Source organism: Pyricularia grisea (genome assembly GCF_004355905.1).
Source record: "Pyricularia grisea strain NI907 chromosome Unknown Pyricularia_grisea_NI907_Scaffold_11, whole genome shotgun sequence".
Lineage (NCBI taxonomy): Eukaryota > Fungi > Ascomycota > Sordariomycetes > Magnaporthales > Pyriculariaceae > Pyricularia > Pyricularia grisea.
In genome coordinates, this window is record NW_022156723.1 from 471,419 (window position 1) to 540,451 (window position 69,033).

Here is a 69,033-nt window from a genome sequence, read left to right on the forward strand (position 1 = left end):
CATATATGTCTGCCAGCAAGGCGATTTGAGATGACGATTGTGTAATGGCATAATGCCTTGGATTTCCAGAGTGTGCGGTATGGCGCGTGTCCGGGCCAGATCAGTCTGGCAGCCAAAATAAGCTGCATGCTTCAAGTCGACAGCCACACCTAACCCCAAGCATCCTCCACCATTCATGGGTCAGACCCACCTTTGTTAGCGATTTACACCCAAACACACCAATAAGCTTAACAGCTGAAGAATTTTCGCCCTCCGGGCGCCGGTCGTCATGGCCTCACCAGAGGTCTCAAACCGCCGCGCGCGCCCGCAGAGCACGCCGCAGGCTTTGCCGCCGGGCCAGGCCGAGTCGGAACACGTATCTCTCGACACGCGCACCGCTAATGCGCCTGAGCCGGCCGGCCGCGGAAGGTACTCCAGCCTCCCGGCCCTGGCCATCAAAACACTGCAGCAGGAGCTGGAAACCGTGGAAACAGTCGGCAGCTGGCTCGAAGAGGTTTTTGCAGCCAAGCTCGAAAGCTTACAGGCCCCGGAGGACGCCGCGCTTAGGAGAATTGTTCTCGAACTTGATGATGTGATCAGCGGCTGGTTCCTCAGTCGCACCCTCCCTGAAAAAGAGCGTTCGCGCTCCCCGTCGCGTTCGCCGACCAGTTCCAGCGAAAGGCGCAGCATCTTAATTACAAGGACGGGCACGGCGTCGTCGGCCTCCAAAGGCAAAGGCACGCCCACTAACAAATCGGTCACATGGGCCGAGCGAGCCGCCACGCCACCAGCGGCGGCCCCAACGCAAATTTTAACCCCGGCCACGCGCTCGTACCCGATACGTACGACGCCCGGCAATGCACCTGACAGCTCCGCAACTCCCTCCCAATCGGGCCGGGACCGCTCCCAAGCCCCGAAACGTTTGACAGAACAGCCGTCCAACCGCATCCTGATCCGCGTAAATGACAAATTGCGGATGGTGACGAGGGAGCCATACGCGGTAACGACCAAACTGGCCGAATTGGTCTCGGTGCCACACAGTGAAATCCCAAACGCCAAGCGTACCCCCACGGGCTGGGGTGTTACGGTGGCCTCTGAGGAAACACGGCAAAAACTCCTCAACCCCAGCGCGGTCAAGGCCATTATGGACGCATTGGACGCGCGGGAAGTCACTGTCCCGACAACCTGGCACACATACGCCGTCTCTGGAGTGCCCCGAACGCTCAATTGCCTGGACGGAAGAAAGGACGTACATGATGTAATCCAGGAGGAGATTACCGTGGCAACAGGCCAGCAGCCAGTCAACTGGCATATTTCCAAGCATGGATACGACCCGCATACGGCTGAGGGCACGTGGATAGTGTCTTTCCTTCAACCCGTAAAGCCTTTTCAGCTTTTTGGAGTGTCGAAACGTGCGCGGAAGGTTGAAAAGTCACGCAAAATTACACACCACTACGATGGCTGCCAGGGATATTGCGAAATACGTCGCTGCGTACGGCAGGCGCGTTGCGGCATATGTGGTGAAGCAAAACATGCGACAGAGGAAGAGCCGTGCAAGGCAGCCCCCAAATGCGTTAACTGCCACGGCCATTTCCCATCCGGACATGAGAACTGCCCTGCCCGACCTTTGGTGGTAAATGGGAAGCTTGAACGACCTTCACAGCGTAAACTAAAGGGGATCCGCAGAATCGGACGTGCCAACCGTGCCGCGATTATCAACGACCGGGCTGAGGCGGCCCGCCGAGAGCCGGCACCTGCAATCCCGGTCCTAAGCACCTCATCGCAGCATTCGCAAACCTCGAGCTCCCGATCGAGCATCTCAAACAAAAGAGCGCGGCCATGCGAGGCGGCAGGGGCGGACATCCGCAACTTCCTGCAGGCTGAACAGGAACGCGTGCACGACGAAATCGTTTGGGCAGCCGAAATGGAGGAGGACGCAGCGGCTGCCGAACCTTGCCCCGCTGATGTGATAGACTTGGAAGCAACCCATCGATTGATATGACGAAATATTCGCTCGGCAACATGCAGCGGGAACGCCTCGACGTAGTTTGGGCCAACGTAGGCAAAAGGATGGGTGTGCATCTGAGCCTGTTGGAGTTATGCCACCAGAGAGAAGTGGACCTGGTTAACGTCCAAGAGCCATGGTGCGGGCTAAAGACGACTACACAAACGCACCCGGGCTATGATGTTTTTGCGCCAGTGGACGAATGGCACGCGAGCACTTACGAAGCCATGACTGGGTTCCGGCCCCGGGTGCTCACCTACGTCAAGAAGGGGGCAGCCCTAGGGGCCGCACAACGACGGTTACCGCAGGGCCAAAATACGCGGGACGTACTTTGGCTCGAAATTAACGGAATATTGTTTATTAACGTATATAGGGCTCCGGGTATTGAGGCCGCGCTGGAAATGGTATGCAATACCGTGCCAAATGGACCCACGGTGATAGGCGGCGATTTTAACGTAGCGGCTGCTGCATACCAGCCAGGCCGCACAGACGCACGCGGAGGGGATCAACTGACGGCATGGGCGCAAGCCCAGGGCATGCATTTTACAGGAAATATCGGCGTGCCCACCCACCGCGACGGGGGTTTACTGGATATGGTTTTTTCCAACCTCCCCAGCACGGTAACTGTGGTTGACAGCAGTCTTTACACAGGCTCCGACCACGAATCTCTTTATACCACGCTGCGGACGCGCGGCGCCCCCCGCCCGGAGGCGGTCAACGTCTCAGTTAGGGACGACCGGCTACCAAAGTTCGCGGAGCTACTTGCTTTTGGCATGCAAGATATGCCGGACCCGGGATCCGCGGCCGATGGCTACGCATTGGACGCGTGGGTAGCTGAATTTACAACTTTATGGGAGCAAGTGACGTGGGTCGTGGGTACGCCGGCGGGAAAAAGGGGCAGCTCGGCTCCTTGGTGGACCGAAAACTGCCAGCGGCTCTGGGTCGAATTCCAGCGGGTTAAACGGAGCGCTGTAAATAGGGCAGACGCCTCTGCCGAGGAGAAAGCTTACACGAAAGGGGTGCGGGCCGCGAAGCGGGATTACTGGAGGCACCGGATTGACCAACTGCGCGACGATAAGGATTTGTGGAACATGGTGGGCTGGCTGGGAGCCGGACCACGCCTCCGGTCCCCGCCGCTGGTTATTAACGGCGAGCAAGTGAGCGAGCCCTTAGCAAAAGCGGAAGCACTGCAGCGGGAGGTGCTTGGCCGATTTTCGGCGGAGGATGACCTGCAGGGAGACCCCTTGGAGGCCTGGTCGGCGGACGAGGCTAAAATCCCTTGGGACACCCAGGTGAGTGCGGAAGAGGCGGAGCGCTCCTGCATTGGGGTTACGAGCACGTCCCCGGGCATCGACGGAACGACCGTCCGGCTACTAAAAGCCGGATGGGCTTCGTTGGCCGAGCCGGTGCGCAGGCTCTACCAACGTTGCCTGGAACTCGGACATTTCCCAGCGCCTTGGAAGAAGGCCGAGGTCGCGATGCTCCCGAAAACGGGGAAGAAAGACCGGAGCAGCGTTCGATCCTGGCGGCCTATAGCCCTCCTCTCCTGCATCGGAAAAGGCCTCGAAAGGCTCGTTGCACGCCGGATAGCTTGGGCCATACACGACAACGGGCTCCTTAGCTGCACCCACGGCGGTGCCCTACCCAAGCGATCGGCGACGGATCTGGTTTGTGCCCTCGCCCACGATATCGAGCAGGCTTTAGCTCGCGGGGAGGAAGTTACCCTTGTCGCATGCGACGTCCAAGGCGCCTTCGACGCCCTCCTCCATGGGCGATTAATACGGAAAATGCGGAGCCTCGGGTTTAGTAAAATGCTCCTCAGGTTCGTGATTAACTTTTTAAGCGGCCGCCAGGCCCGAGTCCGGCTGGAGGGTACGACCACGGGCTTTAGGCGGCTTGGGTGCGGCACCCCGCAAGGGTCTCCCCTTTCCCCGATCCTATATATGCTATATTTGGCGTACCTCGTCAAAAACGGTGCGAAGTGGCGGCTGGCATACGCAGACGACGTGCTTACATGGAAATCGTCACCCTCGTTGGAGGAGAACGTACGTTGGCTGGAAGATAAACTCCGGGATATGCACGAAATTGCGGCGGAAGAGAAAATCCATTTTGCAGCGGAAAAGACAGAGGTGATCCATATCACTAAGAAAAGGCACAGTCGCAACCCGGAAATCCGGATTAATGGTAGAACGGTTACCCCGGTCCAACTACCGGGCGGTCGACGCGGACAAAGCGCCTCCGGGGCCGAGCGTTACCCGGGCATGCGTTGGCTTGGCTTTTGGTTCAGCCGACGGCTAGACGGGCGCCGCCACGTGGCCGAAAGGGCTGCCAAAGCAATGGCGGTCGCTGCTCACCTCAAAAGCTTTGGGGCAGTAAAATACGGACCGCCTGCGGCTGCACTTCGCAAGGCAGCGGTGGCATGCGTGGGTTCATCGGCCACCTACGCAGCCGAGGCATGGTACAACCCAGCGCATAAGCAAAGAGGACTCCTCAAAGCACTGAACAAACCGCTGGTTTTAGCGGCACGGGCAATCCTCCCGGCGTATAAAACCACCCCCTCGTCCACTGTTCTCAGGGACGCAGGATTACCCTCGGCCCGCGTCGCGCTGGCCTACACCCGCCTGAAATACGGCGCCCGACTAAGGCTCGCGGACAAGGGGCACCCCCTTGTCAGCCGCCTGCGTGAAACACCTCGTGCCCGCAACTCGGGCCATTCGGCCACGACCCTGCAAACGGCTGCACAACTTCTCCCGCGGATCCGGAGACTAGAGTTGCGCGCACCTCGCAATGCCCCGGATTCTCGCACTGACCCCACCGGAGGAGTCCCAAAAGAGGAAGCGGCCCGCCGCTTTATGGAATGGCTGGACATGGTATCACCTGACGATATCGTGGTATATACGGACGGTTCGGAAAAACACGAAAATAACTGCGTCCAAATAGGGTACGGATGGGCCGCTTTTAGGGCGGGCCTGGAATTTGCCGCAGGCTCCGCATCTATTACGCCGGAAAGCCACGTTTTCGACGCCGAGGCGATTGGCGCCCTAAGAGGGCTACAGGCGGCAGCCAGGGCCCAGCCAGGCGCCCGGATCTGGATTGGTGTGGACAGCACCTCGGTTATTTGGGGTCTTAGAGGCGACGCGCCGCGCTCGTCCCAATGGGCCTTTTTGGAATTCCATAACCTTGTCGATCTACTCCGAAAACAAGGTACCGAGGTTCGGGTCCGTTGGTGCCCTGGGCACCAGGGAATCCCGGGAAACGACCGGGCTGACGAGCTGGCCAAGGCCGGCTCTGCCGGACCGCCGGACCCAGACCCGAGGGCTCAGCAAACCACGTATAGCGGTGCCGGCACGGTCCTCAGAGCCATTCTTTCGAATATAAAGAAGGACTGGTGGCGTAAAGAACTTTGTAAACGGTCCCCCGCATATAGGGAATGGAAATTCCAATACACACCGAGAAAGGAGCCCGAGGAACTGCGTTTACCAAGACCCATACTGGGCCATTATTTGGCCATAAGGACCGGCCACGGCGATTTCAAAGCCTACCATAACCGTTTCAACCACCAGGATGCAAACACCTCGTGTGCCTGGTGCTGGAAGCGGACCTCCCCTGAACACCCGGTGCACTGCCGCTTTTCGCGGGCGGTGTGGAGAAACTGGCCGTGGCCTGATAACGACCGGCCGGTCGGGCCGCCAGACCGCGGCCAACGCCGCAAATTCTTCCAAACAAGCCTCGGGCAACCGAAAAGCTTTGAGGCGTTTTCGATAACCACCAACTATTTCAGCGCCCGCCCCAGAGCGGCCCGCCAGCGCCCCGCGCGCCACGAACGCACTTTACGCCTAGGGACACCGATCGTAAGCGACTCGAACTCAGACGAGGAATAGACTTATTGCCTTTTCACCCATACTTCACGGCACAAGCCGACAGACGAACCCTCCGTGCACCTCAGGCACGGGGTCGCGTCAGTGAACTAACCCCCCTAAGCAGGACCGGGCCCGAACCCGGTCAGGCACGATCCGCCTCTGCCCTCCTTGTCTTCCCCCTGTGTAGATAAAGAAGATAGAACGCGCGCCGAGATACCCCTCGGGAGGTTGCTAACGGCCGGCTAACAAGCCGGGCCGAGCCCGGCGTTAAATAATACTACTACTACTACTACTACTGACAGGGAAAACACGAGCAAATACCCTTTGCCTCGCATCTGGAATTATCGGTTTCACCGGGAATATTGATAGCATCGCACAATCCAAAGTCTTCCACCGAGCAGTGAAGCACGACTCGGTCCGCGCAATACCACTCCTGTGCCAGGCCGGCGCCAGTATCAACGTCCTCTCGTGGTACAAAAGAACGCCGCTCATGTATGCCATCGTCCGTAACTCCCACTCATCCCAAGAGCTGCTCGCTCGGGCCGGGGCGGATCATACCCTCAGGCTCACTGGCGAAGGGGAGTCTGTCCTCTGGTGCGCTGCATTCTATGGGGACGCAGATACTCTGCGCTTTGTTGCCTCGCTCGAATTTTCCCGGGTCGATCCCGCGGTCATACAGCAGGAGCTTGAACGCATGTTCTAGAGTTCAGCCAGAGACGACTGATTTCGCAGGAAGAACGCAAGGCTTTCCGGCAGCTGGTAGTGTCTCTCGAGACGCAGCACCAGATGTACTGGAAAAAATATGGCGACACTAAGATTTTAGCGATTAGCGCACTGTAGAGGAAGGCAAATTGATAACATGGGCTAGAGTACGTGGACAAGTGCACGTCAGTTTTGAAAACAGGCCCTCGTGGATATGAGCTTCTGGGAATTATGGTTCAGAGGCAATCAGCGTACCTGCCAAGCTCGGTATCCTTCATATGTACGCCCAACATTTCACCATGCTAACTGCAAAAATCATTTCCCTACAAATGACGGGATGCTACCTTGGCTATCCGGTTGACTTTAGGGACGCAGCCTCACTTGATCCTCCTGTGACCGCAGCTTATCACGGGGAGGCCAGGTGGGGTAAACCCTCCTTGCCAGACATCACCCAAAGACTGTCAAGACGACCAAACCAAAAGATTACGTATACAAAAAGTCACGGATCATCTATTCGAGTGAGCAGGACTATATGATCACAGGAGAGCGCGGTCTGCGGGCGAAGCCCGCTTTCCGTATATCAAAGCCTGGAGGAACGGGGGACTGTAAAAACAACAATTATATGTAAACAGTGGTGGCAGTGGTAATTATCACCACTAACTTACTGTTATGCCACAAAATGCGCGCAGAAAAAAAGACACCTCACTCGTACCACTGTACTTTTTCACCAATCAAGTCCCCTGACTGTCTTGCTGAACTTGTAAGTGAAAATTGTTAATACACGTGAGATATCCAGCTAAAATGGGTATTTGGGAGAATTGTAGGCAGGTGTTCTCGCTGGCGTCATCGGCCTCGAAAGAGAAGCTGCGAGGTCGTCGGACGCCTTGCGAATACGTCGAGAAACGATGGTGGGTGGGGTGATTTAGTCGGGGCAAAGGAAGGCTGGTTTTGCAGTCCATGTATCAACATGTGTACTACCTTATGGTCTCGTTAATTGAGAAAGACAAGTTCTTGAAAAAGCCGTCAGCATGGACAGGGTCGCCACCCATGTAACGGCAAAGTTGTCTGCAAATTGTGACTCAAAATACAATATCGCTGTTAATTTCTTGGCTGTTCAGAGTTTAAGCTCCGAAACTTCCAAGGTGGGAACAAGGTAGCATTTGATCGTTGCCACTGGTGGTGATGAATTGGAACAAAAAGATTCGAGACTGATAAAAAATCGGTACTGATTATCATCCTAAGCAAAAGGGTTTGCTCCATTTAGGGGGCGAGTGTTCTACTACCCTTGATCGTCCCCCAAAAGCGGCTCAAACGAAAGAGCTGGGCTGCTGCTGCTTTAACCCTCCCTCAAATTTTGTTCATTGGTCTTGACAAGTTCAGAGGTGTTCTTGTCTTTGCACTCCTAATTTCGGGGACGGACTGTAGTAGTAGTAGTACAGTAGAAGGCGAAATGGGCTTCGCCAAATTTCGTAGTTAACATTTTGAGTAGTGGTGGTTTGGATTTGTGACTCGTATGGCTTGGCAGATTCCGCTTGTACCTAGCAGGTATTCAGAGGCAAGACCAAAAATTGGGAAGTGCCAAAACAGGCCTTGTTGGGATAGGACTCTTTTAGGACCCAAATTCGTCCAAAAGCTCCCACCATCCCATTGACTGAATATAACGTTGGGCTCCACATCTCCGACCCCCCTAAAGTCCGGCCCCCTTGAAAAATGTAACGACGAAATACCCCTTTTATAAACCGATTTAAATGTAAACCTATCAACGCACAATAATACAATCATTGTCAGGCTCTCCCGGTTCGCTAACCTCTTCTCCATCGTTCAAATCCTCTAAACAGTCCCTAATATTTTCCTGTGCTTCATAAACGTTTTTTTTTGCTGACCAAAAGCTCGTTGGGATCCGGAATTACCCTTTTCCTTTTGACCGGCCGTACCGCCTCCAATTTTGCTTTTAACAAACTGATTTTTTGCTGAGCTTCAGCCAATAAGATATCCTTGGTTTCGAAGCTTTTTTGGACTTTTGCAAACAAAAGCCGTGAAGTGGCGTTACTTTTTTCGGACCGGGAAATTTCCTGTAGTTGAAGTCGAATATCTCGGGTCGTTTTAGGGGTTTTCCAAATAAGTAAAGACTGGTCGTTAATTTTTTGGGTTGGATTTTCCGGTGTTTTATCCCTTTGGAAGCCGTTATTTTTACCTTTTTCGACGTTGGCGTTGCTATTTTCTAATAAAAAAGGGTTTAAAAGTGGTTTTGCCAAGTTCACCGGCCATAACCCCGTCGTACGCCAACCAGATTGAATGGTTTTTGCTATAAATGCTTTTGATCTGGCTTTTCGATAGCAAAGTAGAAAGTTTCGTTTCCCAACAACCGTTGAACAGCAAAACTGGTTTACAAATCCCAGTTGACGTCGATAAGCTTCCTTTAACGGCCCAAAAACCGATAAATCCAACGGTTGAAGAACGTGCGACGAATGAGGAGGTAAATATAAAAGCTGAATATTATTTTGGAGGCAAATAAGCATAAACTCGTCGGTGACGTGTGATCCGTGGCCGTCGAGAACTAATAAACGCTTTTCAGGAGTTAAAGGTTGGGTATTTGGAATAAACACCTTTTTTAACCATTCGATACCTGTTTCATTATTTGTCCACCCGTTTTCGGTTGCATGAAATTGCCAGGTATCGAAAGGACTTAAATCAGCTGGAAACCATTGTTGCTGTACGTTTTTCCCCTTCAATATAACGAGGGGAGGTATAACAGCCCCCGTAGCTGATACACATTCGATTATGCTCGTCCAACCCCGCGTTCCAGGCTCTTTTCGCTGTAATGGCCGGATTTTATTACGCCCTAACACCAGGCCATTAGATCCTTTGCCTTCCATTATACCTGTTTCGTCCATATTCCAACGGTTGGCCGGTTTTATAGTATCGATAACGGGATTTTTCAAATAGGACCACCAAGATTTAATTACCTCGGTTGTAGCCCCATTAACCCGGGCATTTTCTATTCGCCGGGGCCTTTGGGTTTTCAAAATTGGATATCGGGCTATAAAACGGCTAACCCAATGTTTCCCAAGGCTTTTTCTTTCTCCGGCGGCCTGAAGAATTCGTTCCGCAAAATAGCGTAGTTCTTGATGCGTTGGCGGAAGGCCTAACGCGGCCTGCGCAAGTACCCAATCTGCCAAATAGGTCTCCTGCTCCTGTGAAAGCCTTTGACAAAATCTTTTCGCTTGTTGAATTGACTGGGCCCCCTTTAAACGATCGTGAAGGGTACTCCGAGGAATACCCCATTTTTGCGAGGTTTTGTGAACTGATTTGCCATTTCTTATGTCAGAAATGGCAGCAAGAAGCTGATTTTCAGTGTACTGTTTCATTGGAAAGTTCGGAGCAAGAATCTTCAAAAATCAAGTTCTAAAGTGAAAAATTCGTCTAGATATTTATAAAATAAAACAAAGGGTTGACGTGGCTGAGTAGATATTTTTAGGGGCCGGACTTTAGGGGGGTCGGAGATGTGGAGCCCAACGTTAGCTGGTTGGTCATTCGGCTCAAATACCTTGGTGTTCCCGGTCACCTGTAGCGGTAAGGCAGTTCAATCGCGCTTTTCTGCACCTTCCGGTTTTACCGAAATAGGTTACAAATAAGGTAAATGAGCTCCGTAACCACTCATTGGAGTTGCCAAGGGCTTCCTTCGGGCTGCAAGGTTGCTCTAATTAAAGCGAAAAATCATAACTATGATGGAGCCTATATCCCGGTTCGAATGCAAAAACTCGCATAAAACAATTTCTATCATTCTCTGACTTATACATTTCTGTGCTTTAATTAGGCTTCCTTACCACTGCCAGCCCAGACCTTTGATTTGTCGCAGGCCGGGGACAACTCTTAGCCAGCCATCTTACTTATTGCTACTGCATACAGGTTGTATAGCTTTGAAAAGCTACGACACATTGTCGCTTTTACAGCCGGATCCGAAGTTATTATAGCGACGACACTGTGTTTTCAGCTTCCCCCTTTCTGCTTAAATGCCAAAGTGGGTCTTCACCGTTTTGAAGTTGTGCTAATAGTCTTACACACGTCCGAAGTAGGCCTAAAGCTGAGACAGGTCGTGCTCGAGCAGTTTGGTGGATCGGTCGATGAGGACCCTGGCCGAGCTATTACGTTTAAAGGCCTTAAAGGTTGTCGTTACTTGCAACAGGTTATCAACGAAACGGCGCGACTCAGTGGGAGGGAAAAGGCGTGGGTGGGAGTTTATACCGGTCGGTTTGCTTTTTATTCTTGTGTTTTTCTTTCGTACTTGTTTCGCGTTTATAAATGATGACTTAACCCGTTTCTGCCCCGCTTGTTTAGTTTGGTGGAGGACCTCAAATCTGCCCCGGCCAACAGTCGGCACTGACCAAAACTGCGTACGTGGTCATGAGGCTGTTGCAACGATTCGACCGGATAGGAAGCTGGGAACCAGAGCAGAATGCGAAGCACAATGTGACGGCCACAATGTGCTCTGGAACGGGAGTTAAGGTCAAATTGCACACGGAGAGTGCCTAGGAATAGGTTTCTGAGGTTCAGCACCACTACTCCGTTTGTCAGTCTTGAAGCTTCATCTACAAGCCAAAGACAAAGGGAAACATTGGAATGCATTCAACACTGTAATGGCTTATAACGGGTAGGTTTTAATACCACAAAGTCGGGTTTTGAGACTTTTGTAGTTAGTTATCCAAAAGAAACTCTATTGCAGCGATACATAGCTCCTGTCATTTGGGTGTACCAGACCATGGTGCTTAAATGTTTGAAGTTCAAAGGCTCCTGGCAGGTTGTAAACAATTAGGATTTTTGATTCCTCGACAAAGCTGACGGTCTTTTGAGGCAAACATGTATGTCTGAGATCTAAGGCGTGGTACCAGCGGCTGATACGAAAAATCATTTAACCAAAGCATCGTGCCGAGCTTGCTGGATCGCCTCAAGCTGCGAATCTCCTTCTAACTGCTCTCTCTCTCTCTCCCTCTCAACGTCCACCTTTGGATTCAGCAGATGAGTGGCCACCGCGGTTGCTACCACTGCGGTTTGTCCGGGAGGACGAAAAGTACGAGGAGCCTTCCTTAGGCTGTCCAGAACGGTGTGTCAGGCGGATATCCGGACTGTGGTCATCTTTTGAGTTCAAAATTTTATATATTGGGTAGCATAAAGCTCTTACCGGAGAGTCTCGATAAATTATGCCAATGGCGGAGGCCTGAGACAGGATTTGGTCCCATCCCGATAAGCTCCCGCCAAATCCGCTGTTGTCTCGGCAATTTAATCCGCTCGAAGACATCTTTTGTCGTGTATGGCTTGTAGCAGCTATTTGGTGTAATTTGAATGGTGAGTGACTTGGATTTGATGGTGATTAAAAGACTGGGTGGGACGCGGAAAAGTATGGGAAGCCTCGCGTAATGTAGCAGAGAATGTAGTTTTGGGGACCAAATATGCGAGCGGGCTTTTTAACTGCAATTACCGCCTCGCTCATATTTATAGAAAACGGGTAGACTTGAGGGCTACGCCACAATATCCGTCACACGCCAAATTCTGCAAAACTAGTAATAAGGGTAAACCTTAAAACGTTATCCACCGCAGCTTGTTAAGGCACTAAAATGGTGGTACTGCCCTCTGTTCACATCCGCACGTCAGCTGGCGCTGGATGCTTCTTCATCTTCATCAACACCGCGGCGTCTTCCCCGCTTCTCTCTTACTTTCCATGGCACTGAGGTGGAAAGTTGTTCGGCCCGATATAAAATTATAAACCGCCCTTAAACGATAAACCACCCATTTCGGATCCATTATACCGCCTTTTCAATCCATCCGTAAGGTATTTGAAAACGTGAAAAAGCTTTTGTTGCACTAATAATATATGCGCCAAAACAAGTTACGGGGCCTTGGTTACACGAAGATCGCATCTTGAGGGCGTAATATCTGGTTTTTCGAAAAGCGGCAAGAAAAGAACATATTCCATATCAACAATGCCTATACAAAAATTGAAACCAACAGCTAGATTTGACCAAAAGCGTATCAGCGGTATGAAAACAAAGGTTAAAATACCAACAGAGCTTATCTGCCCTCCGTCCATGGTTCGGGTACATCCTCCCAACTTATTTAAATGACATTTGATTGGGCTTGGTAGCTCATTTCCCATTTTCGTTCCTTTATGTACAGAATATGAAAGACCTTATCACGAAAGAGAACAGTGTCTTAACGGGGCTTCGGTGGCGGCGGTTTGGGCACACCGGTCGTGTCGTATGCGTCGTGCATCAAACTCGGTTGGATGGTTTGCATGATCATGTTGGCAAAATAGCACGTTTATGCTGGGGTGTAACTAATAAAAGAGTTAGGCTCTGTCCTTGAATCTTAAGGGGAGGTCCAGGTTGAACCTTACCGTTTCTTTTGGCAGGTGTTGAGCGAAGGTAGAGGATAGAATGGGAGGGCAGAGGTTGAGGACGAGAATTTGGGACAGAGAGTCCCGACATGCGGGAGACATATGAAATTTATACAATTGAGAAGTGCGATGTGTAGAAAAAAGGGGTACGATTCCGGATCTTAGCGTAATGAGATCTCGCTGTGTATCTTGGCTTAACGTACTGCAAGACTTGTTTTGAGGGTTTTGAGGGTCTAGTACAGAACTGCTGTACTCACTTCGTGGCAGAGGGGAGTCTCAATTGGGAGTCTAAGGTCAAGTAAAAATGGTAGCAAGGTCGTTTTTGGTTACATATCGTACCTATTAGCGAAGAACATCTTTATTGTAGACGCCTTCCGGGCCCAGGCTACGACTTTAAAAACCAAGCGAGAGAAATCACTCGGAAGCAGATGCTGAGCGACCCTGCCAGGTTAAAATATGCAGGGAATAGGGAGGGGTTTGGCAATTTCGAACGATGTGGCAAAGCCACTCCAACGAACAAACAGAGATGATCCCCACTGCCCCCAGGCATTTAAACTTTTTAAGAATTTCTGTCATTCTCGAACCCTTTCTATACATCCGTGATATAGGTTTGAAACTAGGTTTGGTAAACCGTAAGCTTTTTAGGGAAAATTTCTTCAGCAGGTATTGTAGGTAGTCGTTTTTTTATAATCGTTGTTGGTGTGCAAAAAGGTGGGAAAATGGGCATATAGCTGGCTTTGCTATTTCTGTATATTTTGCTCGAGCCTATTGTCGAGTCCTTTGCACTCGACGAGTGTTTGTCTCACGAGATGGCACATTTGAAGAGGATGTGGGATGGACCGACGAAGGGTGACTATGGGTTTAAGATGAGTAGTTCGATTTGTCGAAAGGGCCGTTATCATACATCACACCGGGCTGGACCATATTCTACCTCAATGTTACAGTATCGGAAATGATTGCACACCACCCTTGTTAACGAAGAGATGGTGAAAAGGATGAAAAAGAACTTGCGCCGGATGATGTGAATTTCCCAGGATCTCTGTCAACAACAATGTCATTATATTGTTAGTGCGGGTATGTTTGATCTTAGGGGAGCTGACATCCGGATCATATTTTCTATTTTCATCTCATTAGTCAGGGCGTGCATTGATACTAGGCTTCAAAGCACATTTTTCATTGTCCAGAGGTGGCAACATTGCAGTCTCAGCGAACGGGTACTCGCAGTTTTATTGCCTTGGCTGAATTTGATAAGTAACGCATTGCCATGCAAGTTGCCGTCGGCTCTGTCTAACCTGTGACGCCCAACAGACAAAGGTGGTCTGTGTATAAGTGGCCGCTGGTGCAGCTGTTTAGTTTCATCAGTGCCATGCTGCTCGGCCACGACGTCGGCAACGTTGCCAGCATCCAGGTGCCCATCGTGGCCGACTTTGGTAAAGTCGAACTGCTCACCTGGGTCGCCATCGGTTATGCAGCCGTAAACTCCTGCGTCGTGCCGCTTTGCCGCAGGCTGTACATGTTTGGTGATGTGAGGTGGCATGTTCACATCTACGCTTGCATCTGGATGGCGGGTGCTGCCGTCGCGGGAGCTGCGACAAGTATGGATCTCGTCGTGCTCGGGAGGGCTATTATTGGAATTGGGGGTGCCGGGTCAAACCAAGGGTATTTCTGTTCTCTACAGGCTATTTCATCTACAGCAAAAAACAGTGTTGTTAACCTTAATCCTGAACTTTGGCATGATGTTCTACAATTACACTTTCTCCACACCCATCGAAGCCCCCCGTGGCCAGGCCCTAATCGGCGTCGGCTTTGCTATCGGTCTACTGCTTGGCCCCGTTATCGGTGGCGCCTTTGCTGAAAATTACTCGACAACCTGGCGCTGGGTTATGTAAATCAATATTTTCGTCCTGGTGCTCCTCGTCGTCGGTTGGATTTTCTTTTTACCCGCTTTGCATCTCGGTCAACAGTTACATTTTCGGCATTTCCTCGTTACTACCCTTTATACGTTAGGTATTTGTTGAAATAAGTGTTGAGTTTACTCAATCGTGTCTCCAGCTCCCCATCGAGCATTAAAGCTTGCCTGAACCTTAGAAGATTGGGCTCAGATTGTGCCGGTAAGGCGACAGTCACAGTTTAAGGCACGATGCCCATAAGAGCATGCCGTATTGTAATATCCCAAATTTAAACGTAAAAACATAACTCGAAAGGAAACATCAAAGACCTAGTAAAATAATACAGTTTTTCTCTCCCATTGCACACTTTAAGCATTGAAAAATGGAAAATATATTTACGTATAAAGGTGGATGATTAAAGGAGTGCAAAGCTTTGGGTATAAAGTTTACTCGCTGAATTGTCGAACAACAGAGCTTTTCAAACCACGGAGATTATGTGCTGGGCTGCGGTTTACATTTGCCGTTTTCTTGATGAAGGTTCCTTGCCGCCGCTCGTGTGAACTCAGTTCCGCAGTTTGGGCAGGTTACCTTCGTGGCTTGACCTGACTTCTTTCGTTGGTGCCTTAAAAGGTTGCTGAACGATGAAAAGCTGCGACCGTTGCATCCATGCTCCCAACATTGCAGTTTGGGCCGGTTCACCATTTGGACGTTGGGTGTTGTGTTTTGCTGTTGTATATGCTGAGTTACCGACAATTCGGGATTTGCAATTGATATCGTGTTGGTATTGATAATTTCGGGTACCTGTTTCTGATATAACTGGCCCTGTGGTTGGAGGTTGTTATAACTGCGGTAGTGTTATCCTTTAGCCTTGTAAGAGATCATTACACAAAAAGGAACTAGCTCACTTATAATTTGAATGTAATCCTAACGTCGTTGTCCCGTATGCGGACCGGTATTCTTGCAAATACAGCCCTTGGAAAGCCCAGAAAGTCGTTTGACTTTGGGGATTAGATAAAATATATGGGTAGGTTGTAAGGTTGCAAGGTGTTGTAGTAAGAGGCTTTTGTGGTTCGATAAGTAAGGATGGTTGGTTTTGGTCTATGGTTTGAACCGGGAAAGAAGCAGGTGATGTGGCATCTGCAATAGGCACGGAAGGTTGTCCGCATATCGTGTCGCCGGGCAGCCAGGTGGTAGCGTCGGCGTATGCATTAGGAGCGTACAGATTGCATAGTTCAGTGGTCGTTTGGCTGACGTTTGCTCCTATCCAACTTGCAATGTTTTGAGTATTCGGAAAAGTTGGCTTCCCCTTATGTTCGGGCACAGGTCGGGCTTTTGCTGTGAAGGTGCAGACATTATTTAACCGGATACAGTTGCTGCAATCTTTAGAGTCCTCGAGAGAAACAATGCACCTGATTTTTCGCTTCCTGCACTGCTTTTCGGGCGGGGAAATAAGGACTTTTAGTCAGTTTTGAAACACAGTCTAAAAAATCCGTTGCTGGCCGACCGACACAACGACTTACCACAAGCAACAGAGATTCGGCGGTAACATAGCTTGTGTTTTTTATCTATTTTTTGCAAAGCCGCTGTCTTATCCAACCTAAAGGTGGAAATAAGGTTTGGATCACGGTCACTTCCTGGCGAGTAACTATGGTCAGGATCGATGTCGCATACTTTTCCAGCCCCGTTTTGTGCTTGATATCCGAGCTGCATGCAAGCCGGTTGCGTAAAGTCCACCCGGGGTACCTGTTGCGCCACTAGGGATGTTGACTGCGGGCACGGCAATGTCTCTGCTTCGATTTGCGAGCCTGTTATGGCAACTTGAAATGCGTGCGTCGCGGCCTCCAGGTGGGTGATGTGACTATCCTGTGTTGTGAAGATCCTGCGGGGTCCAGCCGGGAAACTACCGGTGCTGCTTTGGATCACCGAGTGCGGAGCTCGCGATGAATCTACCTCACACGCCTCAGGGCTTTGCTGATCGTTCCTAGCGTACTTAAGATTATGCAAACCCAGGTCGTTCCTCTCTGTGATCTTGCGCCCTATTATAATGGTCAGCCAAATACTCAAAACGTCATTCTTCGGTTGAAACGGATGTATGCGTACGATAATTCCGCTGCACAACGCTATTTTCAATGCGCCTCCTCTCTCCTAGATCTCCGGCCTGAGTCCAGTCGTCTAAAGCGATTTTCGACTTGCTCGAGAAGCCGTGTTGTTTTATGTCCTGTGAAGATGGTGATTGCCTTTCTGAATGATTTTGCATATTTGTATCAAACGTTTGCGGGCTGAACGTAACCTGATGACCAGCCTGTGCTTTTGGATTGCCTGCGAATTTCATTTCTATGAGTAGTTTATGAGATGACATGTAGGTGGATCTGGATAATTTTGAACTTTTGTGCCGGGTATATGGTCGTTAGATATATGTGGAAAGTTGTGGTTGTAGCTCTTCTGATGACCCGGTGCAGCTGTCCCTTACTTATATACAGGAAAGGGTGTATTCTAGAACATGCTGTAAGCCTTTGCCGTCCTACGTTGGTGGTCGGCACACAAAAATGTGTACGGCTATTCCGGTTGGCGTACTTGATTAAGAACTTAGCTCCTCATTGGTGTAAAGAATTTCGGGATTTCCGCGTTTTTCTTGGGCGAAAGCAACAAAGAATATTCGTTGCTGCACTAGATTTGAAATAATTAGCACAGTTGACAAAGGTGGTGGACTCGGCCGCAGATCGACGGATGAATAAAATAGGAAGGCGACTAACACTTTTTCAGGTGGCAGGGGTTTTGCTGTTGACGATCAACAATACTTGACCATAAAGTATACATCAGTTTGGAAGTGGGGCGGAGCCTAGCAATTGAACGCTTGCATGTAGTGTTGCAAAGTGACGTATACTTTCATGCGCGGTATCTTTCAACAATCTCGGCACCGTCTCATGCACAACCAAAACAGGTTAATATTCCTGCGTGCCAAGTAATTAATTTCTGCTCTACCAGGGGGGACTTCAGACGTAGGACTGAAGCCTCAGTCAAGCTAATTGCACATCCCTTCGACTTACGTGACACAGAATTAACCCAATCAAGCTCGCAAAAGGCTGATATTGCTACTAAGGAATACCAGGTGGAAATAGGTTTACAGGGTGCTTTCCTCGCTTCATAACATAAACCTAGGCGATATGGGTCAGTGAAATATACCGATGTTTGTCTGGATTGCCAGAACTCCCACATTCCCTGAATATCACCATTTTGGACGCATAACTTATCGAAATTGGCGTGTTGTACGGGACAATGACAGGACGTAAATAAAGGTCCCGGAAGAAATGGACGTTGACAATGATGAAAAAGCAACTGGCGCCGGATGACATGGAGATGGCCCAGGATGTAAATCCTCAACACGGCCAGAGCTTTCTCAAAAGGCTGGTTTGGCTGTGCCGACCTGATCATATTGGCCGCTCTACCAGCTCAAAGGCTATACTGGGACTCACTCATATTTCCCTATCTGGGCCCCCTTTAAGACCTGGTTTATGAATAGCTCCTAAATACAGGCATAACCCAACATTGTTTGTGCTCATGCTTCTATGGTTTTTACCCACCATCCCCTCCCCTTTTACGCAAGTTAGCATTAGACTGGTTAAGATGTCATCGCACTCGAACAGCGCAAAAAGTATTTGCGTACTTGGGTCGCACTTTCTGCGTGACCAAAAACCGGAAACGGCAATGTAATTTTGGGGAGGCCGAGGACGAACACTTTGGGAAGACGTCCAGCCTCTCTTCGGAAATGTTTGAGCCCAATCAGCAGCGACAGACCGGGTCTCGAAACCACTCAGGCTGGTTTAGGGCGTTGGTGGCTGCCCTGATTTTCTATGGTTCGCCAACGCGATTGTAAGGGTTGTGACATTGCAGCGTGCTACCAAAGAATGGTTCTTTTGCCGATTGATATCGTGCCCAAAGATGACAAGCGTTAGTACGCCTGAGAGGCTCCATGACCTCATTTTCTCTACCTAGGCGCGGATCGAGATGAACGTATCCTAGTTAAGTACCGGAATGCCATCCCAAGTTATCCTGAGCTTTTGGGCGCAGTCTTTCCGGACATTGACTCATAGCAGTGCAGTCTTGGGTTCAAGGATTCCTGAAATGTCTTGTACAAATGAGGAAATTTATGGGTGCGTTGCTGGTTGGACATCATAGATAACAGCCCAAGCTCGGACGACAGTTTCCTCCCACCTCCCAAGGTCTTCTTCGTCGGGGACAAAGGTCGATTACTGTTTTATAATCAACTGTGCGTCCGCTTTCGAGCAGCCGGCTATGGAGGCGGCCAACAGGACTGGCACATGGTTATCGAGATACTGCGTCGCAGGACGCCCGGAACATCAATTAGTCATACCTACTTTGGCTCCTAAGCACCTTTGAAAACAAGCGAACTGGGCGCTCGTTGTTCGCGAATTGACGAAGCCTTTCTGTTTGGTGCCATGCATACTTTTGAGCCTTTTACGGGATGCTCATTAGTCCACCCGGTATTGCTGCGTAAAGGCAAAGTCCACCAAAGCTAGCAAAATCGGGAAGGTGGGGGAGAAACAAAAACAACAACAACGGATGGCCGAATTCTGTTGTAAGTCTACAGCGCGCTAACAAAGAAGTTCAATGCATATCCGCCCAGTGCATGGCCTCCTTTTGCCAAACTATACCTCATTTGTAAACCAGATAGGGTATACAATCTTGTAAAGTGCAGATTGACATAATGTAACCCAGTTGATTGCCGCAATGCTACCTCAATTCATCCTCCCAATAAGCTGAGTGGAGGGCAAGGCAAATAGGAACAAACCCGGCATACACCCTACCCCTTACGAAACCTACCTGACCGAAGAGAACCAGTGTAACAGCCCTTATTATGTCCAAGGCCTGGCTTCAATCCCACGACTCTCTACTTTCGTCCTCTCTACTTTCGTCCTGTCGCCAATCACATCACACCACCGTGCTTATTCGCAATCTAGAATTTTTCCGGCGCTTTTAGTGATTGTTGGGTTGCATTGCTGCCTGTCCCTCTTCTGCTGGCAGTGCGCAGCATTTCTTTACAATGCGTCGTACTGTCACGGATGCAGAACTCTAGCCCCTCACCGATACGTACTTCTGTCGTAGGCTATTGCAACGACGATAACGCTGTGGCCATGGACGTCTGGGCAGGGGATAAGGCTACGCGGAAGAAGTACCAGGCGCTATTTGATGAGTACGACAAGGGGTAAACTCGGCTAAAAGTCTTTTTTTCAATCTATCGGATGTGGCTTGCAGGTTCCCACCCCTAATGTGCTTCAAAAGTATAGCAGTCAAAGTTTTGCACAGAGAAGCTTGCTAGATTCTGACTGTTGTACTTCTCGGTACTTCTAACCAAGGAGTTCTGGCTCGGAAACCATCCGTTTCTAGCAAAAAATCTGCCATCTCCTCCTTTTCCCATATCAACTCCTTTGCATCGGCTTGGCTTCTGTTCACAGACTGACAACCGAAACTCGTTGCTCTCCTATGTTTCCTAGCTAACTGCCGGAATGCCACCCCAAATTACCCTTTCAAAAGGCTCGGCGGAGGGAAAAGCCAATAGGAAGGAGTCCGACCCAAATCCATTTTAACCCAGTTCCATACCCCAGCGCCACGATATCTTCCGAAAAAACCCCACCCAACCGCGTTGGCAAATCACAGGAAATAAAGGCAGCCACCAACGCCCCAACCCAGCCTGAGCGGCTTCAAAAAAACCCGGTCTGGGCTCTCGCGGTTGATTGGGCTCAAAAAAGTCCCAGGGAGCCGGACGTGTTTCCGAGTGTTTGTCCTCAGCCTCCCGGTGCAAGCGAAGTGCCCAGGTACTGTAGCTCCTTCTGTTCTTAATGGCTCCCCAGTATATCCTCTTGCAGCAGACACAATTGATCATGGAGGCTTCCTATTATACACCCCGTTTCTGAATGATATCCGAATGACATCTCTTTCTTTTGCTGCATGTACCAAAAGTACCACAGTTAAAATTTATTGAGGTTGTCACTGCTAAAAGTTTGACTGTTATACCTTTGAAGCACATTGGGGTTGCGAACTTGCACAGGTCACTGTCTGTGGGGCGTCTGATTCAATTTGCGTATCTGATCAGGGAGGTTCGTGTCACGAAAGCGATCCCAAAGAGACAAGGCTGCAATATAGGGGCGATTCTATTCGAAGATCTAAAGCTAAGTGTAAAGGAAGAAGAAAGGCACGCAGTGCCAATCGCGTACACGCGCCTAAGCGAACAAATAACAAACTCACCCTGGCGCCTTGTCACGTGAGGTGGAGCTAGTCACGGTTGGCAGTCGCCCAGGCACGCCACTCCGTAACACCGTTATTTATTGGGTTATATTATATAATATTATAACCAAAATTTATAACCATAAATATATAATATATATTACCCCCCACGTGCAAAAACTTTTAAATTTCAACCAAAAATAAAAATATACTCTGTCACGGCCAGGCATACATTGGAGAACCTCAGTGTATTAGGCGCTATCGACGAAAATTCTAAACTGAAGAGAAGAGAGAAATTACAATCGACGACGCGCTCAAGAGACGCGCTTAAATCCGGAGGTAGTGGATCCTTGTCCGATCCCTGGCTCGGTGTGGAGCCGAGTCGTGATTCTGAGGGTAGGTCTAGGGGCCTGATCCTCACATTTTCTTTGAGTATGTGAGGATCAGGCCCCTAGACCTACCCTCAGAATCACGACTCGGCTCCACACCGAGCCAGGGATCGGACAAGGATCCACTACCTCCGGATTTAAGCGCGTCTCTTGAGCGCGTCGTCGATTGTAATTTCTCTCTTCTCTTCAGTTTAGAATTTTCGTCGATAGCGCCTAATACACTGAGGTTCTCCAATGTATGCCTGGCCGTGACATAATTCTAAACTCACTATGATTTGCTGGTGAAGCAATTAAAATATATCGTTCAATCCCTTCATTCAATCGTTCACCACGTCGGCTGTGCACGACGGTAAACTAGGCCACAGAAGACACCATTCGCGAAATCAATGTCGCCGCGTAAGAATTACGGCCCACCGATTCGCCAATCCCAACGCGTGACAAACGCAAACTCAGCAAAGCCAGATAATTTGGCTTCCGGCACTGCTACTCCCAACACCGAAGACTCGGACCAAAACGGAGAGATTACAGTTGCCCCAGTGAGCCCAGAGCCAGTAGAGCCCGCTCCTACCAGCGCCAACACAGAGCCTGAAGAGCCCGTTGAGCCCCAATCCGACACAGAGCAAGATCAGCCAGTCGACAGCATCGAAGTTGACGGATCGTACGAGTACGAGTCAGTTTCTGAGCACCCAGGAGAGGCGCGAAGCCCTCCCCACCAACCTTCTGCCAAAACGTCAGACGGCAGGAACGAAATTCCGAAATCTCCAAGCAGAGCGCCCTCGCCTGCCGCCCAAATGAGAAGCGAAATGGCAGACGAAAGCGAAAGCACAACCGGCCAGGCTACCATCACTCAATCACAGCTGCAAGATCTTTTGGCCACCATTGCCCAACTTAAAGACCAGCTTGCCACCCGGAGTAACAATGCCACCCGTCAAACCCGCGGTATTACGCCTTTGAACAGCGCCTTTGGAGGGGCTGAGTTTAAGCCCCATGGTATCGCTGCCCGGACAGCATTTGAGCCTTACGGAAGTAACCAAAATGCTAAAAACCCTGCCTACGACAGGACGGCACGTAAAGCCGGCATCGACCCCGGCATGTTTGATGGTGATAAGGATCGTTTTGATAAATGGATCACCAAAATCGCAGATAAATTTGTAGAGGACGACGAAACTTATAAAACAGAAAGAAGCCGCATGGCGGTGATCAATTCCCTCACTGAAGGGCTTGCCAACGACCTTATCCAAGGCCGCTATGAATCCACCATTATGCCTTTCAGCAGCGCGGCCGAAATGGTCGCGACCCTAGCCGCTGTTTACCACGATGACAATCAAGCCTCCAAAGCCCGTGAGGAGCTTCGTCACCTGAAGTTTAGTCTGTCGGACAAGTCAACAGACATCCACCAGTTTATTGGCAAGGTTAACAGCCTAGCCGATAAAGCCAACATTGCCAAAACGGAACGCAAGTTGGTTCTCTATGAGCACATTCCTGCCAACCTGAACCCCCAGCTTTTCAGCCTATCCAAAGACCCAAATATCTCGTACGAGACCTTTGCCGGAGAAGTTGCGAACTCGGCGCTGGCCCAACAACGCGCTTGGGAGGAGCTCCGCGAGAACCGCAAAAAGAGGGAAGAGCGCCGTGAGCGTTCAGCCAGCGCCGAACGCAAACAGCGTCGACGCGAGAATCGCCGGCACAGCCAGGAAGCCAAGAACCAAACCCGCACACAGACCATTGACGCCCCGAAGTCGCCCAGCAGAGAAGACGCCAAATTGGTCACTGAGGGTAGATGCTTCCTTTGCAAAGAAGCCGGGCACCTGGCACGCAATTGCCCCCAAAAGGCCGCTCACATCGCCGCCGTTCTCGCCCTTCAACACGAAGGCGATCGAGAGGCTCGTGAACGATCCGGCCACAGCTCATCTTCGTCGGATTCGGAAAACTGCTAAGGCTGCCGGAAGTCTCCTCGGCAGTCTGCATGCCTCAGATAGCTAAAATCGATAGATCACCCAAATTAAACACCTTCCTTGCTCCCATTCAATTGCAAGACAAAGGTCGTGGTCTCAACGCCCAAGCTCTCTGTGACACTGGAGCAGATGTGTATTTATCCATTCGACCGAGCCTCGCGAAAAAGGTCGCCCAACGTTTAGAGCTACCTATCAAAAAGCTCCCAAAACCTTTGGATTTTGGAGATTTTAACCGGAAGGTCACCGCAAGAGCCACCGAATACCTTCGGCTCACTTTGCAAATCGACGGACGACAATTCCCACGGCAGAAATTCATCCTCCTCGAAACGGCACACGATGTGTTTATCGGACAAGAATGGTGGACGAAATATCGAGTAGGCTTATTCCCAGCTACCCGCAGCTTCGTTTGGCCCAACGACCTGCCCGCCATGGCCCAATACTCACCCGCAATCGTTGTACGACGTTCAAATCCGCCTCTGGACCTCGAGGCCCAAGCTGACGCAGTCCGCCGGGACCGCAAGATGGAACAAGAAGACCGTCGCATCCAGGTCCGCAAGATACTTCAAGGCCCTAAACGCCAAAACGGAAACCAGGCTCAAATCGCAGAAATTAGCGCCTTCCCGACCATCCCAAAGACCGTTTCCAACAAAGGCCTGCCAGCTAATATTTGTGCCCTCCTTAACGACCCTCGTCAAGATCGATGGAAACGATCCCCGTTACCCACGGAGCCTATACCGTTGGTACCAGTAAACGACACGCCTACGACCAGCCTGAATGCGGTATCAGCCCTGCAGTGGAACAAGACTCACGATGGACGTCCCATTCCATTCCCTGCAGACGAAGACCCGGAGCACATCGCGCAAGTACGAGCCAAATTACCCAAAGCACTTGCCCACCTTGAGGGTTTCTTTTCCAAAAAGGCGTCGACGATTCTCCCGCCTAGCCGACCCGGTTTCGACGTGGTTTTGGAACTCGAGAAACCTTTGGAGGGGAGGCCAGCCCGCTATTCGACCCCTTTCGCGATGATGGAGTTGGAAAAGGAAACCATCGACGAACTTCTGAGGATTGATTTTATTGAACGGACAATGGAGGAGACCGCAGCTTCAACTTTGTTCGTTCCTAAACCGCAATCGAAGGAGCAACGTTTTTGTGTGGATTACCGATGGGTAAACAAATTCATCAAAGGACGACAAGTACTTGCCCCCGACGTGGCCGGGACGTTGAGCAAGTGTGGAAAAGCCCGGAGGATGACCAAGATCGACATTATTCGAGCTTTTAACAGATTGCTAATGGATCCGAAGTCACGGTATTTAACGGCGTTCAAAACCCGACAAGGCACATTTCAGTGGAAGGTCCTACCCTTTGGACTGAAGGTCGGACCCGCCTGGTTCCAAGCTTTTATCAACGCTCAGCTTAATGAACTGCTGGACGCTTTCGCGAGCGCCTACGCAGACGACGTGTTGATTTATACCGAGGATAAATCGGAGCAAGTCCACTTTGAGCAAACCGAGGAGGTTATTTACAGGCTGCACAAAGCCGGACTCCAAGGCGATATTAAAAAGTCAAGTTTCGGCGTTTTCGAAATCGAATACCTAGGTTTACTTCTAGAGATCGGTAAAGGTATCCGCATCGACCCCAAAAAGGTCGAAGCCATCACCAGCTGGCAATGGGACGACGTCACCTCCGTTTCCGCCGTACGATCCTTCCTAGGCTTATGTAATTTCGTCCGGACGTTCTGCCATCACGCCAGCGAACAAGCAGAACCTCTGACCCGATTATTGAGAAAGGGAGTCCCGTTCGAAAAAGGCCCCGAGCAGAAGGCCGCTTTTGAAGCTTTGAAAGAACTGGTGGTCACCGCCCCCGTGATGAGTTTCTTTAAACCCGGTATGCCTGTCCGGATGGACACCGACGCCAGTGGCAGGGCCACCGCCGGTGTCGTGTGGCAGCAACAGGACGATGGCAGCTGGAAGCCAATCGGCTATTCGTCCAAAATCATGTCCCCTGCTGAACAAAACTATCCGATTCAGGATCAGGAACTATTGGCTGTAATCAATACGCTGAAGGACTTCGAACCAGCCCTGTTAGGTACCAAGTTTTGTGTTTTTACCGATCACCAGGCCCTGATTTATTGGTCAACCAAGAAACTTTTGTCCGCGCGCCAGATACGATGGGCAGATTACCTGGCCAATTTCGACATCACCTTTAAATACCGTCCCGGCAAGGATAATGTGGCAGCCGATGCCCTTTCGCGCAAAACCATCGACAGCCCTACGGTCAAGGCCCGAGCTGTGTTAGACCGCACCATTGCACTAATCCCTCCAGAAAAGATCGACTCCCGACCCGGCGAACCTCTTCCAACCATTAACAACTTGGAACCCTCCGCACCTCAAGGAGCTGACCTAGTGGCCCTTATCCTGGAAGAGAACCTAAAACAGAACCTAGGTCGCCATGACAGTCTGTTAACGGTACCCGAGACTACCCAGGATGGCAAGATCTCCTTAAGAACGGCTCTCATCCGCGAAGCTCATGAGCCCAAGATCTTCGGCCATGGAGGCCAGAACAAAACCCTGAGCCGCCTGAAAAGAGATTACTGGTGGCCCGACCGAAATCGAGACGTCAAACGCTACATTAAGAATTGTCGCGAATGTCAACGCAACAAGGTACGACATGATAAGACGCCTGGGCTGCTGCACCCACTGGAGATCCCTAGACGGTGTTGGCAGCACGTGATGGTAGACGGCAAAGCTATGCCCAAGGATAAAGAAGGCTACGATTACGTCTGGGTTTTTATCTGCCGACTAACCAAACTTTTGGCCACCCTACCGGGAAAGAAGACGGACACCGCGGAGACCTTGGCCATGCGGTATTATCAGACCGTGTACCGTTGGAAAGGCGTCCCCGACTTATGGCTTTCCGACAACGCCGGACCGTTTATATCCGAGTTCCTAAACACTTTAAACGAGTTGACAGGAACAAAGCATAAACATGGAAGCGCCCGCCACCCTCAAAGTCAGGGCAGCGTCGAAATTACCAACGCTAAATTGGATCAGAAAATGCGCTTTTATGTAGACAAATACCAAACGAATTGGCGACGGCATATTCCCGCCTTCGACTTCGGCCACAACTCGTCCGTTCACGCCTCTATCGGCATGGCACCGATCGAAGCAGAAACAGGAGCTCGCCCTAGAGACCCGCTCTCTCTACCTTTACCCGAAAAAGACCTGGAGATCGGTCAGCAACAAAAGGCGCTGGAAATGGTCCGCCAAGCCCGGCAAGCTCAGGAACTGGCCCGCAACAACGGACTCGGGGCGCAAATAGAGCAACAGAGGCAGGCTAACAAGAAACGGCGACCGGTCGACTTTACGGTGGGAGATGCGGTTTACGTTAGCAAAAAGGGGTTTTCCACAGAAGCTCCTACGACCAAGTTGGACTCGCAAAATGCAGGACCATGGACGATTCTCGAGGAAAAGGGTCACAGCTTCATTCTCGACACCCCTGCCTGGTATAAAGGTAGTAAGCTGTTCCACGCCAGCCGACTGCGCAAGGCAGCAACGGATCCATTACCTCAGCAGTATCAAAAGCTGGAACCACCGGTCGAAATTAACGGAGAACCGGAGTGGGAGGTGGAGCAAGTGTTGGCCTCACGTCTATTCGGACGAAAGAAGACGTTGCAATATCAGGTATCGTGGGTCGGACTCGACCCTGATGAGACATGGTATGAGGCCCGCGACTTGAAAAACTCACCAGTACTGCTGGATACCTTTCACAGGGAGTACCCCGACGCAGCAGGACCTCCGGTAAATTTGCAACAGTGGATCAGGAGCGCAGCAGAGGATGTTTTTGCGGAGGACGGACCCGAGGACAATGTTGCCGAGCACGATGCGAAAAAGACACGAGAGCGGAGGAAGGCCCCGAGGAGACACACGTGACAAACTCAAGACTCTGACCGCCTACGTCGATCAGGCCTTAGAGGGGGGTAATGTGAGGATCAGGCCCCTAGACCTACCCTCAGAATCACGACTCGGCTCCACACCGAGCCAGGGATCGGACAAGGATCCACTACCTCCGGATTTAAGCGCGTCTCTTGAGCGCGTCGTCGATTGTAATTTCTCTCTTCTCTTCAGTTTAGAATTTTCGTCGATAGCGCCTAATACACTGAGGTTCTCCAATGTATGCCTGGCCGTGACAGAAAATCGAAAAATTCCAAAATTTATTAAAAAACCAACCTCCACTTGAAAAACACCCCTTCCCCCATGCAAATTCCGTGGATTTAAACGTTAAAAATAAAAATTAAATCGCTGTTAGTTTTTATATTAATTCCTATACCCAATGTGCAAATCGTTTATTTTTACGATTTCTATTTAATTAATTATAACGGAGTGTCGGTCGCGGAATTGGCGAAATCACCTCCACTTTGTTACGGAGTGGCGTGCCTGGGCGACTGCCAACCGTGACTAGCTCCACCTCACGTGACAAGGCGCCAGGGTGAGTTTGTTATTTGTTCGCTTAGGCGCGTGTACGCGATTGGCACTGCGTGCCTTTCTTCTTCCTTTACACTTAGCTTTAGATCTTCGAATAGAATCGCCCCTATATTGCAGCCTTGTCTCTTTGGGATCGCTTTCGTGACAGCCTATTTTTATAAAATGATTTAAATATAAAATTATCAACGGACAAAAATACAATAGTTTACACGCTTCTCCGGTTCATTAACCTCTTCTTCATCAGCTAAAGGTTCCAAATTTTCTATATCATTTTCCTGCAATCCAATAATGTTATGTTTGTTAACCAAAAGCTCGTTTGGATCCGGAACCACCCTCCTCCTTTTAACCGGCCGTATTGCCTCCAGTTGTGCTTCCAATAAGCTGATTTTTTGCTGGGCGCTAGCCAAAAGGGTATCTTTGGCTTCGAAGCTTTTTTGGACTTTTGCAAATAAAAGACGTGAAGTAGCGTTGGTTTTGTTGGATTGGGAAAGTTTTTGCAGTTGAAATCGGACATTTCGGGTCGTTTTAGGGGTTTTCCAAATAAGTAAAGACGGGTCGTTAATTTTTTGGGCTGGGCTTTCCGGTGTTTTATCCCTTTGCAAACCGTTGTTTTTATCTTTTATAACGTTGGCATTACTATTTTATAACAAAAAAGGGCTTAAAAGTGGTTTAACCAAGTTTACCGGCCATAACCCCGTTGTACGCCAACCAGATTGAATGGTTTTTGCTATAAATGCTTTTAATCTGGCTTTTCGATAAAAAAGTAGGAAATTTCGTTTTCCAATAAATGTTGAACAGCAAAATTGGCTAACAAATCCAAGTTGACGTCGATAAGCTTCTTTTAACGGCCCAAAAACCGATAAATCTGTGAGGATCAGGCCCCTAGACCTACCCTCAGAATCACGACTCGGCTCCACACCGAGCCAGGGATCGGACAAGGATCCACTACCTCCGGATTTAAGCGCGTCTCTTGAGCGCGTCGTCGATTGTAATTTCTCTCTTCTCTTCAGTTTAGAATTTTCGTCGATAGCGCCTAATACACNTTTTCGGTTGCGTGAAATTTCCAATTATCGAAAAGGCTTAAATCCGTCGGAAACCATTGTTGTTGTACGTTTTTTCCCTTAAATATAACAAGGGGAGGGAGGGCAACGCCCGTAGCCGATATACATTCGATTATAGTCGTCCAACCCCGCGTTCCGGGCTCTTTCCGTTGCAACGGCCGGATCCCGTTAAGCCCTAATACCAGGCCGTTAGATCCTTTACCTTCCATTATACCGGTTTCGTCCATATTCCAACGGTTTTCCGGTTTAATAGCGTTAATAACCGGGTTCGTAATATAAAGCCACCAAGATTTAATTACCTCCGTAGTAGCGCCATTAACCCGGGCGTTATCTATTCGGCGGGGCCTTTGGGTTTTAAGGATTGGATAACGAGCCAAAAAACGAGTTATCCAACGTTTTCCAAGGCCTTTTGTCTCTCCGGCGGCTTGAAGAATTCGTTCGGCAAAAAAGCGTAATTCTTGATGCGTTGGCGGAAGCCCTAAAGCTGTTTGGGTAAGTACCCAATCAGCCAAATGCTTTTCCTGTTCCGTAGAAAGCCTTTGAAAAGGGCTTTGTGCTTTTTTATAAGCTTGAGAACCTTTAAGTCGACTTTGAAGTGTAGACCTAGGTATTCCCCATTTTCGGGAGGTTTTTGCAATTGGATCGCCATTATTGACGTCGTTAATTGCAGATATAAGCTGGTTTTCAGTATATTGCTTCATTGGAAAATGGAGAATTAAGATTAGAAAAAGGTAAATCCAAAAGTGAAAGATTCATCGAGATATTTATAATAGAAGTTGGAGGATAAAAATAAAAGTGTTGTTATTTTTGGGTGCCGAACAGGGGGGGTGCCGAACAGGGGGTACGCAACGTTATAACACATTTGCTTTACATTGACCTACTTCCGAAAGCCGACGTCGGTAGGTCTCTTTCGGGGTTGAAAACACGGCTAAATCGAGGGTTAAAGGATATGAGATGCATGGGCCTGAAGCTAAATGAGAAAGACGTTATTTTCGAAACATTCGGCCGTAAATTCCGGGGTGGCACGTGATCTATGACCGTCAATAATCAGCAACCTAGTGCCCCTGAGGTTTTCGGTATAGCGTTTGGCAAAAAGGATGGTTTTGAACCACCCGAAGGCGGTATCGTTATCGGGCCAGCCGTTCGGAGTAGCCGTTTGGAGTAGCCGTTTGGAGTAGCCGTTTGGAGTAGCCGTAAACTTCCAAGCTTTGTGAAGGGCCATATCCGTAGGGAACCATTGTTATTATACCGACTGGTATCGTGCCGTTACCCTAAAATAAATCCAGACAAGGCATTTTAGCGAAAGCTAAAAATTGTTGATGAGCGGTTGTTTTCAACGTATCTTGGTTACAGTTATGATCGAAGCCTCAAGTGGGGTCCTAAGATGAATCAAGAGATGGCGCTGTCTACAGGAGACCTCGACGATAAATGTGATTCGAATGATAGACGCATCTGAAATTAAGGTTGGTCTAGATGCTGACACGTGAAAAAAAAACTTTGTTGAAGACTTTAAGCCAGCCTGGCTGGGGCCGATTGAACTAAGATCCGATGGGCTCGATGCGGTGATTGAAGCTTTTTTTTCAAGAAGATTGTGCGGCTCTCTATATCAGCCAAACCAAAATAGTAGCTCGAATTTTAAATTTGGCAGATAAAAAGAGCAAAGAAAACAATCATTGATAAATTCGGGGTTGTTTTTAACAGGGACAGTATGGGTTTCTCGACACTCCGAATCTTGATACGGTTTGATGGCAATGCCGTCAAAAGTTTAAGTTATGTTAGGTAGTCAGTACACTGGTATGCTTGAAGATTAGCTTATATATTTATTTACTTGCGAGGGCAAGGTTATGGAGAGACAGGAAGCTTTTCTCCATCTCATTCTTTTATGATTCATACAGAAAGCAAACAATCCTGGGTGAAAATGAATTGAGTTCATATTCAAGTCTTACGCCTGCTAATCAATAGAACCCTCGTGCATTGCCGGAACGGTTTCATAGGCGCGAAGCAAAAAGCTTGAGTAGAAAACGCAAGCTGTCTGGGCCGGAAATGGCTTAACATATTACCAATCCAAAACCCAAACAGATTCACGGATCCGGAAATGACGGAAGCCATGCGATCCAGACTGCTGGCCCCGGTCCGACCAACGAGCCGCGCATGCAGCCATTGCGGAAACCGGCCTACTCTGGGCCACGAAGACTTTTGCAGAGCCGCGCTTCGCTAATACGCCGCCCACCACGACCAAATCTCCCGAGCATTTATAAAAGCAATATCTAGCTAGGCAGATTAAAACGTGGAGGCCGAGCCCCAGATCGATACATACCCCAACGACAACGGTCCGAACGGCCCTGAAAGCATATCTACTCCCACCTCTCGGCCCGTGACCCGCACGGGACCCCAAGACCCGACTTTTCGGTATCGACCGCAGCATCTAGGTAACATGAAAACGCTCAAATAGTCGCAATAAACAAAAATTCATCTCGGGACAAAGCCCAAGCCACTTTGATGGAAGCAGCAGACGCAAACGTCGAACTTACCGATCCCTGGGACCTTTCTTCTACCCAATTATTATTAGCTCAGGGGTGCTAATGGAAAGAAAAACCTCACGGGCTTACAAGCAACTGCAAAAGCTGGTAGTCCGGGTAGCGGCCCATTGGTTGAACACGAATATCTCAATATCACTCCTTCAATTTAGAACGGCCTCGGCAGTATCCATTTCGAAGGATTCACCCCGACGCAATCAAAAGCGTTTGTTCCATTTATATTTCCTACCGAGTCGTACTTTTCTAGCCTCCGTTTCCCGTCCTGTTTGGTACGACCAGAGAGTTGAGCCGGTACCAGGGAGACCAGGTGGGGTTACACCACTCCTGACGACACTCGTCCAGGAGAAACACCAACCGGCAAGGCCATGATTACCTAAGCAAATAGTCACGTGACGTACTGTGACGCCAAGAGAGATCGAGATCTAAGGAAATGGATCTTTGGAATAACGAAGTGATCACAATGATCCCACTTGGGACATAGCCTATAAGACACGCTCACTACCACGTAGATAGATTCGAAGTTAGTACTGCTAAGCAGCAATCAAGCTCTAGTTAACCTCAATACTTACTTGAGACCGATCATAACTTCACCCCCGTCATTGAGAATATCCAGTTACCCAGTCAGACGCTCAGTTGCTTCAACCCACTGTACTTTACCATAAGAACAGGTTAGCCGATACCTTGATCGTAACAATATACAGTAACAAGGGTTGGTTTTTTTCGCCTGTTACCGTGGTACATTAGCCTCGGCCTTTCGGCCAAATACAGAAATGTACGGCCGGGGAATTTAAGGTAGCAAATCGCAACGTCCATAACGTTGCGTACCCCCTGTTCGGCACCCCCCCTGTTCGGCACCCAAAAATAACAACACTTTTATTTTTATCCTCCAACTTCTATTATAAATATCTCGATGAATCTTTCACTTTTGGATTTACTTTTTTCTAATCTTGATTCTCCATTTTCCAATGAAGCAATATACTGAAAAACAGCTTATATCTGCAATTAACGACGTCAATAATGGCAATCCAATTGCAAAAACCTCCCGAAAATGGGGAATACCTAGGTCTACACTTCAAAGTCGACTTAAAGGTTCTCAAGCTTATAAAAAAGCACAAAGCCCTTTTCAAAGGCTTTCTACGGAACAGGAAAAGCATTTGGCTGATTGGGTACTTACCCAAACAGCTTTAGGGCTTCCGCCAACGCATCAAGAATTACGCTTTTTTGCCGAACGAATTCTTCAAGCCGCCGGAGAGACAAAAGGCCTTGGAAAACGTTGGATAACTCGTTTTTTGGCTCGTTATCCAATCCTTAAAACCCAAAGGCCCCGCCGAATAGATAACGCCCGGGTTAATGGCGCTACTACGGAGGTAATTAAATCTTGGTGGCTTTATATTACGAACCCGGTTATTAACGCTATTAAACCGGAAAACCGTTGGAATATGGACGAAACCGGTATAATGGAAGGTAAAGGATCTAACGGCCTGGTATTAGGGCTTAACGGGATCCGGCCGTTGCAACGGAAAGAGCCCGGAACGCGGGGTTGGACGACTATAATCGAATGTATATCGGCTACGGGCGTTGCCCTCCCTCCCCTTGTTATATTTAAGGGAAAAAACGTACAACAACAATGGTTTCCGACGGATTTAAGCCTTTTCGATAATTGGAAATTTCACGCAACCGAAAACGGGTGGACAAATAACGAAACGGCTATCGAATGGTTAAAAAAAGTGTTTATTCCGTATACCCAACCTTTAACCCCTGAAAAGCGGTTATTAGTTTTGGATGGCCATGGATCACATATAACGGACGAATTTATGCTTCTTTGCTTGCAAAACAATATTCAACTCCTATATTTACCCCCTCATTCGTCACACGTTCTCCAACCATTGGATCTATCGGTTTTTGGGCCGTTAAAAGAAGCTTATCGACGTCAACTTGGATTTGTTAGCCAATTTTGCTGTTCAACAATTATTGGAAAACGAAATTTCCTACTTTGTTATCGAAAAGCCAGATTAAAAGCATTTATAGCAAAAACCATTCAATCTGGTTGGCGTACAACGGGGTTATGGCCGGTAAACTTGGTTAAACCACTTTTAAGCCCTTTTTTGTTAGAAAATAGCAATGCCAACGTTATAAAAGATAAAAACAACGGTTTGCAAAGGGATAAAACACCGGAAAGCCCAGCCCAAAAAATTAACGACCCGTCTTTACTTATTTGGAAAACCCCTAAAACGACCCGAGATGTCCGATTTCAACTGCAAAAACTTTCCCAATCCAACAAAACCAACGCTACTTCACGTCTTTTATTTGCAAAAGTCCAAAAAAGCTTCGAAGCTAAAGATACCCTTTTGGCTAGCGCCCAGCAAAAAATCAGCTTATTGGAAGCACAACTGGAGGCAATACGGCCGGTTAAAAGGAGGAGGGTGGTTCCGGATCCAAACGAGCTTTTGGTTAACAAACAGAACATTATTGGATTGCAGGAAAAGGATATAGAAAATTTGGAACCTTTAGCTGATGAAGAAGAGGTTAATGAACCGGAGAAGCGTGAAAACGATTGTATTTTTGTCCGTTGATAATTTTATATTTAAATCACCTTATAAAAGTAGGCATTTCGTTGTTAGATTTTCAGGGTGCCGAACAGGGGGGGTGCCGAACAGGGGGTACGCAACGTTATTATTTATATATCACCCTGCTAAAAATATATTGGGTACAAAATTAGGAATTTATCCTACCGTTTCTTACAAAGGCTATTAATAGCTAAATTAAATCCTGAAGGTATTCGTATTTAACTTTTAAAAAGTTGGAATTGAGAATTTATCTCTACTACGTTTATATAAACTGGTTAACTCGCACATATATTTTATTCAAGGTTAATTTACTTATCACAAGCCACGATATAGCATGATGTCTCTTTATCCAAACACTATAATCAACCTTTATACTTTTCAAAAGTGCTCTCCATTTCTATTATTCTTTTCGGCTTAGTTATGCCTGCGATTGCTGCCGACAGTCATTTTAATTTGAACAACTACGATACACCAGATCGTGGATTTTTATATCGCCCTGATATAACATATAATTGGGGCCACCTTTCACCCTTCCATTCTATGTCATCGGAATACAACCCCTCAACTCCCTTACCGGGTTGTACGGTTACATTTGTACAATCTCTTACTCGGCATGGCTCTCGGTATCCGACACTCGGAAATAAATATAATACTATACTTCAACGAATTCAATCTTCTGTCAACAATTATGGCCCAGGATTTGAATTCATTCAAAATTATAAAACGAACATCCCGTTAGAAACTTTAAACGGTCTTGGGCGTCACCAATCAATAAATGCAGGAATGCATTTTTACCGACGATACCAGAGCTTGGCGAAAAACAACCAACCTTTTATCCGTTATGATGAAGCCGAACGTGTTGTTGAAAGCGGTGAAAAATGGGCTTACGGCTTCCATTTAGCTTCTTTAGCCGATAAAACTCGAATTGGACCAGATGATTTCCCTTATCCAACGGTTAAACTTCCTGCCGGAAAAGAGTATAACAACACTTTGAATAATAGAAGCTGCCCCAAACGCGACGAAGTCACAGATCATTCGGTTATAAAAGAATTGCTTACAAGGCATTTAACAAGAGTTACAAAACGAATGAATCAAAATTTACCAGGGGCAAATTTATCAATTGAAGAAGTTGTTACGATCAAGGTATCGGGGTAACCTGTTCTTATGGTAAAGTACAGTGGGTTGAAGCAACTGAGCGTTTGACTGGGTGACTGGGTATTCTCAATGACTGGGGTGAAGTTATGATCGGTCTCAAGTAAGTATTGAGGTTAACTAGAGTTTGATTGCTGCTAAGCAATCCTAGAATCGAATCTATCTACATGGTAATGAGTGCGTCTTATATAGACTGTGGTCCCGATCGCGATATGCTTGATATGTTCCATAGCCGACATATCACTCGCTCTGCTATGCTTGATATGCGACATATCAATCATATCCCTTTCTTGGCGATCACGTGATGTCACGTGTTCCTTCCCTTATGTAATCCGGTTCCTGCCGGTCGGTGATTTCTCTGGATGAATGTCGTCAGGAGGGGTGTGACCCCACCTGGCCTCTTTGGTACCGGCCCAACTTGTCTGGTCGTAACAGAAGTCTTTGAGCTTATGGAATTATGTGCTATGGACACAATGGGTACTATCGCAAAAACGGGTGTTTTATCGCCAATTTGCACTATTTTTAACAATCAGGAATGGCAGGCGTTTAATCGTTATCATAGCGAGAGGAAATGGTATACCTACTTTTATGGCAACCCGTTAGCACCGTCACTGGGAGTAGGGTGGGTAAACGAACTTATCGCAAGGTTATTACAAAGACCTGTGCGAGATTCCACCAGCACCAACACCACACTTACTGCCAATCCGGAAACGTTTCCCATGAACAAGAGGCTTTACGCCGATTTTACCCACGCCACAGACTTTGTACAAATTTATGCCGCCTTGGGATTACTTGTTTCTACACATAACCCCGTCCCTGCAAACAGAATCGTGAGCAATCAAAGGCATGCTGAATTTTCGATCAGCGAGGTGGCGCCTTTCGCGGCTAGGATGTACATTGAAAAAATGACTTGTTCGGGTCAAAAGGAGGAGTTGGTTAGGATTTTGGTTAACAACCGGGTTATGTGGCTGCCCAATTGCGGTGTCGACGAGGAAGGGCGGTGCAAACTCGGCGCATTTGTCGAAAGTTTGAGTTTTGCTCGGTCTGGCGGATTCTGGAAGAAATGTTTTTAGATGTTCAAAAATTGTCGTTCTTTTGTCTCGGCTCAATAGACCGGATCATGTTGTCTTATTACACATTTCGTGACCTCGTTAACCAATCGATCGTAGCGTCGTCTCGAAATCTTCCGCCCACGTCTTGAGTTTTTCAGTAGCCTGGTGGCGCTTGTCCTGTCAGCGCAATCGTCGTTCACCTGGCAAACCCAGCGCCACGAGACTGAAGGCCAGATACTGCCCGACTGCCGTGCACAAGTGAAAATGACTCGGATGGGCCAACACTTCAGCATTGGGCTCTGCAAGGTGATAGAGAAGCGTCCCAGGCTCAGACCAGTCGATCTTGAGAAACACAATCGCCTCACCCGTCGTCAAAAGCCCATACTCAAGTCCCCCTTCGATCATGTAGTGGTACGTTTGCGTAATCGCGGCTGCAGTCAGCCTCTCGGCGTGATACTGGAAACGTGCGTCTGGGTCCATCGACGTCGGGGTGGTCTTCCGGTTGACCACTTCCTTGTAAATATTCATCGGGCGTAGACCAAGACGGAGGTGCGGCGCGGTTAGCTTGTGGGGCGGTTTGTACTAGGAGATGTAGATCATTGTGCGTCTTTCCGAGACCGCGTTGTCGGATCGGTAGACGCAGATCTGATCAGGTCGTAGCCGGTTGAGATCGAGACTGTGGTTCGGAGTAGCCGGTGGTGTCGATGGCGTATCGCGGTAGACGACTTCCTCTGCAAGGTCGCTGATGGCATATGGATGGTTCTCGAAAATTATTCCGCCCAGCTCGAACGTGTTTCTAAGATTTTCCACCTGTTTGAGCTGGTCTATAATCGCCTTGACCGGATCCTCGACACTGCTGTGCAAGAATGACTCAAGCGTCTTCTCGTCGGATATGCTGCGCACTGAGATCCTTTTTCCTAAGCCAGAGAGGAAGGGTCCATTCTCAAAAACATGGCTGTCGGTAGGGAAGGTGTCGTAAAGTGTGCCGGATGTTATTATCTGCTGCTAAATGAAGTTGGACCATGGTTGGATATGTGTGTGACACCATTTATTTCGCGGGTTGGTGATGAGTCCCGTCGAGGTCAGCTTCCGGTTCGGTTCAGTGTTGAGGCTGGAGAAAACCAAAGAATGGCAGGCGGCGACGTACTCGTGGAGTGTAGTGGGTTGAGTTTGTTGTTCCAACGCTTCCGCGCGTTGCTGTTCCCTCTCGGCGCGTTGCAGCTCTCTGTCCACGCGTTCCTCTGCCTCTCGCAACCGCCTTTGCAGCTCTTCTATACTCGTCAGTTCATCCATGACGCGTATGGGCATAGATCATGATGCAAACATCATTCGGACATTCGTGTTGCAACCCAAATGTTTGTAATTGAGGCCTAATCAGAGTCGAGTCGTATTTCGTCCACATGTTGCGAGGGGTAACCTGCTTGAAACGCTCAAACTAACCAATCGTTCGATGCACGGACCTACATGCTCGGCGTAAAGCCCCCGCCAACATGTGTTGCAAATTGGTAAAACTTGTCTCTCCTGCAACGCATTCTACAAGCGAGATTGCTTCACCAATTTCAATCAGGGTTTTCGAGGCGACAGATTCTGCTCATCAGCACACGTCCTTCGAGCAAGGAGAATTCAGACAATCATCTTTCACTGAATTTACTAATGGGCGTCGGTATGGCTCAATAGCCCCAGCTATATTCATAGATCAACACGCTATTGCTTTTGATCCAAACAGCCTACTTTTAGGTCACAACAGCAACGCAACAGCAACGTAATAATATCCTCCGCATGCATGCACATCTTATTAATATAAGTGTTGGAACAATAGTCACTGTTATCGCACTTGGGCGTGTGGATGCACGCTGATTAGCATATATCACGTGCGGTTTGAGTTCCTAACTTTTCAGGCACTCACAACTCCGCACCACCCCTTTATTTCCTCCTGCAGCCAGATTGCATCTTGACTCTCTTTTGTATAGTAGACAAAAACAGATAATTAGGTATAGCGAATCGCACTAGTTACATTGTCTCACCCCCGAATCCCTACGCGTAGACGAGGTCTATGAACAATAAGCGTATATCGACTACGGTAAAATCCAAGACAAGCCTGGCAACCACAGCCTGCAGTGCAAGATTGGATTGATTACTGTTTCGCGGTGTCTTAGTCGGCGGGGTATGAACCCGGCTCACGTTGTGGACCCCTGGCATTGAGGGGCTCGCTGGGACGGCATCGTTGGCTTCGTCTTCACCGTCCATGGTCAAAGTTCTCAAACGACGGTATGACGTGAACCCAGAGCGACTTCTCAACATCGCAAAAAAGGTAGGAGCACATGGCCAACTGGGCTCGTTCCTGCTGGCATCCAAATTAGATCAAATAACGCAGCAGCAGATAAATGTGCATGGTATAACCTCCATGTCTCCACCCCCGATCCGTTTCGTAAGTAGATGGATGACAAGCCCCGCTACCCCGCCCCCGAAACCGATGGTGACCCATCGCTTAATCGGTGCGCCAAAAGTACGCTCTGGTCCCACAGCCTATCCCACTGTTCTGCTGCCCAAAGGCCCTCTAGTCAAAACCGGCTTCCTATCCCCTACGTTCCGTCCCCGAAGTTAGTCTGGCCTTGTCTCATAGTTTCTTCAAAAGTTTTCGACCTAACACCTCTTCACAGTGAAACCATTTATTCCAATGGCTGAATTAGGAGTAGCTACCGGAATTTTGACCCTGGCTACATTTGCCTTTAATTCTGGTGGCAAACTTTACAAGACGATTCAAGAGTTCAGATCCCACCTCCCACAAGTCGATCAACTCCTTGCAGAGCTTTCGGGTCTAAATTCAGTTCTAAAGGACCTCTCAGAAATAAGCGATCTTCGTCTTGAAGTGGACCTCACTGCTCTCGAACTCACACTCAATCAGTGCAAACAATCATGTGAGGCTGCGGAAGTTGAACTCCGCACATTCTGCTCACGCTCTAGCGCCAGCCGGACAAGCCTCCGCGACTGGACCAGGCTCAAATTCAGTGGCGATGGGATCGAAGGCTTTCGTCAGCAGTTACTTCGATACACCTCTACCGTCAGCGTCGCACTAAGCTTCGCCAATCTGTCAGTATTCCGCTACCCTTCCGCTAACCTGGCTAACAAGAGTGCATCCACAGCCGCGCATCTGTCAATAGCACTCAAGCCATTCATGCCTGTCGAGACTTAATTGCGACTACAACTGTCAATCTAGAGGCTCATCTCGATCAAATCCAGCAGAAGCTTGAGGATTTGGCTGAACGCAACACCACTGGTCCGACCCCTGACGCGGCCATCCGTCAACGAATGGAACAAGAGCAAAGTAGCACGGAGAAGGGTATCGCATTTTGCGCATCGCTTTCCCAAGAAATCGAAAAGATTCAGCTCGATTTCTTCAGGGGCCGCAGAAGTTCCCAAAACATCCAAGGCAGTGGTTCAACCTCAGAAATGCTCGTCAGCGAAGGACTTGATGGCTGTATGAATCATATGCGTGCCACGCTCGAACAGCTTAAAAAGCATAGAAAGGGGATTATCGACGGTATGGGCACCGACTCAACAACGGCAACATCAGATCAGGAGACCTCACTCGACAACCTCCAAACCCAAGCTCGTACTCTGAAGCAATGCCTAAACTTTTGCTCTAATGTTGACGCGGCTTTAGAGTTACGAGTAAGCAACATTGAAAATGTGGCGAAAGGCGACGACACAATCCAGTTCATGGTCTCTACAGATGGTAAACCGATAAATGGCAAGAACCAAGGCGATGGGATGAGGCTGAAGCAAGCTGGTGGTCATTTTAGCGAAGAATCCTTACAGCAGCTGTCTGGAGACTTCAAAGCTATCAGCCTTCACCAAACTGGCCTCCAGAACACAGCGTCTCTCCATGAAAATAGGGTTGCTACAGCTGCGCAAAAGTCTTCGTTCGACAACCGCCATGGGCCTGGCTTTAAGCTCGCCAAACAGCCCGTCCCGGCTGCTACGGCTGGCCAGGCTGACGTTTGAGGAGCGCCAAAAATACCGGAACTGCCTCGATCATGTCGATTCTTTGGCTGCATCCTTGATGGGAAGAAACAAAATCGGCCCATCTTTGGATTCGATGGAACCATGCCGCATTGCACAACGCGAGCTGCTGCAAACCGTCGGAACCAGACCCTATGTTTATGGTTAGTATTAATACCTGCATGACGGAACACCAGCCGGTCGTATGGGGAGTGATTCACAGAAAGATGCTTAGGATCGTTCATTTAGCTGATCAGTTCAGTGATTTTAGTTAGCAGAGGCATTAATTTATATCCATCACAATCGCTAAATCCATCATTTTGCCTGCAGTTGCGAATCGCACTGCTGCAATCTGCCTATCACAAAAACCAATGGCCTGCGAAGACGCGCTTGAAGCAAATTCTTAAATTTCCTTTGATGTAGTGGAAGGTTCAGAAGGGACCCGTATTCAATTGCGGGTAGATGGAAGCTAGATTTTTGTCATCGCAGCCGTTGTAACCACAGCCTTGCAACATTAGACTGTCCCCTGGGTTGCAGGTTTGAGCAACGGCCTGTATATTTTCGTACCCATACTGCCTTCGATGCCTCTTCACTTGAAGATAAACCCGCACTGTCGAAGATCTCGAGAGTCCACTCAAGCTCAGGCAGGGCATCTGCAATCTGTGGTCCTTGTTCCTTGAGTGCATCCTGCCGACAGCAAGCATCAGAAGATTGTGACAACGTTAAGCATTTCGAGGACGCGAACCCGAGACCTCGTGCGGTACGAGCACCAGCCCTACCACCTGTGTTTCCAGTCCTTCAGGGCCACCCTTTCAACAGTCCTTCGCCGTCCAGAACAAGCGGTGAAGCGACACTGTCGATAAGAGGACGCTATCTACTCCAAGTCCGACCAGAAAGGCTGCAAGTCCTGTCAAGAGGCCCGTTGAATTTTTGTTTCTGGGAAAGGCTGTGCATTTGTATCAGAAAGAAGAAAATTCCGCCCAGCGTACAATACTGGCACATTCGCATCATCAACGTGAGCCGGGACAATCAAGAGTATTTGCCTGATGCAAATGCGATTCCCCAATGGTTTACTCGAGAGCGGAGGGGAAGCATCCGGCTCGTGCACCGAAGTCTGCCTATCAGGGCGCAGACTGCGGATGAATCTTGGTGACCTTGAACACAGGGTCGATCACTGATTGAGAGCAGGCATACACACAATGGCGCCATGCGTTGCCACCAACACCAAGCAGATCCACGCAGTCTCGACGGGGTGACAATCGTTCTCACCGATGAACCTGTACTCCATAACAATGGTGCACTGCTTCATGTCACCCGCGTGGCCGCAAGAGCTCAAGCAGCACCTGGCGGATGTCAGCTCTTCATTGCTGATGCTTGAAAAGGCGTTGGCCGGCGGCGGGGAGGACGCTGGCATTATGAGTCAGCTGGCCAACTTGCGAAGCTAAGCGCTTATCGATTATCGATTCAACCTCCAACGCGTCGCTACCGACGCGTCACAATGCTAGGCCCCCAGATCCTGAATCAAATCAATGGTGTTTCGTCCGTGCACGGCACCCACTTGACCAATCACACCGCCCCCATCGATCAGTTCGACTCGGACTGTTCGTGGCAGAATGGTAAGGAGAAACAGTTGGTCGTATTTCATGCTCATTTTTCCCAATCTAAAATAACAAAACACGCTCAAGTTGAGGAGGGAATCCAAATCCTTGCAAACGACTATTTTGGATCGCTTTGCCCTGCCGATTCTTTCAGCTTTAATATGGGATCCGGCTTCGGTGATAAAATATCCTCACTGTTAATAGGCCTTTAATGATCGATCGGTCAACTAAACGCTGTAATAACGGAAAAATTGGTTAAAGATTCTGTTTCAGCTATTTAGAAACGAGCATTCCAACGACTTTCTATTTTGTACCCGCAATTGGTCCGTAAGTCACGTGCAGCTCCACTTGTGACTCATCGCTCAATTGATGATTTGAACCCATAAATCCTTTATTCCGACACGCATTATAACCTATCACCGGCATGGTCTTAATTGGTGGTATGGTTCTGCCGTCCCTAAAAACTACTGGTGCTGGCAGACATGGCTCCGCGTGTTGTGGTTTACCTGTGTAATAACCTTCCGTCTCCCTCTTAAAAGGGTCCAAATCACTCATCTGGTCAAACTCCTGGCCCTCGATCGCTATTATTCTCATTCCCGAATGTCGTTCGTCATATAAATGTAACTTTGCGTTTCCGAAATTAAGGTCATGCCATAATTCGCTGGGCTCGGACCTCGATGGTACGTAGTCGGTACTCTGGCTGGCTCTGTTTTTTATATTACGGATGCTGCTGGTTTCGAGGTTCGACTGCATCCCTGATTGAAGATTCATGGGCTGCCGCGGTCCGTACCTCGACCAAAAGGGCGGCGGCGCGAGGTGCCACTTTGGTATGGGCTGGCCCTCGGCGGCCTCGGTCATAGTGGCCGTGGGCCTTTTGTGATGATGTTTGCTGCTGCTGCTCTTGTCCTCGGCGTTGGTCTGGCTCGGGCAGGTGCCGACCTCAGTTATGCCCCCGTCGCCGCTGCAGCTGGTAGAGCGGCCGTACCGCACTCGCCTATTAAAGAAGAAGCGCGATGCCCCAAACGACGACTTGCTGTAGCGGTCTGCTCGGTCCGAGCTCAGCTTGCAGCCGGGCATCAGCAGCCGGTTGAGCCACGGGATGCGGTGAATCGTCTGGCGGAGTTTCGGAAGGCAGGAGCATACTACGAGGGCGCTCAGCTCGGACATGGACCATAGCAGTGGCTCGGCAAAAAGTACTGGGGAAAGATGGATGTTAGCCCTGACTTCTAATTGGGTCATTAAGGGGGATGTGGGATGAAAAAAAACTAACACATTCCGTCATTGATTGTGGTTTTTGTGGCTTCGACGAGCCTCTTGACGGACAGTATACAGAGACTGCTTTAAACAGTTAATTCTCGTTATGGCCATACTACAACTTTTGAAATATCTAGAGGTTAAACTAACAGAAGGCCTAGGGACAGCACGAAGCTGAGGCCGATCTTCTTGGAGACCGAGATGAGCTGCAGTCCCCAAATAAAAGGCATAGGCTGAAGGAAGAGAATTCAATCTGTGCAGATATTGGATACAAACTATGAGAGGCACAGGTAGCAAACTGGTCAGCAACAATTATCAAACACCTCAAACCGCAAAAACGTCGGGGTATCCGACCGCAAAGGGAAGAGAGAAAAAAGGAAAAAGAGAAACAACTTACGCCCACCCACCACATGATTTCTATGTTGATGCAGCTGCCTTTGATTTTTGGGTCCCAAGCCTTTGCCACTGGCTGGCACTGAAAGACATTGATCAAGGTCTCCTCGATGGCTTGGCAAAACATGTAGAATATAAGGCACTTGTTCAGAATTTGAACATATCGGTTTGGGATCAAGCGTAGATACAGCACGGCAAAGGAGCACTTTGCAAGGGCGCAGCCGAAGCTGAAGCAGATGGAGCAGACGGTCATAAGCTTGAGGTATATGGCGTAATGCTCGGCGCTCACCTCGCTGGCTTTCCTTCCGAGCCCAAATGAAGTCGAGGCCATGACCAAGCTGCAGAGACCTGCATTGAAAATCTTGTTTTTATTTGACATATTGTTAACCTCAGATTTTTCTGCCTGATCCGTGAAACTTGTTTTTGGACGTTTTCGGGCGGAGGCTTCACTCACCCAACTGAAGACAATAAGCACTGGAAAAGACAGACAACAGACCGCCGATGTCAGCATAGGGGGTTCCATCACGATTTCTAAAAATCCAAACAAAAAAGAATCCAAGGCGAAAACAAGCCAGCCGCACTAACCGTCATCGGCACGTACTCCAGTCAAGGTAAGCCGTGTCCATGTTCTCGATCCCACCAGCAGGGCGGTCACAGCCAGCAGCGAGGCCGGGGCCGCATAAAGGGCAGGTCTTAACTCTCCAGAGTTGGTCATGATGTCATTTTTCTGTCATGCCGGCTTTTGCCTTCTGGGCTTCCTTCCCATCCTCCAGCTCAGGTTGGTATCTTTCTCTTGTTTCTTTTTCCTCCTCCAGTCTTGTATGTTTCTGGTGAATTTTGCCGGTGTTTCGTGGTCTTCCTTTTTTGTTTTTCTGTTTCCTTGCCAGTTTTCCCACTCGCTTCGTCCTGTGTCGTTTTGCTCCCCTTCCCCTTTTTCAGGATCACAAAAAGTCGCAGTGAGCTTGTTTGACAAGCTGTGTCACAGCACCTTTCTGCTTTGGAAAGAAGAATGAAATCTAGCGAAAGGGTCCAGTTTATTACTTGGATATGTGGCAAACATAAAATAAAGAGAAATATAAAAAACAAGTTAACGCCAACTTGGTCTATGCTTACGGCGTGGTGCGACGATGACGGACGGAGAAATCACGGTTCTGGCCCATGCGGAGGAGGAAGGTGATGAAAAAGGGGGACTCAATAAAGTGGGAACGGCTCTTGTCGTGAGCCGGTGTCTTCGCTCAAAAAGGCAAACCCTGGGGGTTGGGGGTACCAGTTAGTTAGTATGAGAGAGATTTTGGGGTCGCTACAGCCTAACGCAATTACGAACCTAAATTGGCGGAAAAGATTGAGTGCATGAAAGTGAAAAAAGTTGAAATGGAATAAATCCTAATTGATTTAAGCTTTTCAGGGGTAATTGAGTCGTATTATACACTATGATATGGGGTAAGATTTTGGGAGGGAAAAAGTATCTCTGGGGCAACATGCCTGCGTTTGATGTCTTGAACCTTGAATCCAACCAGGGAACGAACTACAACGAACAGTAGAACCTTTTATTCGCCGGTATGTTTGCGGTTCGTTTGCCACCACTCTCCTCAGTTGAACTAACAAGTTTGTTCTTCCTGGTAAGGAGCCGGCAGTGAACCCACATGCAACACTTGTCACGCTGTTCATGAACGCCGTTGATGAGAACATGACTGAACAAGACCGTATGAGAGTCGCGATGAGCAGCCATTTATCCCAAGTATTGGTCGAATACCTTCCGCCAACCAAGCCACCGATCGGCAAGTACGACCCTGATTTTATCAAATTCGTCTGCGCTCGGGATATTTTTATTGGGTATGAGCAGTACTTCGACCGGTAAGTATGAAGCACACTGACAAATTCTGCTTCGTCGCATCTAACCTATCATTAGCTTCAAGGAAAAATTCAACCTTGACGAACTGGCGAAATTTGTTGGGGCGGAGATAAAAAGCCGTCACACAATTATTGAGAAATGGCCGCACAGGCTGGAACTCAAGCCTAAGCAGGCAGGAGCGCAGCAAGAGTTCGACCTGACTCTTGCGAGCGGTTTGTCAACCAAGGAGCGTTATATGGAGCCGAGAAGAGCGTGGCCAATAGAGTACTTTCCACAGTCAATTGAGCGCGTGACCTAAACTAAATTTTCCACCACTGGTCAATTATGGCGATGCTTCTGTGTTACTGTTTCTTGTGAAATAGTTTGTTTCGGGAGACCATATAGCGCGTGAACCTACTTCGGCAAAACTGACCAGCCTGAGAGAATGGTTAGAACCTCCGGAAGTCTCAGTTACTGGATTTCACCAACGCGTTGCAACTAAAAAGCGAAAAGTCGGGTCTTCTGATGCATGTTCTCGATTCACTTCGACAACTTCACATGTAGGCCCTCCCCAAAGGATTGGCTTGACCAGCGAGGAGGCTGAGACCACCTGGCAGCATGGAAGCCAAGATTTCGCAGGTTTGGGTGCGCTACATGTCCAAGGAAGCACTGACATGGTACTGTGGTCCAAATGTTATGCACTAACCTTCACGTTGATCTTCAAAAATAAGTATCTGATTTAGCTCCAGAAGTCTATGAAAGTCTCTTGACCGGAAGAAGTTTAATCGTCAGGAAGATCCGGGACTATTGGATGTGAAGAAGGTCGATTGACATGTTGGTTGAGCTTAAGGAGTGGTAAGGCTGGTCCTGACTTTGAAAGACCGATGGGTCCAGCGGAAGGAGCGGGGTAAGTCGCTTCGCCGCAAGGTTCCTCCGCAATATTTTCTCCACACGGAGCCAATCCTTCATCTATGAAGCATAGCACGGAAGCTAGTCGATTGGCATGCTGAGCTTGACGCGACGCGAACAAAAGGTATCGCCCTTGTGGGTCGTTGGTCAGGGGCCAGGGTTTGGTGATCTCAGGGTCTGAATGTCACAACAAGGACTTGACGAAACGGGATAATCACCGACACGAACACTCCTATTCACCAAGGACCTATAGCCAGCAAACATGCCATGTCACGAAGCAAGCCAGATGGCAGGGTCCAACCGCTTTTCCCTCATCTTTGACCGGTGAAAGAGCTATTTCTCGGCTTGGAGCAAAAGCGCAACCCCATTGGCGGGCCTGGGGCGGCAAATTGCGGGTCCAGCGGAAGCGACGAGGTACGCAAGGCAACATTAGAATTGGGGACAATGGACCGCATTCCTTAGCAGACTTGAATCCTGCAGCTCCATTTCTGCGCTGATAAAAAAAAGTGAAGTTAGGGAGTGGAATATTTCAATTCGCACTCCCTCAACCGCCAGCCCCTGCTAGCACCCAGAGAATTGGCAACATCCACCCGCCTTCGAGGGCGCCGGCGCATGGGGTCAATCACCCTCACAGCCCTCGCCCTTGGCCCAAATCAGCCCCGATCTTTTTGTTGTTGTCGATGAATTGCTACTTCAATATGCCCATCCATGTCGAATTGAAAGTCGCGTCGTCCTTGCAACTCCGCAATCGACGTGACGCGCAACATGCGCCGCAAAAGCCCCTTCATCGCTAATATCCGCGCCAGGCGGCCGCCCAAGCAGACAAACACTTTGGTTATTAAGTTTGTGCTAGGCAGGTTTTAATTGAATTGTTTAGGGAGGAAAGTTATGGAAGCAAGGATCGCACAAGTTGTGTGGAAACAGATTTTGCCAAGGATGAAGGGCGTGCTAACGTTAAATGAGCCTCGATCGAATTAGGAAAACATTGCTTTGTTGACCATGCAAACACGCTGCTATAGTACAAAGGTGGGCCTATCGAGAATCGGAAGGCACGTCCAACTTTTGTGAGTAAGTATCGAGACTGATGTTATGGAGTCTAAAGTACAGATCCTCAAGATCGACAAAACGCGTCTGCATGTACTTTTCCGCCACCTGGGCTTTTAGACTTTTTATAACAGAAATTGCGGTGGGGAGGGCCTCGACAATGGATGCTCGAGCGACTTGGCGGGCTTGAAAATCTTGTAGCCCCTGAATATGTGTTCCAATCAGTTTGATATCGGGCTTTGGAGGCAGCGAGCGGAGGGATTCGGGTAGCTCCTCCATCTTCGGCAGCGAGAACACATTTCCTGAAGCGATGGCCAACAGTAGCCGCCGCCACAGGTCATAAGCCAAAGAAGAAGGCATTTCGTGGCCGGTCGCATAAAAGCTCGCTGCAACCAGGACGGAGATCCCACAGTCAAAGTCAGACTGCTGCTGTGGGCATGGCTCCCACTTTATTTTCCAGCCGGAAGCAGTGGCTGAGGCGGAGGGCTCAAATGTTGGTGGATCGATGCCCAAAAGTCGCTGGATGTTAAACCCAACGTACTCTATTACTGGCCTATCTGGCTCAGTTGGCTTGTCCGACTTGTTTGACCGAAGTGAGTCCCAGATCCCGACTTCACGGCGCGAGGGCCAGATCATGACCAAAACCCAATGGCTGTTAAAGCAGATGGCAACCATGGCGCCGTTGGTCTCGGCAAATTTGCGAATGTCTTTCGATAGCAAACGGTCAGATGACCCGGGCTCTACGACTTCGAAAGTCGCCATGTCGCAGAGGAGGGCCAGGTTCTTTAGGAAGGATGTGATGATCCTGCCAGTAAGCCATGCTTGCTTACCAGATACGCCGGGCTGCAGTGGATAAAGGTCAGAATCTGAAAGGCCGCCCATGATCTTGTCCTTGGGGCGCAAGTCATATGCCACTATTCCAGTTGAACCTGGACCCGGGGCCGGAGACGGAGATGAAGCCGGTGCTGAAGTTGGAGTTACAGGTGGCTTCTTCGGAGGACGACTGTGCTTTATCGATGCTGGACCAGTTTGAGACTAGATTTGTTAGCGGGTGGCACGGGAGGGAGATTCCACAGCAGTGCTCACTTTTTCTCCTGCAGCTTTTGTGGGTTCAGCCCGGGGCCGCTTGGATGGCGGGTTCGCCGCAGACGATCTGCGTTTGGAAGGCGTCACTCCAGTCTTCGAATGTTTATCCAACAGTTCGCGGATACGTGATATATCAGGCCCTACTGGAACTCTTTCTAGATATTCCTTTACCCTATCCTTATCAAGGGTGCTCAACAACTTCGACGCATTTTCCCAGGTGGCAAGCTCCTCCAGGTATCCAACCCATTGTACTCGTACCCGTATAATCTTGCCTTTAAAGTCGTGGTCCAGTATTTTGAAAATTCGGTATGTGCTGCATTTAGTTGTGGTCTCTCGTGGCTGCTCGAACTTTCCCCAAAAGGCCAGGACCTTATCTTGATTTTGGGCTTGAACTATGCACTCAGGCACCAACCGCTTGCTTCCATCTGTTCGTTTCATCGCGAACGTAACAATGCACTGTTTGCGGTCGATCGTCCAGTTTTCAATAGTATCGAGTTCGTCGTTGTAATCCTCCGTGGTGGCCAGGATGGTTGGCTGAGCGGGCGGCGTAGAGACTTGATTCGCTGCGCAAACGATCTGACCTTCGTGGACGAATCGAGCTGGCGTGTGCAGTCTGCTCTCGTCGTCTGTAATATCGATAGCGTCGTCTTTCGAGCTGCCAGCTTGCGTCGAGGGGTTTGCAGAAGCACCGAGCGCTACAGCTGCATGTTCAGCAGCTTTATCAATCGGTCTATTCACAGGTACGGCCGTGACCGTCTCGGGGGTAGTCTCGGTTGGTTGCGAGCAGTTCGGATCGTCGAATGCGATTGTGATATTAGAGTCGGACGCCATTGAGCCAGTCGGAGCGTCTGTATGCCGTTAATCACTATTTTCATCCGCGCCAGTTCATTCGCCGTGGTTGCTTACCTTGGAAAGATTCATGTTGAGTGTCAGGGCTTAGACTCCCGAATTTGCGCGGGGCTTTATCGTCCAGCATACTAGAATCTAGAGGCTGAATGACCGACCGACTTTGGTTTCGACAGTGGGTTGGTCCCGTCGCGCCACTTTATCGCGTTTTCTTTAATAACACGGTCCGTAAAATTGCAAGCATAAGTCGGCTGCCAAAGCTGCTACCTGACGAGTGAGCTTGGAAGCCCACGCCTACACTTCTACGCTGTGTCCCGAAGCTATGCCCGGCAACCGCAAAGGCGCGGGTGGGGTTCCAGTTGAACGGGCGCTACCATGCCCAAGATAGTAGAGTGGGGGGGCAAAATTAAGACAGCAATTGCACCAGTAACCACACCAATATCAGCACATCTTCGCCCCGGTTCAAGGTCGAGGCATGAATAAAGCAGTATCCCTAGCACCCAGGTCGCCCAGATTCATCCGCAGTCTAAGCCATAGGCATGTTTGCATCACACAGTAATCGCTTCCGATCAGTTCCAGACAAGAGCCGCCCTAGGCCCAAGCCCTGGGTTCTCCAATCCGGGGATACTCGCGAATTAGACGAACGATGGGCCTGAGTGGGGAAAGCTGGACGCTCTGCGATTAACTGCCTGTTTCAGGGGTGTCGCCGGGGCAACACTTTTGATTGTCATGCCGGTTGTTTCACCGAGGATGACGCGCTCATATTTTGTGACGAGGGAGCAAGGATGTGCGGACGGGCTTGCCTGGTGAACGTGATTTGACCAGCATCAGGTCGCCGAGCAACAGCACTCTGAGAACGATGCTTGGTGAAGGGGGTTAATATGTTGCTGATGGCCGTTAGTAGCCAATTGATCATAACTAACAAGAGCAACTATTTATTCTCTCTGCAATTGTTACTTTGCCACACCTGGCTTTCACGCGTTAGTGGAGTGGATTGGAAACTGGGTTGTCTAATAGGTACGCAATTTATACTAGTGTGGATGGCTGACTAAACTGGTAAGGTCATGTGGGGAGATTTGATCCGATCAATCACGTGATTTAGAGATCTTTGTGGGTGAACAAGCCCTTTACCTTTATGGCAGATCCAACCAAGTCGGGTTGATTGATGGGGACGTTATGATTGGCCGGATGGGGCAGGTGCACGAACAGAAAAAGATCGGGTTGATTGGGAATTAGTGGGGTCAATCGACCCGACTAAAAACGTAGGCGAAATCTGTAAGGATCAGGCCCCAGACCTAACCTTCATCTGTCCAGGTGTTTTCACAGATAGTCAACTTGCTTGTCAGTGAGGCGCTGGTTTTGTCCCCAGTGTTGCAATTGAAGTCAACCCGGGGGGCGGCACAGAGGACTTGGTCTTTCGCAAGCTGGGCAGTGATATTCTCAAGATAAGGACCCGAAGTCGCCTTAATTTCGATGGTGGCCAGAGTATTATGGCAGACTGATATTACGATCAAAGTATCGGTACCTGTTTCGAAGGTGGCGTACAATGGATTGAAGCACATGAACGTTTTAGTGAGGGGTTCAATGACTGGGGTGAAGTTATGATAGAGTCCAAGGCGAGTGATTAGCAGGTTGAAAGCTGCCAAGTAATACAGGATCAATTTCCCTACTGGTAGCAAAAATCATCTTGGGTCTGCATTCTGGCCAAGTGCTTCAGCCTATCCTAAGCCCTTGGACCTTAGCTGGAACTTTCTGGGTATTTTAACTTATCTGGAAAGGTTCCTTGCCCTTGTTCGTGTGAACTCAGTTCCGCACTTTGGGCAGGTTGCCTTCGAGGCTTGACCTGATTTCTCTCGCTGGTGCCTCAAAAGGTTGCTAAATGTTGAAACTTTGCGACCGTTGCATCCATGCTCCCAACATTGCAGTTTGGGCTGGCTCACCACTCGGACGCTGTGTGCTGTATCTTGGTATTGTACATGCTGAGTTACCGACACTATGGGACCTGTAGTTGATGTCGTTTTCGTGTTTAAAGTACTATGTCCCTGTCGTTGATACATCTGGTTTTGTGGTTGGGGTTAATGTAACTCCGGGGGTGTTTGTCACGGCCAGGGTAAGCATAGCACGGGAGCTAGTCTATTGGCACCTATCGACGAAGATTCTACTTTGGGATTGGCTCATGGCGATATTGAGAAGAAATCACCTGACCGGGTTCGGGCCCGGTCCTGCTTAGGGGGGTTAGTTCACTGACGCGACCCCGTGCCTGAGGTGCACGGAGGGTTCGTCTGTCGGCTTGTGCCGTGAAGTATGGGTGAAAAGGCAATAAGTCTATTCCTCGTCTGAGTTCGAGTCGCTTACGATCGGTGTCCCTAGGCGTAAAGTGCGTTCGTGGCGCGCGGGGCGCTGGCGGGCCGCTCTGGGGCGGGCGCTGAAATAGTTGGTGGTTATCGAAAACGCCTCAAAGCTTTTCGGTTGCCCGAGGCTTGTTTGGAAGAATTTGCGGCGTTGGCCGCGGTCTGGCGGCCCGACCGGCCGGTCGTTATCAGGCCACGGCCAGTTTCTCCACACCGCCCGCGAAAAGCGGCAGTGCACCGGGTGTTCAGGGGAGGTCCGCTTCCAGCACCAGGCACACGAGGTGTTTGCATCCTGGTGGTTGAAACGGTAATGGTAGGCTTTGAAATCGCCGTGGCCGGTCCTAATGGCCAAATAATGGCCCAGTAAGGGTCTTGGAAAACGCAGTTCCTCGGGCTCCTTTCTCGGTGTGTATTGGAATTTCCATTCCCTATATGCGGGGGACCGTTTACAAAGTTCTTTACGCCACCAGTCCTTCTTTATATTCGAAAGAATGGCTCTGAGGACCGTGCCGGCACCGCTATACGTGGTTTGCTGAGCCCTCGGGTCTGGGTCCGGCGGTCCGGCAGAGCCGGCCTTGGCCAGCTCGTCAGCCCGGTCGTTTCCCGGGATTCCCTGGTGCCCAGGGCACCAACGGACCCGAACCTCGGTACCTTGTTTTCGGAGTAGATCGACAAGGTTATGGAATTCCAAAAAGGCCCATTGGGACGAGCGCGGCGCGTCGCCTCTAAGACCCCAAATAACCGAGGTGCTGTCCACACCAATCCAGATCCGGGCGCCTGGCTGGGCCCTGGCTGCCGCCTGTAGCCCTCTTAGGGCGCCAATCGCCTCGGCGTCGAAAACGTGGCTTTCCGGCGTAATAGATGCGGAACCTGCGGCAAATTCCAGGCCCGCCCTAAAAGCGGCCCATCCGTACCCTATTTGGACGCAGTTATTTTCGTGTTTTTCCGAACCGTCCGTATATACCACGATATCGTCAGGTGATACCATGTCCAGCCATTCCATAAAGCGGCGGGCCGCTTCCTCTTTTGGGACTCCTCCGGTGGGGTCAGTGCGAGAATCCGGGGCATTGCGAGGTGCGCGCAACTCTAGTCTCCGGATCCGCGGGAGAAGTTGTGCAGCCGTTTGCAGGGTCGTGGCCGAATGGCCCGAGTTGCGGGCACGAGGTGTTTCACGCAGGCGGCTGACAAGGGGGTGCCCCTTGTCCGCGAGCCTTAGTCGGGCGCCGTATTTCAGGCGGGTGTAGGCCAGCGCGACGCGGGCCGAGGGTAATCCTGCGTCCCTGAGAACAGTGGACGAGGGGGTGGTTTTATACGCCGGGAGGATGGCCCGTGCCGCTAAGACCAGCGTTTTATTCAGTGCTTTAAGGAGTCCTCTTTGTTTGTGCGCTGGGTTGTACCATGCCTCGGCTGCGTAGGTGGCCGAGGAGCCCACGCATGCCACCGCTGCCTTGCGAAGTGCAGCCGCAGGCGGTCCGTATCTTACTGCCCCAAAGCCTTTGAGGTGGGCAGCGACCGCCATTGCTTTGGCAGCCCTTTCGGCCACGTGGCGGCGCCCGTCTAGCCGTCGGCTGAACCAAAAGCCAAGCCAACGCATGCCCGGGTAACGCTCGGCCCCGGAGGCGCTTTGTCCGCGTCGACCGCCCGGTAGTTGGACCGGGGTAACCGTTCTACCATTAATCCGGATTTCAGGGTTGCGACCGTGCCTTTTCTTAGTGATATGAATTACCTCTGTCTTTTCCGCTGCAAAATGGATCTTCTCTTCCGCCGCAATTTCGTGCATATCCCGGAGTTTGTCTTCCAGCCAACGTACGTTATCCTCCAACGACGGTGACGATTTCCATGTGAGCACGTCGTCTGCGTATGCCAGCCGCCATCTCGCACCATTTTTAACGAGGTACGCCAAATATAGCATGTACAGGATCGGGGAAAGGGGAGACCCTTGCGGGGTGCCGCACCCAAGCCGTCTAAAGCCCGTGGTCGTACCCTCCAGCCGGACTCGGGCCTGGCGGTCGCCTAAAAAATTAATCACGAACCTGAGGAGCATTTTACTAAACCCGAGGCTTCGCATTCTCCGTATTAATCGCCCATGGAGGACAGCGTCGAAGGCACCTTGGACGTCGCATGCGACAAGCGTAACTTCCTCCCCGCGAGCTAGAGCCTGCTCGATATCGTGGGCGAGGGCACAAACCAGATCCGTCGCCGATCGCTTGGGTAGGGCACCGCCGTGGTTGCAGCTAAGGAGCCCGTTGTCGTGTATGGCCCAAGCTATCCGGCGTGCAACGAGCCTTTCGAGGCCTTTTCCGATGCAGGAGAGGAGGGCTATAGGCCGCCAGGATCGAACGCTGCTCTGGTCTTTCTTCCCCGTTTTCGGTAGCATCGCGACTTCGGCCTTCTTCCAAGGCGCTGGGAAATGTCCGAGTTCCAGGCAACGTTGGTAGAGCCTGCGCACCGGCTCGGCCAACGAAGCCCATCCGGCTTTTAGTAGCCGGACGGTCATTCCGTCGATGCCCGGGGACGTGCTCGTAACCCCAATGCAGGAGCGCTCCGCCTCTTCCGCACTCACCTGGGTGTCCCAAGGGATTTTAGCCTCGTCCGCCGACCAGGCCTCCAAGGGGTCTCCCTGCAGGTCATCCTCCGCCGAAAATAGGCCAAGCACCTCCCGTTGCAGTGCTTCCGCTTTTGCTAAGGGCTCGCTCACTTGCTCGCCGTTAATAACCAGCGGCGGGGACCGGAGGCGTGGTCCGGCTCCCAGCCAGCCCACCATGTTCCACAAATCCTTATCGTCGCGCAGCTGGTCAATCCGGTGCCTCCAGCATTCCCGCTTCGCGGCCCGCACCCCTTTCGTGTAAGCTTTCTCCTTGGCAGAGGCGTCTGTCCTATTTACAGCGCTCCGTTTAACCCGCTGGAATTCGACCCAGAGCCGCTGGCAGTTTTCGGTCCACCAAGGAGCCGAGCTGCCCCTCTCTCCCGCCGGCGTACCCACGACCCACGTCACTTGCTCCCATAAAGTTGTAAATTCAGCTACCCACGCGTCCAATGCGTAGCCATCGGCCGCGGATCCCGGGTCCGGCATATCTTGCATGCCAAAAGCAAGTAGCTCCGCGAACTTTGGTAGCCGGTCGTCCCTAACTGAGACGTTGACCGCCTCCGGGCGCGGGGCGCCGCGCGTCCGCAGCGTGGTATAAAGAGATTCGTGGTCAGAGCCTGTGTAAAGACTGCTGTCAACCACAGTTACTGTGCTGGGGAGGTTGGAAAAAACCATATCTAGTAAACCCCCGTCGCGGTGGGTGGGCACGCCGATATTTCCTGTAAAATGCATGCCCTGGGCTTGCGCCCATGCCGTCAGTTGATCCCCTCCGCGTGCGTCTGTACGGCCTGGCTGGTATGCAGCAGCCGCTACGTTAAAATCGCCGCCTAGCACCGTGGGTCCATTTGGCACGGTATTGCATACCATTTCCAGCGCGGCCTCAATACCCGGAGCTCTATATACGTTAACAAACAATATTCCGTTAATTTCGAGCCAGAGTACGTCCCACGTATTTTGGCCCTGCGGCAACCGTCGTTGTGCGGCCCCTAGGGCGGCCCCCTTCTTGACGTAGGTGAGCACCCTGGGCCGGAGCCCAGTCATGGCTTCGTAAGTGTTGGCGTGCCATTCGTCCACTGGCGCAAAAACATCATAGCCCGGGTGCGTTTGTGTAGTCGTATTTAGCCCGCACCATGGCTCTTGGACGTTAACCAGGTCCACTTCTCTCTGGTGGCATAACTCCAATAGGCTCAGATGCACACCCATCCTTTTGCCTACGTTGGCCCAAACTACGTCGAGGCGTTCCCGCTGCATGTTGCCGAGCGAGTATTTCGTCATATTAATCGATGGGTTGCTTCCAAGTTTATCACATTGGCAGGCAAGGTTCGGCAGCCGCTGCGTCCTCCTCCATTTCGGCTGCCCAAACGATTTCGTCGTGCACACGTTCCTGTTCAGCCTGCAGGAAGTTGCGAATGTCAGCCCCTGCCGCCTCGCATGGCCGCGCTCTTTTATTTGAGATGCTCGATCGGGAGCTCGAGGTTTGCGAATGCTGCAATGAGGTGCTTAGGACCGGGATTGCAGGTGCTGACTTTCGGCGGGCCGCCTCAGCCCGGTCGTTGATGATCGCAGCACGGTTGGCACGTCCGATTCTGCGAATCCATTTTAGTTTACGCTGTGAAGGTCGTTCAAGCTTCCCATTTACCACCAAAGATCGGGCAGGGCAGTTCTTATGTCCGGATGGGAAATGGCCGTGACAATTAACGCATTTTGGGGCTGCCTGGCACGGCTCTTCCTCTGTCGCATGTTTTGCTTCACCACATATGCCGCAACGCGCTTGCCGTACGCAGCGACGTATTTCGCAGTATCCCTGGCAACCGTGGTGGTGGTGTGTAATTTTGCGTGATTTTTCAACCTTCCGTGCACGTTTCGACACTCCGAAAAGCTGAAAAGGTTTTACGGATTGAAGGAAGAATATTATCCACGTGCCCTTAACCGTATATGGGTCGTAACCATGTTTGGAAATATGCCAATTAACTGGCTGCTGGCCTGCTGCCACGGTAATCTCCTCCTGGATTACATCATGTACGTCCTTTCTTCCGTCCAGGCAATTGAGCGTTCGGGGCACTCCAGACACGGCGTATGTGTGCCAGGTTGTCGTAACAGTGACTTCCCGCGCGTCCAATGCGTCCATAATGGCCTTGACCGCGCTGGGGTTGAGGAGTTTTTGCCGTGTTTCCTCAGAGGCCACCGTAACACCCCAGCCCGTGGGGATGCGTTTGGCGTTTGGGAATTCACTGTGTGGCACCGAGACCAATTCGGCCAATTTGGTGGTTACCGCGTATGGCTCCCTCGTCACCATCCGCAATTTGTCATTTACGCGGATCAGGATCCGGTTGGACGGCTGTTCTATCAAACGTTTCGGGGTTTGGGAGCGGTCCCGGCCCGATTGGGAGGGAGCTGCGGAGCTGTCAGGTGCATTGCCGGGCGTCGTACGTATCGGGTACGAGCGCGTGGCCGGGGTTAGAATTCGCGTTGGGGCCGCCGCTGGTGGCGTGGCGGCTCGCTCGGCCCATGTAACCGATTTGCTAGTGGGCGTGCCTCTGCCTTTAGAGGCGCAGGTCAATATCATTTTCATAGTTGCTATTTCCACGATAACGTTTAAGACTGTGGGGTTAAGGTTGAACTTGCTAATGTTCTCAGTGCAGAGCCCGGCAACAGTTGCCAACGCTTCGATGCGACGAATCGTCTTTCTCGTCCACCCAATTGATCGTAACGTCCGACCGATCGATTGCTCGGAGATTTCTATTCCAGATCTGCGATCAAGTAAGTCTACCATCTCACATCTGTACATATGCGACTTCTGGATTAGAACATCACATAGGGCTTTCTGCATACTCTCTGACGTGTAACAGCGCCTGCCGACACGACGTCCTTAACAAATGAATAGTTCGGATTTTGGTCTCATACGGCGCATTTTCTGTATGGTTCGTAAAGAGCATGAGACTTGCGAGGCTATAAGCTGGTTTTCAAATACTTTGGATAATAGGGTTTGGATTAGTAGACGCTCTGCCGCGTCCAGTTGTGGCGCCATAGTTGTAGCTGGTGCTGGACCACGGTGCCTACTGTAGCAGAAAGTGAACAGAGCAGGAGGATGGGACGAAAGTAGGGAAGGACGTCCAGCGGGTTTTGGACGAATTTGGATCTCAAAAGAATCCCATTAAGGCCTATTTTGGCGCTTCCCAAATTTTTGGCCTTGCCCCTGGGTACCTGCCATGTACAATCGGAATCTGCCAAGCCACATGAGTCGCAGATCCACACCACCACTAAACGTTAACTACGAAATTTGGCAAAGCCCATTTCGTCTTGTAATGTATCACGTGAATCGTTATACTTGACCCATAACTAAGCACGGCGTATAAAAAGGCGCGGTCGCCCAAATAAATCTAGATTTGATCTTCCACCGCCAATCCACCAGTTTGTATTAAAAAGTCCGATGGATAATCTAGCTGTTGCGCATCTGGTCCTGCGCTTAACTCGGCCTCCACCCAACAATCCTTTTGGACCACCTAAAATAAGACATGACGATTACTTCATTCGACTTACCGAGGCCGAAACGGGGACGGACGCCGCATACAAAATCATCAAACATCTGTGCAAATGGGATTTTCCATCCAAAGAGAAACACTTGGAGAAAAGTTTCGTGGATCGAAAATACGAAGACGATAAGGAGAGAAGTCAAGATGAGGATGAGAATGACCAAGAATACGAAGTTCGGATGCAATGGACACGCGACAGGCCCTATCGACAAGCTGATTGCCAGGCTCGATGGCTAAAGTGTGCTGTAATCATGGGTCGTGCCCTTGATTTTCTTGAGCAAGCCCACCGCGAATACGGGGATCTTTCTGGCAAATCCGGTATACATAGCTATCACTATAGCCCTCGATATCTCTATGAGTACGTATGGGCGTGTCTTCATCAGGGGAGCTTCACCTTGGCTCGGAAAGAAAGGTTTGTATCACAAGAAGAGCACAACTCTGGAGCCTGGTTGGAGAGATTAGCCGAGACTATTCAAAGAGTCATCGAAAAGTGGCATAATGGTTTTAACTTGGATGAAAATATGTTATCATCGATCCCCACGGATCTTAAGTATGGTTTGGTGTCGCTTCCCAACGAGCTTAAATTTTCAATAGCAGACCTTTTGTCTCAGCACGACCTTGCTGCTTTCGCACAAACCAGTTCGCACTTCAGTGATTTGGCAATCAGAACGTTGTACCAAAAAGACGCAAAAAGCGACAATCCTAGGGCACTGATCTGGGCAGTTGCAACTGGGCAAAAGACGATTGCGGAAAAAGCTTTGAAGGCTGGCACGGACGTTAGTTTGCGGTTCGCCATCCGAACGCGCGATACCAGATTCGATCAAAGCATTGTCGGCTTATTGCATCTGGCTATTGTTTGTAGCCAGGGTGATGCTCTCATTACGATCCCTAATCAGGATAAAACTTTTGTCCCATTCGTCGATGGGAATATTGAAGGCCGGATGGCAGTGATCCGGCTACTCTTTGGCGCCGAGGCCGAAGTTAATTTGACGGATAATATGGGTCGCACCCCACTATCATACGCCGCTTACTATAGACTCGAACCCATGGTTAAAATGCTCCTTGGTGAGCATGCTAAAATCAATTGGAGGGACAACAAATGGCACACACCACTAGCTTTTGCCATTGAGTCAAGATCCGAAGCCGTGGTGCGGCTGCTTTTGGAGGCGAGGGCTCAAGTGAACGTGAAAGACCACATCGGCGAAACACCGCTATCGCTTGCCGCTCAGTATGGGTCCGAAACCATTGTGCGGCTGCTTTTGGAAGCGAAGGCAAAAGTGAATGTAAAAGACCGCAGGGGCCGAACACCGCTATGGTATGCAGTTGCATCTGGATCCAAAGCCGTAGTACGGCTGCTTTTAGAAGCAAGGGCGAAAGTGAATTTAGCAGATTCCGGCCGAACACCACTATCATTGGTGTCTAAACAGGAACACAAGGAAATTTCAGAGCTTCTGCTTGCTGCGAAGGAGGTTGAAGATAGAAAATCAAAGGTTCTAAGACTACGGTCGTTCGTGGCTCCATAAACTTATGGGGGTATATGTTACGAACGGATAGGGCAGCCGTTGCGCCACGAGGCAAAAGCTTCGATAATGAGACCTCTGTCTCATTGTCCCCTATTCCACACTTATATGCACGCGCTGGCAGTGACCAACTGCACGGTCGTAACAGTAGGTAGCTAGTATTGTCCGTGCTGGATATCTAAAGGATCTTTCTATTACGTGGATGTAAGTCTGGATTTTTCTTTCGAAACATAGAAAATCTATATACAGCATAGAGCCTCTCTTTTCCAAACAAACTCAAGCGCATCCAGTTGATTGACAATGCGTTTGCTTATCATAACGGGTATATCCGGTTTGAGCTGATGCTTAGTGTTAGGGTTATGGTGTATTCTCATCATCATCCGCAGCATACTGCCAATCTCGCTCCTGCCTTTGGTTCGTGCTATGAACAGGAAGCTCGCGGAAATCTATGGCCTCAGCGACGAAGTCAGCAAAGCACTACGTTCCCAGGCACGTACGCGTGAGGCTTACTGCATGCTGTGGTTAATTCCTATGTTTCTAATCTTTCGCACAACCAGAGCAACATGCCAACTTCACGCAGCTATTTTGGACTGCCAGAGCCTTGGAGTGGGCATAAACACATACACGCGGCGACACCCCTTGTTCAAGTTTATTACCGAAAATTGCAACTGATAAGAGAAAATACGGGGATAGGGCGTGGAGTGGTGAATTTAAAGGTAGGTCTGAGGGCCGGATCATCAGAAAATCCAGATTTAATAGTGGAAATTGGTTCAAATATTTAAGGAGGAAAACCGGGGTTATTATAACTGTGTAGTTATTTTTAGGTGGCGGTCATGGGCGATGGCTGTCATAGGGTCTCGAACGTTACGTTGAGGATGCGACGCGCAGTCCACTTGAGGACCCCAAGTCACCCCTATCCTTGGGAACAGGCGATCGTAACAACTTGGAAGGTTTTCTGCCGGCAGAAAACTTCATCTTGATTGGCTGTATATTTAATGCTTACCTCGCATGTCTTGTGAAGTCGAAAACTGGGGCAGAGATGGAATTTCATTTTGGGACTAGGTTTTACCAGAAAACAGGCGAACTTCCCATATGTCGCGTGCAAACGCCCGCATCCGGCCTCAGAGTTCCGCAACAGGCACGCGACGGAACTTTTTCCGTTTAGTGGCACGCATTCCGCTATACCTGACTCAAATCAAAACCCTTTGCGACCCAAACCTACAGTTGACACATGGATCACGCACAAATGAATCATCTATATGGGGATTAAGCTTGAAACCAGGGTAATGCGCCGCAATTCTTTAGACTACACATCCAGTACATAAGGCATGCAGCTACCTTTCCTTTGTTATTTAACGTTGCGTACCCCACTTCGGGCACCCCCAACTTCTGGCACCTAAAAATAACTGTACAGCCACGTTCACCTTTCATGTTCTTTTATAAATATCTCGACCAATCTTTTACCTTTAAATTCCGCTTTTCAATTTTATATTCTTTAAGTCTACAATGAAGCAATAGACCGAAAACCAGCTTACATTTGCTATTAACGACGTTAACAATGGCGAACCAATTGCAAAAGCCGCCCGAAAATGAGGTATACCTAGAAGTACCCTTCAGAACCGTCTCAAAGGGGCTCAACCTATGCAACAAGCAAAATCTATTACCCAAAAGCTTTCAACGGAACAAGAGAAGCATTTAGCCGATTGGGTGCTTGCCCAGGCCGCTTTAGGCCTGCCGCCAACGCATCAAGAATTACGCTTTTTGCCGAACGAATTCTTCAAGCCGCCGGAGAGACAAAAGGCCTTGGAAAACGTTGGATAACCCGGCTTTTGGCTCGTTATCCAATCCTTAAAATCCAAAGGCCCCGTCGAATAGAAAAGGCCCGGGTTAATAGGGCTACTACGGAGGTAATTAAATCTTGGTGGCTTTATATTACGAACCCGGTTATTAACGCTATTAAACCGGAAAATCGTTGGAATATGGACGAAACCGGTATAATGGAAGGTAAAGGATCTAACGGCCTGGTATTAGGGCTTAACGAGATCCGGCCGTTGCAACGGAAAGAGCCTGGAACGCGTGGTTGGACGACTATAATCGAATGTATATCGGCTACGGGCGTTGCCCTCCCTCCCCTCGTTATATTTAAGGGAAAAAACGTACAACAACAATGGCTTCCCACGGATTTAAGCCCTTTCGATAATTGGCAATTTCATGCAACCGAAAACGGGTGGACAAATAACGAAACGGCTATTGAATGGTTAAAAAAGGTGTTTATTCCGTATACCCAACCCAATACCCCTGAAAAGCGGTTATTAGTTCTCGACGGCCACGGGTCACACGTTATGGACGATTTTATGTTTCTTTGCCTCCAAAATAATATTCCGCTTTTATATTTATCCCCTCATTCGTCGCACGTTCTTCAACCATTGGATTTATCGGTTTTTGGGCCGTTAAAAGGGGCTTATCGGCGTAAACTTGGATTTATTAGCCAATTTTGCTGTTCGACGGTTATTGGAAAACGAAACTTCCTACTTTGCTATCGAAAAGCCAGATCGAAAGCATTTATAGCAAAAACAATCCAATCCGGGTGGCACACGACGGGGTTATGGCCGGTGAACTGGGCTAAGCCACTTTTAAGCCCTTTTTTATTAGAAAATAGCAACGCCAACGTCGAAAAAGATAAAAATAACGGTTTGCAAAGGGATAAAACACCGGAAAGCCCAGCCCAAAAAATCAACGACCCGTTTTTATTTATTTGGAAAACCCCTAAAACGACCCGAAATATCCGATTTCAACTGCAAAATTTTTCCCAATCCAACAAAACCAACGCTACTTCACGTCTTTTATTTGCAAAAGTCCAAAAAAGCTTCGAAACCAAAAATATACTTTTGGCTAACGCCGAGCAAAAAATCAGTTTATTGGAAACACAGTTGGAGGCAATACGGCCGGCGAAAAGGAAAAGGGTGGTTCTGGATCCAAACGAGCTTTTGGTTAGCAAAAAGAAAGTTATTGGATTGCAGGAAAATAATATAGAATATTTGGAACCTTTAGCTGATAAAGAAGAGGTTAATGAACCGGAACAGCCTGAGAACGATTGTATTTTTGTGCGTTGATAGCTTTATATTTATATTAGTTTATGGAAGAGTGTATTTAGTTATAAAACTTTTGGCCTGCCAGAAGTTGGGGGTGCCCGAAGTGGGGTACGCAACGTTAACTTATATAAAAAACAACGTTCACAACACCATCATATGGCACTCGTTCGGAAAGCCTGTCGACAAACTTTACATACCAGCCAAAAACTAGTCCTAACCCATAATTAACTGGGCTCCTCCTTTGAAAATTAATTTTTAAGAAAAGAACAAAAGAAAGAAGAAAAGCAATGAAACAAATGCAAAAAAGACGCAGGTGTGTCGAACCTCAGTGCCGCCCGGTCGGACGCCAGGTATATAAGTAGTTATACAAACTTTGGCATCGGACAAAATTAAAATGAATCAGGTTTGCTGATAACTTTCCAAGATAAACCTATTTCCTTGCCTTCTCCATCTTTTGTAACGATGTGTTCATACCGCTTTGGAAACGAAAATCCTATTCTCTGAATCATGCAGACTAGAGGCTCTCCTTCTCTTGAATACAATCTAATTGTACAACAATCTTTGACAAGTGGCCTATTCTTTTTCAGAATTCCACCTATACTATCATCGTTTATTTTAGTGGGCGTGTTTTTGCTGTAATATAGAGCGGCGGTCTCTAGTTGAGAGTATCTCGTGTTAAACAACATTTGTGGGCGATTTATGCGTATTATGTCTGAATTATTTTCCAGGCCGATTGTTATGTTGGTCCCATTGATGTGCACTTCACCAGTACGCTCATTATATTCGTGAGGCTTCAGGGATCTTAATAGCTCGGAAATCTCTGTATGCTCGCCGGCATCATCCCTGATTGCAAGGACAAGAAACACTCGACCTTGATACGCATTATAGAGTTTCATAACGTTATAGCCTATGAGGGCAGGATGACAGAAATGACCCCTTGACTTAGAATTCATTACAGCTTCGAGCCAGTTTTCATCCTTAAATATTGCGCCCCAAACCTTGGCAGCCTTTTGCTGTGTGTCTTCAAATTTCACGTCAACGCTCTCATTAAATGCTTGCATTAATTGTCTGAAAGCACCAAGCATTTTGATTTAAAATTCAACGGCGAAATAAAATTCATGCTGCGAGGAGTGGCGACGCAAAGTTCATTTAACAGGCAGAAATATATGTAAAGAACTTTATCGCTAGAGTTTGGCCTGATTATTGCTTCTCAAGCAGTTTTAGACGCAGATATTTTGAAACTGTACGTCTTTGGTTTCTCAACGAGTTGTGGCATATTTTGTGTTTGGCACTCTGGGGGCGGGTTTGGAAAAATGCATGGCGAAGTTATGTTTTAGAACAAATTTGAATCTTTTCGCTAGGCGATCTGGGGAGTGTGTGGTAAACTCGTATAGATAATTTCGGATGTGCTTCGCGATTTGGGGGATGTGGTCAACCTTTGTGTGGCCAGTTTGGGCTTTTCTTGGAAATATCAAGGTGTAATTCTTTACAGCTAGTTTTGGCTGTGTTTTTGGGGCGTGTGTACATTTCTTAAAGCCAGGTTGAACTATTTCGCTTTGCGATTTGGTGGTGTGTCTAACTTCTATAGCCATCTTGGCTTTTGATATGGATGCTGTAAATATTCCTTGGATCCGGTTTTGACTGTTGTATCTTTGTCCTTGCAGAAATATCATTGTTCGTGGGCATCCTGCATCCATCGAAGGCGCTTCTCATCCGTGCAGCCTCAGATAGTTCAAACCCCCTAAAGCCAGACTACCGTGTTTCTGCATCACGGGCATCAATTGCTTGAAGAACTTTTCCTCCACCCTCAAAACCGCGATAACGCGACAAATTGACGCTTTCAGCGCGACGTCGCTTCCAGGCAGGCTTTCGTATATGTCATCAAGCAAGCTGATAAATTCCGAGCTTCCGTCGACTCGCGCCGTGATACAGTCCTCAGTCGAGGTGTCTTCGAAGTCGGAAAGAATATCGCTAACTCTGCCTCGAACCCGCTCCAAAGCCAAAACCTTAATACCCGGCATCAACAGCTTTTCTGCCACGATATATACCTTGCCAGAGTAACAGAGCGATTTGAAGAGCTGTTCATAGATGAGGGTGTGGTTTACATAAAAAAATAATGTTTCTTGAATGAGGCTCTCTCGGTAATGGAGCCCTGGGTCTGAACAATGATTGTTAGCAAGCTCGTTCAATCCCATGAGACAGCCAGTAAAACCTACCGCCGTCACCGGCAGCTCCAAGGTGGTGTGAGATCGACGAGTAAACCTGCTGGATATCTGCTGCTGGCTTGTAGTGGACTGCTGCACCATGCCCATCTTCGGGCGACTCGGGTTCAGTATAGCTACCGGAGTAGCAGAACTGGATCAGTGACTCGAATACAATGAAGTCGCCATCGGCTAGTGTTATCTTGTTGGCCTTTGATTCCTGGATTTAGTATATATTAGATATATTCGTATTGCGTTAAACCTTGGCACCAGTTTTTGTGCGTAAAAAGAAGTTGCTACATAGAGCCTTGTTGAAGAATGCGGAATGTGCGCACAGAATCACTTTATGCAGCTTGAAGACATCATGGCCGCAGACAACTGTAACGTCATAAAACCTTTCAGACCAGCGATGCAAGCCAGGAAGTCTGGAGAGAGTATTTTCGGGGGCCATAGTGACAATAAGTTATAATTCTAGCTTGAGGTGGCATATTAGTTTAGTTGAAGTCGTAGAAGAGGTCAAAGTTATTTGAGCTTGACAGACCATCTCGCGTGGGGGCAGGGTTGACTGCCTGTGCCAAAATCAAAAGGCATACCTTCGTTTTTGAGAGGTTGAAATCTCTTCCATCTCATCATTTAAGATCACTTGGCGCCCTCCGAGGCCAGTCAGAGCGCTTGTCTTCACTCAAGCTCCAGGTTTTGATCCGCAATGCTCATTTTCTAGCGGGTAGGCGCAGGTGTTGCTACTTGATACAGGATTTGAAAAAGAGGAGAAAAGTTATTTTTGATAAATTAGCCCTGTGTGGACTGGACTTTGGTATGCATCACCATCGATACTGTTGTAGATGTCGTAGATATCGTAACTGTCGGCTTGTATGTCTTTGTTCTCTATCATCTTTTTCTCGAAAAGAAGGCTCCAAACGTCCATGGATGCGCACAACGATGCAGAGAGAGGTTTTACTCAGCCCAAGGCCCATCGATTTACAAAAGCCCGTACCACCGCCTAAAACTACGCTACAGCGCAGTGATTTATAGACGCAATCGGCCCCCGAACGGTCCAGAACTCGGCTGCAACGCCGACAGTTGCAGTGACCATCCCGGCGCCGTATAGACCGGCGGCTGTTTAAAACACTTGCATGCGATCGTGGTTGGCAAGCCAGCTATTGCTTGTTTGCTTATAAGATGGCATAAGTTAGGCCCGGTTGTTTGAAACACTGATTTAGAAAAGAACGAACGGGAAGGTAAAGGGAAAGGAGAAGAAATCAAGTACAAAACAGACGAGCATATTTAGGATCATCTTCGCGTTAGGATTAGAATTTTACACAGCCACACTCTTCCTGTTCGTCAGCGCTGCCGCGGCGTGTATACCCGCTACGGCTTAAGATAGCTGGTAGCAATCTTCTCCAGGTCAAGTAATTCGTGTTAAAACGTTTGTGGCCTGTCAAAGGCCATCTTCTTCAGCCCAATGTCCTCGGAAAATACCCTGCTAACTTGACTTCGATCAACCGGCTTCCACGACTTGCTGGAATATACCACATCTGGCTTCCGTTTTCGTTTGTTCGACGCTAGCTGAACTAACGGAGGTCGAGGTGGCTCAAGCAGCAGTGCCCTTTCGAAGTCGATCATCATAACACCGCTGGTCTCCGCGTTGAAAAGCATGTTTGCCCCTCGCACATGCTTGTGGGCCACTCCGACGGCTGTGGTGAATGTCTATCAAAGAAGCTTGCACTACCCGAGTGATGACACAATTAAGAGCGCGTTTCTGCTTTTGACCGAAGCCGAAAGTAACAAGCGACAATACCCTGAGAGACTGCGGGCCCTCCTTTTATCAGCCTACGCTGAGATTCAGAAAGCAAGGGCGAAGATCGATGCAAATATGTCCCAGTTGAGTGCCGGAATGCTACCCTAGCATCCTCACATTAGGCTCCGTGGAGGTGAAGGCCAATAGGAACAAGCCCACGACAAAACATATCCCTCGAAAAAGCCGACAGAAGGGAGGGTCAGTAGCTTCAACCAATCACATGCCCCGAAAACAATTGGGGGTAGGGAGATCACGACGGCGAGCCCATGTCTCCAAGTACCATCAATTTAATTTTGTCCCCCGCTTGCCAGTGCAGCTGCTCATTATGCCGGAGGCCCTCCATACAAGAGGCTAGGCAAAGTGCTCCACTCACCAGTATGCCTGCTTGTCAGGCATGTTGGGAGCCTACAGTTGGTGCTAAGAACTTGCCACAGTGCCATGAGGTAGGCCTGCTGCTGTCCTGTTTGTACATCCTACAAACAGAAGCTCGGCGGTTATCGCTTGTAAGAATCACGAACGAGCATCTGGACTGCAGAACGCCCTCCACGGGCACAGCCAGGAGTGGATGCACAATTTGATTTGCATAGAAAAATAGCTAAGTGCGGGGTAAATCTTTGCTTGGCGGTGATTAGGCGATGGTAGCGAGTGTTTCTGTTGTGATAGTTAACGGTTGCCAATCGGATGCGAACAAAAGGCCTCCTGCATGGTGAAGAAAGTGTGAGACGGTCCGCCCATAACGTTGCGTACCCCCTGTTCGGCACCCCCCCTGTTCGGCACCCTGAAAATCTAACAACGAAATGCCTACTTTTATAAGCTGATTTAAATATAAAATTATCAACGGACAAAAATACAATCGTTTTCACGCTTCTCCGGTTCATTAACCTCTTCTTCATCAGCTAAAGGTTCCAAATTTTCTATATCCTTTTCCTGCAATCCAATAATGTTCTGTTTGTTAACCAAAAGCTCGTTTGGATCCGGAACCACCCTCCTCCTTTTAACCGGCCGTATTGCCTCCAGTTGTGCTTCCAATAAGCTGATTTTTTGCTGGGCGCTAGCCAAAAGGGTATCTTTAGCTTCGAAGCTTTTTTGGACTTTTGCAAATAAAAGACGTGAAGTAGCGTTGGTTTTGTTGGATTGGGAAAGTTTTTGCAGTTGAAATCGGACATCTCGGGTCGTTTTAGGGGTTTTCCAAATAAGTAAAGACGGGTCGTTAATTTTTTGGGCTGGGCTTTCCGGTGTTTTATCCCTTTGCAAACCGTTGTTTTTATCTTTTATAACGTTGGCATTGCTATTTTCTAACAAAAAAGGGCTTAAAAGTGGTTTAACCAAGTTTACCGGCCATAACCCCGTTGTACGCCAACCAGATTGAATGGTTTTTGCTATAAATGCTTTTAATCTGGCTTTTCGATAACAAAGTAGGAAATTTCGTTTTCCAATAATTGTTGAACAGCAAAATTGGCTAACAAATCCAAGTTGACGTCGATAAGCTTCTTTTAACGGCCCAAAAACCGATAGATCCAATGGTTGGAGAACGTGTGACGAATGAGGGGGTAAATATAGGAGTTGAATATTGTTTTACAAGCAAAGAAGCATAAATTCGTCCGTTATATGTGATCCATGGCCATCCAAAACTAATAACCGCTTTTCAGGGGTTAAAGGTTGGGTATACGGAATAAACACTTTTTTTAACCATTCGATAGCCGTTTCGTTATTTGTCCACCCGTTTTCGGTTACGTGAAATTTCCAATTATCGAAAAGGCTTAAATCCGTCGGAAACCATTGTTGTTGTACGTTTTTTCCCTTAAATATAACAAGGGGAGGGAGGGCAACGCCCGTAGCCGATATACATTCGATTATAGTCGTCCAACCCCGCGTTCCGGGCTCTTTCCGTTGCAACGGCCGGATCCCGTTAAGCCCTAATACCAGGCCGTTAGATCCTTTACCTTCCATTATACCGGTTTCGTCCATATTCCAACGGTTTTCCGGTTTAATAGCGTTAATAACCGGGTTCGTAATATAAAGCCACCAAGATTTAATTACCTCCGTAGTAGCGCCATTAACCCGGGCGTTATCTATTCGACGGGGCCTTTGGGTCTTAAGGATTGGATAACGAGCCAAAAAACGAGTTATCCAACGTTTTCCAAGGCCTTTTATCTCTCCGGCGGCTTGAAAAATTCGTTCGGCAAAAAAGCGTAATTCTTGATGCGTTGGCGGAAGCCCTAAAGCTGTTTGGGTAAGTACCCAATCAGCCAAATGCTTTTCCTGTTCCGTAGAAAGCCTTTGAAAAGGGCTTTGTGCTTTTTTATAAGCTTGAGAACCTTTAAGTCGACTTTGAAGTGTAGACCTAGGTATTCCCCATTTTCGGGAGGTTTTTGCAATTGGATTGCCATTATTGACGTCGTTAATTGCAGATATAAGCTGTTTTTCAGTATATTGCTTCATTGGAAAATGGAGAATCAAGATTAGAAAAAAGTAAATCCAAAAGTGAAAGATTCATCGAGATATTTATAATAGAAGTTGGAGGATAAAAATAAAAGTGTTGTTATTTTTGGGTGCCGAACAGGGGGGGTGCCGAACAGGGGGTACGCAACGTTAAGCCCCCACTGTCGCAATGAGACGCCGAACCCCGCAGTTTGTCGCCCCAGGCTCTCAATTTGGATTGCGCTCTTGCTCCAAGCCGCGGACATGGAGGGCCTCCTGCATAGCTGAGAAACCTCAGGCCTGC

At 49.1% G+C, this 69,033-nt stretch overlaps 14 protein-coding genes across 14 annotated transcripts in view; 6 read left to right on the plus strand and 8 right to left on the minus strand.

Annotated features, from left to right (window-relative positions):
* Positions 1-76, minus strand: part of PgNI_12342 (uncharacterized protein) — a 1,340-nt gene extending 1,264 nt beyond the window's left edge. Inside the window, exon 1 of the mRNA XM_031132292.1 lies at positions 1-76. This exon is cut by the window's left edge and continues 694 nt beyond it. The gene's annotated coding sequence lies outside the window, so the exon portion shown is untranslated.
* Positions 77-10,670: 10,594 nt separating this feature from the next.
* On the plus strand, positions 10,671-10,930 carry PgNI_12343 (uncharacterized protein; the record flags this gene model as incomplete). Its single annotated transcript, XM_031132293.1, has 2 exons — positions 10,671-10,777; positions 10,885-10,930. 2 exons carry the CDS (start codon positions 10,671-10,673, stop codon positions 10,928-10,930), a joined length of 153 nt encoding a protein of 50 aa, XP_030976282.1.
* Positions 10,931-15,318: 4,388 nt separating this feature from the next.
* PgNI_12344 (uncharacterized protein) lies at positions 15,319-17,158 on the minus strand (the record flags this gene model as incomplete). The annotated part of the gene is made up of 5 exons (XM_031132294.1): positions 15,319-15,670; positions 15,732-16,281; positions 16,347-16,471; positions 16,817-16,862; positions 16,927-17,158. The coding sequence occupies 5 exons, from the start codon at positions 17,156-17,158 to the stop codon at positions 15,319-15,321; spliced, it is 1,305 nt and encodes a 434-aa protein (XP_030976256.1).
* Positions 17,159-34,444: 17,286 nt separating this feature from the next.
* Positions 34,445-36,284, plus strand: PgNI_12345 (uncharacterized protein; the record flags this gene model as incomplete). Its single annotated transcript, XM_031132295.1, has 2 exons — positions 34,445-35,097; positions 35,745-36,284. Exons 1-2 carry the CDS (start codon positions 34,480-34,482, stop codon positions 36,282-36,284), a joined length of 1,158 nt encoding a protein of 385 aa, XP_030976281.1. The 5' UTR covers positions 34,445-34,479.
* Positions 36,285-36,417: 133 nt separating this feature from the next.
* On the minus strand, positions 36,418-37,556 carry PgNI_12346 (uncharacterized protein; the record flags this gene model as incomplete). The annotated part of the gene is made up of 4 exons (XM_031132296.1): positions 36,418-36,425; positions 36,464-36,845; positions 36,882-37,218; positions 37,309-37,556. The coding sequence occupies 4 exons, from the start codon at positions 37,554-37,556 to the stop codon at positions 36,418-36,420; spliced, it is 975 nt and encodes a 324-aa protein (XP_030976255.1).
* Positions 37,557-38,059: 503 nt separating this feature from the next.
* Positions 38,060-42,297, plus strand: PgNI_12347 (uncharacterized protein). The gene is made up of 4 exons (XM_031132297.1): positions 38,060-38,863; positions 38,924-39,353; positions 39,407-40,429; positions 40,528-42,297. Exons 1-3 carry the CDS (start codon positions 38,509-38,511, stop codon positions 40,266-40,268), a joined length of 1,647 nt encoding a protein of 548 aa, XP_030976280.1. The 5' UTR covers positions 38,060-38,508; the 3' UTR covers positions 40,269-40,429; positions 40,528-42,297.
* Positions 41,387-41,679, minus strand: PgNI_12348 (uncharacterized protein; the record flags this gene model as incomplete). Its single annotated transcript, XM_031132298.1, has 2 exons — positions 41,387-41,439; positions 41,460-41,679. The coding sequence occupies 2 exons, from the start codon at positions 41,677-41,679 to the stop codon at positions 41,387-41,389; spliced, it is 273 nt and encodes a 90-aa protein (XP_030976258.1).
* PgNI_12349 (uncharacterized protein) lies at positions 41,767-44,225 on the minus strand (the record flags this gene model as incomplete). The annotated part of the gene is made up of 6 exons (XM_031132299.1): positions 41,767-41,864; positions 42,346-43,059; positions 43,134-43,198; positions 43,268-43,350; positions 43,515-43,858; positions 44,096-44,225. 6 exons carry the CDS (start codon positions 44,223-44,225, stop codon positions 41,767-41,769), a joined length of 1,434 nt encoding a protein of 477 aa, XP_030976285.1.
* A 972-nt stretch (positions 44,226-45,197) lies between these two features.
* On the plus strand, positions 45,198-45,660 carry PgNI_12350 (uncharacterized protein; the record flags this gene model as incomplete). The annotated part of the gene is made up of 2 exons (XM_031132300.1): positions 45,198-45,364; positions 45,420-45,660. 2 exons carry the CDS (start codon positions 45,198-45,200, stop codon positions 45,658-45,660), a joined length of 408 nt encoding a protein of 135 aa, XP_030976200.1.
* An 859-nt stretch (positions 45,661-46,519) lies between these two features.
* On the plus strand, positions 46,520-47,489 carry PgNI_12351 (uncharacterized protein; the record flags this gene model as incomplete). Its single annotated transcript, XM_031132301.1, has 2 exons — positions 46,520-46,664; positions 46,767-47,489. Coding segments are annotated over 2 exons (423 nt in total), but the record flags the coding sequence as incomplete, so codon positions are not given.
* Positions 47,283-49,479, minus strand: PgNI_12352 (uncharacterized protein; the record flags this gene model as incomplete). Its single annotated transcript, XM_031132302.1, has 3 exons — positions 49,287-49,479; positions 48,381-49,228; positions 47,283-48,329 (listed from the first exon to the last, which is right to left on the minus strand). Exons 1-3 carry the CDS (start codon positions 49,354-49,356, stop codon positions 47,283-47,285), a joined length of 1,965 nt encoding a protein of 654 aa, XP_030976201.1. The 5' UTR covers positions 49,357-49,479.
* An 8,115-nt stretch (positions 49,480-57,594) lies between these two features.
* Positions 57,595-60,167, plus strand: PgNI_12353 (uncharacterized protein; the record flags this gene model as incomplete). The annotated part of the gene is made up of 3 exons (XM_031132303.1): positions 57,595-59,204; positions 59,604-59,710; positions 59,775-60,167. 3 exons carry the CDS (start codon positions 57,595-57,597, stop codon positions 59,831-59,833), a joined length of 1,776 nt encoding a protein of 591 aa, XP_030976202.1. The 3' UTR covers positions 59,834-60,167.
* Positions 60,168-62,777: 2,610 nt separating this feature from the next.
* Positions 62,778-63,394, minus strand: PgNI_12354 (uncharacterized protein; the record flags this gene model as incomplete). The annotated part of the gene is made up of 2 exons (XM_031132304.1): positions 62,778-62,852; positions 62,876-63,394. The coding sequence occupies 2 exons, from the start codon at positions 63,392-63,394 to the stop codon at positions 62,778-62,780; spliced, it is 594 nt and encodes a 197-aa protein (XP_030976203.1).
* A 624-nt stretch (positions 63,395-64,018) lies between these two features.
* PgNI_12355 (uncharacterized protein) lies at positions 64,019-64,961 on the minus strand (the record flags this gene model as incomplete). Its single annotated transcript, XM_031132305.1, has 3 exons — positions 64,019-64,341; positions 64,526-64,730; positions 64,854-64,961. The coding sequence occupies 3 exons, from the start codon at positions 64,959-64,961 to the stop codon at positions 64,019-64,021; spliced, it is 636 nt and encodes a 211-aa protein (XP_030976204.1).
* Positions 64,962-69,033: the final 4,072 nt, after the last annotated feature.

Excerpts from the sequence above, each read along its gene's own strand:
- PgNI_12347 (XM_031132297.1), top strand. The coding sequence starts at position 38,509 with ATGGTCAAAGTTCTCAAACGACGGTATGACGTGAACCCAGAGCGACTT. Across the intron at positions 38,864-38,923 it reads CCCTACGTTCCGTCCCCGAA|TGAAACCATTTATTCCAATG; the intron begins GTTAGTCTGGCC and ends ACCTCTTCACAG. Across the intron at positions 39,354-39,406 it reads GCACTAAGCTTCGCCAATCT|CCGCGCATCTGTCAATAGCA; the intron begins GTCAGTATTCCG and ends GTGCATCCACAG.